At 43.8% G+C, this 60,213-nt stretch overlaps 1 protein-coding gene across 2 annotated transcripts; it reads right to left on the reverse strand.

Moving 5' to 3' along the window:
- Window positions 1-1,089: 1,089 nt before the first annotated feature.
- Window positions 1,090-53,791, reverse strand: lhx4 (LIM homeobox 4). Of its 2 annotated transcripts, none has more exons than XM_028810650.2 (6): window positions 53,428-53,791; window positions 12,324-12,495; window positions 3,894-4,096; window positions 3,062-3,216; window positions 2,737-2,908; window positions 1,090-2,087 (listed from the first exon to the last, which is right to left on the reverse strand). In XM_028810650.2, exons 1-6 carry the CDS (start codon window positions 53,528-53,530, stop codon window positions 1,699-1,701), a joined length of 1,194 nt encoding a protein of 397 aa, XP_028666483.1. In that variant the 5' UTR covers window positions 53,531-53,791; the 3' UTR covers window positions 1,090-1,698. The 2 variants fall into 2 exon arrangements, with proteins under 2 accessions (XP_028666483.1, XP_051789007.1); XM_051933047.1 differs by lacking the exon at window positions 53,428-53,791 and adding an exon at window positions 37,868-38,190.
- Window positions 53,792-60,213: the final 6,422 nt, after the last annotated feature.

The raw sequence follows: 60,213 nt of genomic DNA on the forward strand, positions 1-60,213 counted from the left end.
ACACAGGGTGGCACCGCTCGCCCACACTGGACATGCGCACATCGGCGGGCGCGGGACGAGGACGTGACCTCCACCTCAGACTGGCGTTTACACACAGAGGAGACCAGCAAAGGCGAAAACGAAAAACCAAAAGACAACGGCTTGTTTGTTTGGGCTGCTGACGGGTAACATGCGAGACTAAGGGGGGCACACTGGGAGTGATGGCAGTGCAGGTACAGCGCCACAAGGAGTGCTACTGGGCAGTGGGAGAAGACGGGACGGATGAAACTTCAAATCTGTGAGTGTTTGTAAATGTAGGTGGTCTTTCCTGACGACATTCCTGGTCACGTCCAGTAACGACGTTTGGGATTCGAGGCTTTCATGTGCCAGGATATCGAGTGTCTGCCCAGTCCGCCACCACAGACTTTACACTCGGCTGTGACTCCATTTTGTTTCCTCTTAGCGTCACTATGGTAGTTGCTGTTTCCTTGGTAACAGTTCCCAGAATTCACTGCTGCGCACTCATATGAGAGATCATCCTTTCCCAGTGAAAGAATCGGCTGAGCTTGGTGCTATTGTGTGGGTGGGTTTGGGGGGGGGGATTTGGCCTAATGTGGTGGGATTCCTGGAAGAGTATTGAAGGGACTGGGACTCGTACACCTGATCAGAATATTCTTAAGGAGAAGTTGGGGCGTCATTGGGCTGTGTGCCACCTAAACGCCCAAAGCAGCGGCTTGGAAGGTTTGGGGCGGCCCCCCTCAATGTCCTGACCTGACCTGACTGACCCCCGATAGGGTGGTCAACACTCCCTGAAATCAAAGTCATTCATCAATGGTGAGGTGAGTTTCTGGCCGCTGCGACCAGGCACTGAAACAAGGGGGGCAATTACTTTTTCACAGGGGGCCCGAGAGTGCTGGTCGGCTTTCTTCCTTGGCTTAACGATATTCAGAAACTGCGTCAGGTTCCCCCTCGCTCGATGACATCACAAAGGGGCACCTACTCTTTCACAGCAGGACTGGTAGGCGCCAGCCTGTGCCGCTGTAGTTCTTGGCGCCAACGCAGGGTGGCATAAGCGCGCGTGGTAAAGAAAGCAGACGTGCAGCGGCTCCCGACTGTGAACTCAGCTTTTATTGGGAATAGAAGTGTCACTGTACACGCGCCATGCTGACACACATTAGGCATCATAGAGACACACGTTACAAGGCCATCGAGGAAGAGCCCGAGCGGGGGGACGCCGTGGGGGGGTGGCGATCACCTAAAAGGACAGGGTGACCTCACCCACCGTGGTACACGCTCGGCCCAGCGGGTTCAGGGTTTGCCTCTCATGAGCCGACTTGGGGGGCTCCACTGCCTTCTGGAAGACCTCCAGTGAGGGGGTCCGGTGTCGGGTGGGTCCTTGCAGGCTTTGCCCCTTGACGACTGAGAGGGGCAGCACAGAGTGGGGACTTTGTGAATGAGGCTGGGGGGTCTCACTTGGAAATATCTAGAAATTCCGACAATAAATAATTATGGATGAGTGAAACTGTACATGTGTCAATTTATTAGGACTATAAACAAGATGGCGCCCATGGCACAGATGAACTGGCCTCCTTGCCCCCTTCATTCTGGGGTCAAGCAGCATCGCCATAGTGCAGCAAGAGAAGCGCAGTGCCAGCCCGTCCTGGCGCCGTGTGCCACTGTCCTGGCGCCTCGCGTTTGGCAGTCTGTACCAGTAGGAGTCTAAAACTGAGAATGGTCCATCTCGTCGAGCCAGGAGGCCGGGCTGGTGGGAAAGTCCGGGTAGCCCGTGCTGCTGCCCGTCGACAGGTCAGAGGTGGGGCCCCCCGCCATGGCCCGCAGAGCCTGGCTCACCCCCTGACCGCCTTGTGCAATGATGCTGTCCATGGAGAAGCCCAGGCTGTTGAGAAGCGGGGTGTGGGCCGGGAGGGAGCCGATGGAGGAGGGCGACTGGGGGCACCCCCCGTACGGGCTGCCAGCTCGCAGGTCGTGGTAGGGCTGCCCTGAAGCGTCCATTGGAAAGCTGCCATTCAGTAGGCCGCCGGCGCCCACGTCCCCGCTGTTCCCGTAGATGCTGTTGGCGTGGCTCAGGTCAGACAGGATCTGGTCTTCTGTGGGGGGTGGGGGGGGGGGAGAGAAAGAAGACAGCAGTGAGTAGGCGTGCGTTTGGTGCCCACTAATCCTTGTGGCATGATGGAACCATGTTGGCGAGGTTAACTCAGTCTTAGGGGGCATACAGCAGGGTGGCAGTCCATGGCAGGCTCTCTTACATACACAGCCCACTTTGGGGGGGGGACACATGAAGAACATGCAAACTCTTCATGATGGACGAGACTAAGCAGGGGAATCAAATCAAATCAAATCTGACGGCGGTGCCAGTGCTGCCCAATACATCACATCCTTAAATCGGCTTTGGCAAGTTTGGGCCATAGGGGGGCAGCAGTGAGCACGAGACACACAGCAGCCCCGGACAGAAGGAGCTCAGAGTTGGCAGACGGGCACCTAAGCTGCACACCTTTGGAGTGCGAGGGCATGAGGAGAACATGCACAGACCGGACCCCCTGAGGCAGCAATGCTGACCATTCTGCCACCGTGCCACCCACAAAACAAACCGGGCAACCAGGAACTTCAAAGGGGGGCAAAGCGGGGTGAAGCACTCGCCATACGGGCTAAAACCACTTTGGGCCAATCAGCCAATGAGCGAAAGCACCAGGTGGGCCACACGCCCTCTCCCCCCAGTACCCCCTGGCATCAACTGACCTCTGAAGCTGAGCTCGCTGTCACTCAGCCCCCCATCCTCGGCGGAGCTCTCTTTCTCGTGCTTGTTCCCGCCGCGGTTCCTCTTGACGTTCTTGTAAAACTGACCCCAGCGGTGACGTCCCGCGTCCTTTTTCAGACGCTTCTCTTTGGCCCGCCGATTCTGAAACCAAACCTGAATGGCGAGAGGAGGAGGAGGAGGAGGAGGAAGAATCATGAGAGTTGGGATCACAGGTGGCACTTCAAGGGCGATGCATTTCATTTTGACAGAACTTTGCCCCCCAGGGGGACATTTGTGCCAAGACCGTGGGGGGGTGGGGGGGCTTACCTGCACGACCCTCATGTCCAAGCCTGTTTCTGAGGACAGCTGCTCCCGAACGTGCCGCGCTGGCTTGGGCGAGTTCTTGTAGGCGTTCTTGAGGGTCTCTAGCTGCTTGGCGGTGATTGTCGTCCGAGGCCTCTTGGCGCCAGCCTCCGAATCGTCTGAAACAGAAAGTGGGCTTCTTAACGGGGTCTTTACTCCCTACGCTGGGGTCCCGTGTGGACAAGGCGGTCCTTCAGTATCTCGTACATCTCTGACTATCTAAGGCGTAAGGTGGGCAGCCGAGTGTCCGAGCTGTAGGGGCATTCAGGTTTTAGGGCTCCACATTGGTGTGGGGAGAGAGACCCCCGAAAATGAAATCTGCTGGTGTCACCTTTGAGCAACCCCTGGTGGGCTCTGAACTCTCGAATTGTGTGTTGTTACTGGGAGTGTGGGGCTCAAACGGGGGGACCAGTTGAGTTGTAAGGGGGGACCCCCCCCTCGTAACTACAACACTGCATGGGGGTCCCGTTACCTAGGGGGCGCTCTCTCTGTCTTGCTACCTTTCAGTAACAGGTGATAAGGAGTCATTCTGATCATTGGGAGAGGCCCCTCATTACCCATCTGGCTTTGCTCCATCTTATCTGACCCACATGCCCACCTCAGGGTGGCATTCAAGCCCGTTCCCCACATGAGGACGTCTCCCAGCTCTGCCCCGGCTCCATGTTTATGACCGGTCACTTGAGGCGGACCACCTTCTGCCACCCTGCTGGGTTGCCCTTCTGCCAGGATGCTCCCCCTAAACTCGACTCCTTGTTTTTTATGGGCGGGCACGACAGGGAATGTCAGAAGGACATACCGTTCTGTTTGGCCGTCTCGTAGTCTTCTTTGCACACCAGCCGCCCGTCCTCCATGAGATAAAACTCGTCACCCGTGGCCAGCTGGCGGCTGCACATGACACAGGCGAAGCAGTGCAGGTGGTAGACGAAGTCCTGGGCTTTCCGGACCACCTGTGTGGGGGGGATGCCCTGCTGACAGGAGGCACACTTGGTGCCAAAGCGTCTGAAAGAAAGAGAAAGGGACAGAGGAGGTCCGTCATGGAGGGCACACAAAGCCAAGCAAACCCCCACCAGGGCCGTGCCCCTTTAACTGAGCTAGTGCCACCTGCTCAAAGGTCTTCAGTGGTCCTCAGAGCCCCGTGACACCTCTCCTCACTACGTGTCCACTGTAATGTTCCCTCTTATTTTCACTCCATGGCAAATAAAACACGGTGGGCAGCATGAGCTGAACAGCAGACAAGGAAAAGCTCCCTGCCCAACAATTCAGGGACCTGGGTGGGCACCCGACATGGTGCCAGTCCATTGTAGGGCACACACACATCTACATGTCAAGGATGTAGGAAGAGAAACCCACAGAGACCTCAGTGCTGGAGTACCGTGGGAACTAAAGTTTAGTCGATCGTGCTGTGAAAAAGTATTTGCCCCCTTCCTGATCTCCTGTGTGTTTTCTACACAATGGGGGGCCTCAAGGCCTTCAGACACAACGCAGTGTTAGAAAAGACACGAGAACAGGGGCGAGCCCACCATACACAAGGTTTACATTTCTGAAGTTATCCGACCCTTTTACCACCCGTGTGAGAAAGTAATTGCCCCCCACAGTTTCAAACATTGGCTGCAGCCCCTTTAGCGGCGGTAACAAGTGCTCCCTCCAGTCGTATCGCCCGCCCTTCTTTGCTCCAGTCGGGACACACTGGTAGGGTGGGGAGTGTCCGCTGCTCGTCTCTATGGGGTTCAAGTCAGGACTTTGAGTGGACCACCCAATGGCAGATTTGCCTGTCTATTTTGGCTCCTTGTCCTGCTGCAAAACCCAATGGCGCTTCAGCTTCAGGTCACATGACAGATGCTCCTTAAGAATATTCTGGTAAGGCCCACAACTCTTTCAAAGCACCAACCCCCCCCCCAAACCCCCCATGTTTTATAGTAGGTGGGATGTGTCATGGTGGTCTGTGCGTCGTCCACTTTTGCCTCACCAGTCTTTACACCAGCCAGCTGTTACTCTTGGATGGCGGCTTTCCGTCTTTGCTACTCTCCCATCATCCCTCTTGGAAAATTCTGGAAAAACACACAAGTCCTGGTTTGCTTCCTTCAGGGCAAGACCTCCAAAGTGGCCACAGCTCATCAGGGCTTGGGGATCATCCAAGGGGACGTCACTCTCAGACTGGGGGGCTTCTGCCTTGCTAGTCTCCCGTTATTCCTCAGCATGGAGTCTTCAACACTCACTTACCTGACCCGAGGCTGGAGGGGCCTGCAGGCTCTTTGGATGTTCTTCTGGGGTCCTCTGGGACTTCTTGAGTGAATCGTTGGTGTGCCCTCGGGGGGTCCTTTTGGGCAGATTCCCCACAGTTCCCGCTGTCCTCCATTTTGTGGCTGTCACCGTGGTTTGTCACCCCCTCCCTTGTCTCTTGCCTGGTGACTTGTATTGACCACCTCACTGTCACCGAGAGGGTCAGTATGTTGTCATTTACTCATCTGGTTGATGCTTTCATCCAAGGTGACTTGTGTGCCATTTTCTAAGCCCCCTTAATCCCAAGTGGCGGGGGGTGCCCAGTGAGCACCAGGCAGGACCCCCACATCATAGGAGAGTTGGAGTCCCAAAAGCACTTCTGTAAATGGCCACTTGGGGTGGTGTGACACTTGGCTGTCACCACATGTGGCTCTGTAATCCTGTGAAGCTCCGAAGACCACCAAAGGCACAACGGAGTTTACCTGAAACAATAAGACGAGCACAGCGAGCAGAACCCACTTACAACGTCAAAGAACGGAGCAGAAGGGCGAAAGTCCGGAAATCACCGAATAACAGTAAAGACCACCCTGATCAGAGGTCCTCACAGCACACAGTCAGGGGTCTCGGGGGCCACAAGACTCCCAAGCGCACTCACGATGAACTGCCGGGAGCCGTGGGAGACGCTGTGGATTTAAAGGGAGGGGGGCGGACACCAGATTAGCGTCGCCAGCCCACCTGACCTGCATGTCTTTGGATGGAAGCCCACGTCCACGGGTGCCGCCCCCCCCCTGTATCTCAACAGTTGAATTTCCTTGGTCTCTTCAGGTGACGTGACTTGCTTGGGGGTCACACGATGTCAGCAAATGGTGATGTCATTTAACTTTGGTCAGCCGGGTGAGGGAGCTACGAAGGGGGCACAGGGGGTATGGCAGGTGCTGAATAACTTTACTGCTTAAATGTTTCACGTGGTGGTCTTGGTTTGGTTCCTGGTGTCTAATGTCACATTTTGGCTAAAGGTCTGCAGTCATTCCTTGTGACAAAGTTGCATAAATAGAGGACATCGGGACGGGGGGCAAATACTTTTTCACAGCCCCACGTGTAGCTCCTTTCCATTCTCAACTCACTTGGCCCACCTCACATTGGCAAGCCAGCTGCCATGGCTGTTGGCGCTGCTGCTTCACAGAGTCACGGGTTCAAATCCCCACCCCCGTCCTCCTGTACTTGTACTATGAAGTGGGTGGCTGTGGGCGCCTGTGCCCTGCCATGGACTGGCAACCCCACCCTGGACTGACCCCTGAGCGAGTGTGATGAGGGTTGGTGCCCCCCCACTGCCATTTCTCATCGCTCCTTTCCACAGACCCCATCCCCCAAACTCCATTTTGTCACCGGGGCAGATCCGGTGTGGTCTGAAGTGACTGGGGGGGGGTGGTGGTGGTCTCGGACTGAATGAAGCGCACCACTCTGCCTTTTCAGCCAGTGACAGGAGAGACGACACCACGAGCGAGCGAGCTGCCCGTCCTCCCCTGGGCCCCCTAACCAGGTTAGCCTCGGCTCTGCCAGTCGCCCGCCTTTTCAAGCTTTTGACATTCAAGTCCCAAACGCGATTTGCCCGCAGCGCGGCCGATGCTGATTGGGATAAAAGTCAAAGCTAATTTGCTTCTCGAGCGCCGCCAGAGTCCGATGGAAGTGCAGCTGCAGGTTGGGGAGCCCGGTGGGCCCGGCGGGCGCCACCTTTATCTGGCACATTAGTCGGCCAGCACTTCAGATGGCGTTTAGCCGAGCGGAGCGGCTCACTAATGGAGATAAATAAGCAGGCGACGGCGACGTTTAAAAGCCGTTTAGGAATCGATAGAAAGCCAACAGGGAGCCTCGCTGGCGTTGGGGGGTCGGCGTCTGGCTGAGGCCTGCTAACCGGGGGGGGCACTGGCACGGCCCTGGTGGACTCGTTGAAGAGGATTTACTGGCCAGTTGGGCTCACAGAACAAAACCCGGGCAGGAGGTCATTGTGACGATGGTGAAAGGCGCTATATAATAGAGAAGGAGCCACTAGAAATGAGACCCCAGCCTGAGCAGCACAGCGTTACGCCAGTCATTCACTTATCCCTGATTATGCCATCGTTAAAGGCTCTCGAGCCGAAGCAATCAACGCCTACATTAAGGAAGCAAACCCAGTGCCAGGGGCCCACACCGCTGCCTCAGAGCTTCACAGAGTTGAGCCGAGCCTTCAGATCCTTGTCCCTGTCACCCTGTGTGTCTGTGTTGTAAGTGACAACTGTAAATTGGCTTGGTGTGGACAAATGTGCCCTGCATTGGCCTGTAACCATGCCCAGTGGTCCAAGGGGCCTCAATTACACTGGCACCTGGCTCCATTCAATGCAGTGCCCATGTCAGACGTCTACAAAAGCTCATTGTGTTCTCAAACTCCACCAGAGTGCCCCTGGATACTGAGCAGACGATCACTGGTCCTGAAGTGCCAAGACGCCTGCCACCTCCAAATGCGTACAAATAAACATTTGAAATTGTTTTGTTGGCAGTACGGAGAGCTGCCCGCCTTCACAGCCCCATGTGCAGCTGCTGTCCATTCCCGACTCACTCGGCCCACCTCACCTTGGCAAGCCAGCTGTCCTCCATTTACGCAACTTTGTCACAAGGAATGGCTTCAGACCTTTAGCCAAAATGTGACATTAGACACCAGACGATCTGAGAGACGGCGGGCGCAGATAGATAAGAAAATCAATGGCTTCGATCGCAGCCTAAGAGCTGGCAGGGAATTAGGGAGGGCACCTCTCAGAGTGGGGGGTGGTGAGTGGGCAGGTGGGCGCCTTTACACCGAGGTCCAGGGGGTCCGGGTGAGCTCTGTGAGGGCACCCTGAGCTTAAGAAATGAAAAGAGAGAGAAGAAAATCAGGAAAAGGAGGGAAAGGCAAAGAGAAATGTGAGATGGGGAAAAAGAAAAAAGGAGAAGTCAAGGGACTGGAGCTCAGGGGGGGGGAGAAGGGAGGATCAAAGGGAAATGAAAAAAGGAAAATAAAGGGAAAAAACAGAGAAGTGGAAGGGAAGATAAAACAAAGGAACTGAGGAGAAAACTTCAAAAAGAGAAAGAGGGAGGAGTACAAAATAAAACAGAAAGGGAAGAGGGGAGGAGTAAAGGGACACAACAAAGGAAGAAAACATGGGAAGAGGAAGAGTTAAAGGGAAAACTGCAGTAGGAATGAAACAAATGAGGGGAAAAAAATTAAAGAACGGAAGAGGGAGGAGTAAAAGGAAATATGGGAGAGAAAAATAAAAGAGAAATGAGAAAGGAAGAGGAAAGAGTAAAGGGAATCATGGAAACAACAGAGGCGAGGAGTAAAAGGAAATATGGGAGAGAAAAAAAGAAATCAAAAGGGGGAAAAATAGGTGGAAAGAGGGAGGAGTAAAGGGAAGTGAAGAATTACAGACAGAATGAGGTAAAAGAGAGGGGAAGAGGGAGGAGTAAAGAAAGAAAAGGGGGGGCAAAAGAACTGCTCTGACATTAAATAGATAGATAGCGTAGTTGGCAGGATTAGACAGATCTTTATTGTCATTGTCACTTTTACAAAGGAACAATGAAACTGAAGGTGCAGTCGACTCCGTGTGAGGCGTAAGAGTTAAAAAGACAAGAAGAGAGATGACAACAAACCAAATATTAATAAAAGTACTTTAGAAAATGTACACATGGCGCCGACTGACGTAAGGTCCACATTACACATCTGATGATACGGAGCAGTTTGTTTGATTTGAGTTCAGGTCTGTGATTACTTTTGGTAAAAGTTGTTTTTAAGGCGATCTGTTCCAGTTTTCACTGCTCTGTAACGACCAGGATGTGATGAATTCTGTGAATATTGGATACTGGTACCCCCCCCCCCCCCCCTTTACTTCTCCCTCTTTCTGATTGAGAAAAAGTCAACAAGGGAGAAAAAAAAATAAAAAGGAAGGAAGGAAGCAACAGCAAAAAAAGATAAAAAAATGAAATTGACAGAAAGAGGGAGAAGTAAAGGGAGACGAGTTTAAAAAGTGTTTCAATACGTTAAATGGAGGAGGATGAAGAGAAATGTCGGCCGAGCGGTCGAGTGCCAAGATGGCAGGCCTGGCAGGTCGCTGATCCGGGGTATTTGGTTTGAATGTCCCGCCAGACGTCGCCCGCGTGGCGTTTGCGTTTTCTCCGCGTGGCTCCCTGATTGTCCTCTCACATCCCGAAGGCACATTGCCAGAGTTAACTGGTGCTAATAAGATCGGCCCCTTTGCACAGATGCCAATGCAGAGCTCTATGCCCAGCGTTGCTTTTGTGTCCCTTTGGTTTCCGGCGTTTACACCAAAATCCCAGCTGGTGTGGAAAAATTGGAATCAGGTCACAAAGCGGGGAGTTGCGCTGGATTAGCTGGCAAGGCAGGGTCTGTCCGTCTGCTCGGCCATCTGCTTTGGTTTCCCCTTTTGGTTATTTAGCCCAACTGGTGTGGTCTAGGGATGGTGGGGGGGGCACCTATGGACACCTAGTGCCCACCCCAGTTCACCTGATCTTTGAACTTTGCCATACAGAAGAGTTTCATTTGATGTTCAGTAGACAGTTTCACCAAATAACCAAACCTGCAAAGCCACCTTGGACAACATCTGGGCGGGGGATTCAAGCTAAACATGTCGGGTCTGTGGTGTGCCAGTGCTGCCCACTGCATCTCGGTCCAGCCAGCCATTTTCTTTACCCGCTTACCCAGAGGAGGTGTTGGAGTCCACCCCAGCAAACATTGGATCAACAGCTGAACAGGGTGCCAGTCCCTCGCAGGGCAGACACAAACACACACGAGGGCCCCCGTCACCCAACCAGTACATCCCATTTTGAGAGCCAATGGGGGGCAGTAGTGAGCACAGTGGTCTCCAGAAGACGGCAAATCAAACACAAGCCATCAACAAGGATTCTAAGAGGGGCTTAAGGTGGTAGTCTGCAAGTTGGCGCTCCCATGCAGGAAGCTAGTAGGCATGGTGCCTGGCATGATGGGGGGTGGCACGGGGGCACCAATGCCAGGAGAGCAGTGAATAAACAGAAAGGACGGGTGAGCTGTGAAAGCATATGCTCCACTCGGGCAAACTCCTGAACAATCGGGGGCACCAATGCCAGGAGAGCAGTGAATAAACAGAAAGGACGGGTGAGCTGTGAAAGCATATGCTCCACTCGGGCAAACTCCTGAACAATCGGAGATAAAAGACCTCAGAAAATCTGCTTGTGCCCGCGGCGGCAACAGCTGTGCGTTAAACTGCAGGGGTGATTAAAGATTTAGGGATTTTATTTATTATTATTTTTAGTCCAATTTGGCTTTAAAATGTAATCTTCACTGGATTGGGGTCAACTGCAAGGTTAAATCATCCCTGAAATGGTGTGGACTACTGTGGGGGGCACTGTGGGGGGGTGGTGACACTATTAATTCAAAAAAAAGTCCCAATGCCAAATGACTCCAATAAAACTAAGGTGGGCTGCAAACGAGGGACTCTGGGGGTCCCGGGGGGGGGAACAACAGAGGATGGCAGAGCTGAAGGAGCAAAAAGCAAACTGGAGGGGTGAGGAGGGTGAAACAGCAGACCAAGTGGGTTTTGGGGGTCCGTGGGGGGCAACAGGTGACCCAAGGCTGGGGAAGGTCGCAGAAGACAAATGAAAAGCACGAGGTCTTTGAGGGGGCACAAACCCCCAGTTACGGGGGACTAAAGTACTGTTCTCTGTCTTTAGGGGGGGCGCCACCCCCAATCTCAGTGTACCAAAGAACATCATTCATCTTCAAGGGGGATTGGTTGAGGTGGTCTTTAAGGGGGAAGGTCACTAAAGTAGAGCACTAAGTCTTTGCCCCCCGTGCTGCGTCATTAATTGGGACCCCCACTAAGTACCCTGCTGACTCCGTTCATGGCCGTGTGTTCCTGCCAGGCTGCTTAACAATGAACTCCTTTTATTCTGTTTGTCACCAGCTGCCTGTCACATGATAAGTAACAGGCTGGGGTCTCCCAGGACCCCCAGGTCAAGAGGCTCCCGCCATCTCCAGTCCCACTCAACCCTCACTCCACTCAAGGCGCTATATAGTATGTCAGACATGAGGGTCACACTTAGTATGGGGGTTCTAGCCATGGTGGAGGCACTCGGGTTTGATGGGCAGCAGCATGAGGTGTACCCCCTGGTGGCACATGCAGTAATGGCGCTACAGTGATGATGTAGTCGGTGGCACAGGCCCGTGGCTGGCGTTGTCCGTGTGGAGTCTGCGTGTTCTCCTGTGGTCGGTGTGCCTACACGGTGAGCGGGCACTTTCAGGCTTGGTTTATGATTGAGTGGGCGTGCCACCCTGTCCAAGTTTGGTCCCTTACATGTACCTGGGGCAACCGGGATTGGCTCTGCCTTCCTCTAACCCAGAACTGGTTCAAGCTGGTTTGAGAGAGAGAGAGAGAACTCCACAGGGCTGGGAATGGGCAGAGAGGGCAGTGGCACCCAATGATGAAGGTCAACCAAACTGACAAAAACCACAAAGGAAGCAGGGCGCCAAGAGTGGGGGTGGTGGGGGGGGGCAACTTAAGACAAAAGCCATCAGGAATAATGAGAGGTGGGCACCTTGAACCTGCCAACGTTTCAAAAGCATTCATACTGGCAGGTGCTGTATACATTGAGGATTGACCAGTGACGAGTCTCCTACAGGATTACATGCCCAGTGGCTTCTGCCAGTAGAGGAATAATGTGTCACTGCAATGTGACAGATGCCAAGGCTGAAATGAACCACCAATGCATGACCACGTGGGCACCTTGGAAGTGAGAGTGGAGTGGAGGGTGCGGCAGTGTGGTCAGTAAGCTGCTTGTATTGTTAGATGTGACCACCTTGGACAGGAGGCTGGCACACCTTAGAATCTGTGGACTGCCATCATCACCCTAGAGGCCCACCAGGGGTGGGCACCCTTCACAGGAAGTCAAAGACCAGACTGTCATGGCAGACGCCAACTGAGGGCGACACGACGGCCATACTCACTTGAAGAAGTCCTCCTTGCAGTAGACATTGCCTGCCCGGGAGAAGCACTTGTCGGCCAGCAGCACTTGGCAGTCGGCACACTTGAGGCACTTGGTGTGCCAGTGTCGGTCCAGCACCTTCAGAATGAACTTGTCCAGGATGTGCTGACTGCAGCCGGCACACTGGGGGATTTCTGTGGGAAGAAAACACAGACGGCATCAGGGAAGGGCAACCTGATCACTATGCCACTCTACCTGTGTGGTAAAAGCAGAGGTCTGCTCAGGATCATGCCATACTGCCCCCAACTGGTGCCCACTTTTGATTATTCGCTGCCTCGGTCTCTGCCCAGCAAAAGGGTTCATAGTCTGCTTCAATAACAAAAAGGCTCAAAGCTGTCAGATAGGGCACTGGGCATCAGGCGGGCACCTCAGACAGTGTAGCGCCATCTGCTGTCCTTTCATGGCAGTGAAAAGTGCAACACATTTAGGGTAATGCTGGTCTACAGGACCCCATGGACAGAAAAACAAAAAAAAATCAAGTGGGCAACTGTGCCAGCGATGGCTTTGGCAGCACCAGCGCACAACTTGGGCATCTGAGGAGGGAGTGAGCTGCTCATATGCCAGGGCACCTTTTGCTTTTCAGGTCTCACATCGATGGCAAAAAACAGGAACAGCAAGCGCGGCAGCAACTGTCATGTCATAAAGCGCCTTTCACCGGCACAGCTCAGTCCTCCTAGAGACCTTTAATCAGAGCAGTAAATCAACAGGTGTATATAGCGCCTTTCAGAGTACGCCACGACACTGGACACTGGCACACGACATTCTACAATTACTCTTAGGCTTGTATGGTATGGCGCCTTTCACGTTGTATGTCATACTCGGCCTTTATATAGCGCCTTGTACCATAACTAAAAAGTGACTCAATTAACAGTTTCATCGACTCAAAGTGGATCCTGTGTCAGCCGGTTTAGTGGTCCTCACAAGGACGTCGCCCCCTAAAGAATAAAACACAAGGGACGGATGGACGGACCCCTCCGCCTCTGTCGTCATGTCCGGGATGTACGTGTGACCTTCAGACCAAAACAGGAAAGTGGGGTGGGGGGGCGTCTAAAGTACTAGGTGGGACTTGCAAGGATAAAGTCCCCAAAAATCCATCAAGTTCAGGGAAGGGGGAGTCAGTCAGAAAACACACCCTACCGTAAAAACCTCGCCGACGTGTAGCTGCTGTAATCAACTCCCCACCCTCCGTAGATTACATGGCGGGAGGGGAACCCAAGGGTGCGTGTGACCCCCACAATAATTAAACTATTTAGCGCTAACGTGGCGCCCAATGAATAAGCGATGAACCCTCACGTGACACCCGATCAGAACAGGCGAAGCCTGAGTGTCCGCTAAGAGACTCCGAGCCCAGGACTCTGTAGGACGTCCCACTGGCCGCCTGCCGTAATGTCTTCCTGCTGATCGCCTCTTCTTGCACCCCTTAGCGGACGTCTTGGGGTCTGTGCTGACCGTCCCGGCTGGCGCCCGCTCGTTGTCCACGCGGAAGTCTTTGTGGCTTTTCTTTCCTTGGACCCCAACAATGTGTCCGGCGTTCTTGTGTCTGCGCAGGGCCTCCCAATACGCGGGAGGTCTCAAACGGACCCCCAGGCAGGGCTGGCACCCTAATGCCGCCCAAGGACATGCACATTGTTGCCACGCTATGTTTTTTATTATAACCTTATAGGCTTGAGGTGCTACACTTCAGTTCACATACACTCCATACTGACAAGGGGGCTTCACGACAAAGTGCCACCTCAGAACATAAATACATTAAATACTGAATTTATGGAACGTTTGAAAAATGACAAAATGGAACACATTAAATTAGCAACACACACACACAACCAGCATTAGAAACACATGTATACATTTTTCACTGCTTCTGTTTGACCGATAAATAAATAAATATTATTTTATTGTTTCCATAAGAATGATTTCTGAACGCACTGAAGTCACTTGAGGTTTTTTATTTGGCGCCTCCCGACTGACCGATACGAGACAAAATGTAACATACAACTGGACTCGTAGTCTCGCTATGAAAGAGGACAAGCTTTTTGCCCCCCCAAAAATCAGGCCCTTTTCAATTATATTTTGAGTAAAGCAATGAGTGTCTACAACAAAAACTAATCAGAAGGACTTAAAGGTGGGCAGGTAATAATAATAATAATTCATTACATTTATATAGCGCTTTTCTCAGTACTCAAAGTGCTATCCACACAGAGGAACCGGGAAGCGAACCCACAATCTTCCACAGTCTCCTTACTGCAAAGCAGCAGCACTACCACTGCGCCACCTGTGAGGACACACAGGTCACACCAACCGACCCCCCTAACGAGATTTTCCTTTTCACAACTGTGCATTGGTAGTGCGGGCACGTGAGGGGTCTTTCTGTGCAGCTTCAAGGTGTTTATTTGTGAATATGCGCTTAGAGGGTGAGGACCACCGCTAAGGAATTGGATATCAAACCTAAGCACGTGGGCTATCCTTTCGGACTGTTTCATGGTCACCGATTACGAATCTGATGTGATTTTTGAGTTTTGACCCTTCACTAGTCCTCTATGGACCTCCATCAGAGGGTGACAAGTGACAATTTTCTCTCTTTCCACTTGACCCCTTCACACTGCAGCAGCACACAAGTTCAGATCACAAATGTCTGACGCAGCTCTTCTCGTTTATTGTGCACTTCTGGAGCTCACGAAGTCCATCGTTGCAGTTGCTGCGGCGCCTTACGCGATGTCCGACTTTGTGAGTTTCGCGACTGTTAACAACGCTGCTTCTTCAAAGGCTCTTCATGGTTCTTTACTGGGTCATGCGTTTCCATTGCTTGACAAAGCCCTATTCCATTCTTTACATATGAAGTTGTTGCTTTGAAAAACATCCTAATATGTAGGAATAAAAACAGAAATATTTAATGGATGGTGGGCAACCTAGCAGGACACTAACAGCTTAAGAAAATCAGAACGCAGCCCGTGTGGTTGTATGCAGCGCTCGAGAGTCCTTTAAAATGAGGAGCCCTGTGGCATTTCACAAATCTGCTGCCATCTCTTCGTGCTTATTTACTGTATGGACCTGCTATGGAACTAAATAAAGAAACGTCCTCTCGAGATCCTGTTCTTGGCACCAGACATGCTTGGTTCCTCTATGGCATCGCTCTGAAGAACGGCCGGCCGTCGGCCTGGTGCTCCTCCTGCAAGTCAGCAGCGTTGCAGTTGTCCGGTAAGCTAAACTCGCGCGCCCGCGCGGCAAACACAAGCGCCATTGGGTGTCCTTCACACACGTGACTGAGTCAGACGTTTACGAAATGTCACGAAGTGTCACAATCAGCACAAATGCCATACACTGACGAAGAAAAAAATCTTTTTGAAATTCATTTTTAAAGGTAGGTGGCGATACGAATCTCTTGGGTCTTGTAATCCCACACATTTAGAATTAGTTGAACTGATACCAGTAAAACAAATTATTTTGAGTCGAGTTTGCTGCAAGTAACTCACTCAAAAACACACTCACAAAAAAAAACGATTAAATCATAAAATGTTTTCACTGGTTTACACCTAAATAAATTCTACCCTAAAATTGATTACTAAATGTATTTAAGGTCTTTAATTTTAACATGATGAAAATATTTAATTCACACATTCAGTATTACTCTAAAAAAGAGCCGTTTAAAGAATGGGGTGTAATAAACACTCAAATAACCGTTTATAATAATATATCGACATCAACTATAAGGAATAAACGCTTATTCATTTATTTTGATTGAGTTCACGGAATTTTAAACATTAAATTACTAACGTTGTTAAACAAAGAAAAAGACGTCTGTGTGGTGCAGAGTGGACGACAAAATCAAAAGAAAAAACAACAGTTGTCATAAATCAACTTCATTAAAACACACACAAAAAAACATCCATTACAGTATCGGGAAATCCTGAACTTCATTGGACCAGAATGCAACAAAAGGGGCGGAGCTTTATGCAAACCAGGACACTTTATGCAAAATACAGGCTCGATACGTACGGCACACTTATATCCAAGGCGACTTGCATAACATTATTCTTATACTAGTTTAAATCAACTGTTTGTAGAGAAAATTGTATGTTTTGTTGATTACAAGAAAGTTTTAATTTTGAATAAGATTCACATGATTAGGCTCAACAGTCTCCGAGGTCGATTACGCTTCTGCTATAAAGAAATAATTTAATGGCTTTATTTCAACATCATTGAATGGTGTTACTGCGACAAATGTCACCACCAGCAAACCTGCACTTAAATGGCCTTAAATTGGACGCATAACGCAGACCCCCGTCGGTTAACGTTACCACATCTGAAAGTCGCCGTTCCGTGGCTTTTGAAATGCGCGTGCGCCGTTTTGATTGGCAGGCGCTCGGGCTGAGCGGAGGCTGTGCAGCCTCAGCAAACGCTTAGAATAAAAAGATCTGCCACCGCTTTTTAAAGGAGAAAACAAACAAGGAACCGAGTTGTGGAAGTAATTCTCAACGTGCATCCAGAACTCTTTTTTGTGTTCGTATTTCGTGATGATAAAACAAATATACTCGTATATTGCCGCCCAGACCGAAGTGCCACCAAACCCAGCAATCAAATCAGAGGACATAACAACCCCCGGCGCTGACATTCCGATGTGTAATAATAACTATTATTATTAATCCATCCATTTTCTAAACCTCCTTATCCGGCATAATGTGAGGTCACTAAATACAAGGGACTCATGGACAAGCCCAATGACACCTCCATCTCTGTTGCCATTTCCAGGACATACACGTGTCCTCCAGACCAAGGGGTTAGTGTGTCTGGAATACTAGCTGGGGACTGGCAGAATAAAGTCACAAAAATCCAACAAGTAACAGTGGAGGAGCTGGACATGGGGGGCTTAGTCCAGCTAAATGACAGGCCAGAGGTGGTCAGACCGAGGTAAGGAGGGTCTTCTTTCAAAAGGGTTCCACGTAGGACTAAAGATGCCCACAGAGGCCAACGAGATGTGCCAGATAGACACGGCGAGCCCCAGAGGAGAAAAGGAATTAGAAAAGGGGACCATTACGGGTTAAGATTAGGGGCGGAGCGCGGACCCCTCAGCTCCAAACCAAGGTCACATCGGCTTGGCACTTCTCTATATTGGTGCCAGATGATCCACTGTTCCGCTCTGCCGAAGGTTCAAGTGTGGTTAGGTTAAGAAAGGCGATTTCTAGAAGTTTACGGAAAATTCCAGCAAGAAGTGGAGATGAGCTTAGCAGAGATGGCAGCCAAAGAGAAGGACCTCTGCTGGACAGAAGTCAAGGTAAGAGAGGAGAGGGGAGTCCAAGAGAAGAGGCACAAGGGGGACATTAATGGAGAAAATATGGGAAAGGCAATTAGAGCCATTAGTCCAAAAAGCAGAAACTGGAGGACAAAACAGGTGGAGAAAAGGGCCAGGGACATTTAAAGGACACAAGTGACAGATGAGACCAGCAGCCAAATGTATAGCATTACGTTTTAGAGGCGCGAAGGCCAGGCGATGTACACATTTAAATTGTGTGTGCTGATAGCTGAGGTCTTTGGAGGATGTCCAGATGTCACAAAGGTGGTCCTTCCATGAGATGGGGGCAGAAGAAAGGAGGTCACGTTACCACACTGAGGACTGGCACATGCCTCTCTACAGAATTACATATAGAGGTGACACTGGCTTAAAGTCTGGAGATAAAGTTATAAAGTGGGCAAAAAGGAGGTGCAGAGGATATTGCGCCTCATTTATACCTTAAGGACTGATCTGGTCTGAAGATACAAAATCAAAGTAATTGGAGCATTCAGAGTCCAAAGTCATCATAAATGTCACCAAGAGTCCTAACTGAAAAGAGAGATGGGCCTGCTACCAATACAAAGGGTGGGATTCTGGAAGGTGGAGGCAGGGCTGGGCCATGGAGTTATGCCAAGGGGTTTCTCCACTACCCACCAAATCTGCAGAGCAAATTAGACTAAAAGGACTTAAAGTAGGGAGGTGGGCCTTTAGCTTCAGGGCAGTCAAAGGTAAGAATGGATTTGGACCTACGGGACACCATGTTGGATTCAATAGGGAACTAGGATGGTAGATTTAACCAACTCCCTATTGTCCGAAAAACACCCAATGATACAACTTCAGGTGGGGACCACCTTCAGTGGAAGAAGAAGTATGACTGGAGGTGCATAAAGACTCCACCAGCATTGGCTCTGGCACATGAGCAGGCCCAAGGTGGTCTTCACTCGTGGTCGCCAAGGTCACAATGGAGCTCAGGATGGGGACGGCAGTGCTTCTCAGATGTCATTGGATTTTCTTCTAGGTCAAAAGCCATGGCCACATCTCAAAGCTCCTCCTGGTGGGTCTGAAGATGCATGTGTGGATAGCGTTCATGGAGATGGAAAAGTGGGCAAGGCCTTGGACTGTAAACCACAAGGTCGCCAGGCCAAATCCCACCGCTGACACAATGAGAGACTCCGGGCAAGACAGTAAGTAAAGACTAAATACGCCAGGTGGCACATGAGAAGGTCAGCCTGCAGGTCATGGAGTTCACAGTGTGGTGGGACAGTCACCACATTGGCTTTCCGTACAATCCACAATATCAGAGATAACTTTTTGGGGTGCAGATGGGTCGGTTTCTTGATTTTTGGTCTGTTGCTGCATTAATACCCCCACTTGTGAAAAGTGGACCAAGCATGGGAAAGGCGCTATAAAAAATAAAAGGTGTTATTATTATTACGACTGAATCTGCTGGCGAGTGAAGAAAAGTCCAGGCTCGTCCCACCTTCTGACCACTTTGTCTACTTGAGATTTTTTACTCGGAGACTTGCCAGCAGGGCACCACGAAGGCGAGACATCCCGTTGATGTCAGGGTGGTGGGCTGTTCAGCCTGCTGGCCAGCTATGGCAGAGACGCTAATCCAGGTGGAATGCCAGTCAGTCACACACCCAAATTTAGAGTCAACCACCTTAACACGGGCCATACAGTGGTGTGAAAAACTATTTGCCCCCTTCCTGATTTCTTATTCTTTTGCATGTTTGTCACACAAAATGTTTCTGATCATCAAACACATTTAACCATTAGTCAAATATAACACAAGTAAACACAAAATGCAGTTTTTAAATGATGGTTTTTATTATTTAGGGAGAAAAAAAATCCAAACCTACATGGCCCTGTGTGAAAAAGTAATTGCCCCCTTGTTAAAAAATAACCTAACTGTGGTGTATCACACCTGAGTTCAATTTCCGTAGCCACCCCCAGGCCTGATTACTGCCACACCTGTTTCAATCAAGAAATCACTTAAATAGGAGCTGCCTGACACAGAGAAGTAGACCAAAAGCACCTCAAAAGCTAGACATCATGCCAAGATCCAAAGAAATTCAGGAACAAATGAGAACAGAAGTAATTGAGATCTATCAGTCTGGTAAAGGTTATAAAGCCATTTCTAAAGCTTTGGGACTCCAGCGAACCACAGTGAGAGCCATTATCCACAAATGGCAAAAACATGGAACAGTGGTGAACCTTCCCAGGAGTGGCCGGCCGACCAAAATTACCCCAAGAGCGCAGAGACGACTCATCCGAGAGGTCACAAAAGACCCCAGGACAACGTCTAAAGAACTGCAGGCCTCACTTGCCTCAATTAAGGTCAGTGTTCACGACTCCACCATAAGAAAGAGACTGGGCAAAAACAGCCTGCATGGCAGATTTCCAAGACGCAAACCACTGTTAAGCAAAAAGAACATTTCGGCTCATCTCAATTTTGCTAAGAAACATCTCAATGATTGCCAAGACTTTTGGGAAAATACCTTGTGGACTGATGAGTCAAAAGTTGAACTTTTTGGAAGGCAAATGTCCCGTTACATCTGGCGTAAAAGGAACACAGCATTTCAGAAAAAGAACATCATACCAACAGTAAAATATGGTGGTGGTAGTGTGATGGTCTGGGGTTGTTTTGCTGCTTCAGGACCTGAAAGGCTTGCTGTGATAGATGGAACCATGAATTCTACTGTCTACCAAAAAATCCTGAAGGAGAATGTCCGGCCATCTGTTTGTCAACTCAAGCTGAAGCGATCTTGGGTGCTGCAACAGGACAATGACCCAAAACACACCAGCAAATCCACCTCTGAATGGCTGAAGAAAAACAAAATGAACATTTTGGAGTGGCCTAGTCAAAGTCCTGACCTGAATCCAATTGAGATGCTATGGCATGACCTTAAAAGGGCGGTTCATGCTAGAAAACCCTCAAATAAAGCTGAATTACAACAATTTTGCAAAGATGAGTGGGCCAAAATTCCTCCAGAGCGCTGTAATAGACTCATTGCAAGTTATCGCAAACGCTTGATTGCAGTTATTGCTGCTAAGGGTGGCCCAACCAGTTATTAGGTTCAGGGGGCAATTACTTTTTCACACAGGGCCATGTAGGTTTGGATTTTTTTTTCTCCCTAAATAATAAAAACCACCATTTACAAACTGCATTTTGTGTTTACTTGTGTTATATTTGACTAATGGTTAAATGTGTTTGATGATCAGAAACATTTTGTGTGACAAACATGCAAAAGAATAAGAAATCAGGAAGGGGGCAAATAGTTTTTCACACCACTGTATGTGCAATGGTCCCATCAATGGAAGGCACTATATAGGCGAGTCATCAATTCACATTAGTTAGATTTCAGGGACCACAAATCCAGCGATGGATTGAAGTATGGGAGACATGAGTAAGTGCCCAATGGCATCGTTATGCTGGGGGTGGCACAGGGAGCCTTAACCAAAAAAATACAGAACGGCGATTACAGCCTGAGGCGGTCAATCTATTAGGGGCATCACTTAGGAAAGTTAAGGGGTGCGCATTCGGTAAAGGCCGCATTAGGTACCGGTCATCGAAGTCCAATACTGATCACCTACTGTGGACACAGAGGGGCGGGCGCTGTCCCTGTCCTCACACCAGCAGCTCCGACCATCACTGTAAAAATCACTAAGTGGATAAAAATGCAAAAAGTAGAAGTTCATGCCGGTCTGCCACGCAGAGGCAACGCAGATGTGCGAGCGGTCAATTCGGTAACAAGTAAAAGATATCTGAATGCAATCCAAATCGACTCCAAGTTCGACATTCACACATGCTTAACGTGAAATCTGAATTAGTGACATCTGTGTGGGCGAGTCTGTTGGTGTCCTTACAATTCTGTTATACTGGCAGGGGTGCAACAAACGGTTTTTAAGAATTTGTGCCCTGGACATCGGGGAAGTTTGAATGAAGGGCAAAGTACTTTAGTCTTCTCAACCCCCCCCCGATACAGACCCTCATTTGACGCACACTCTGCATAGTGTCCTTACACGTAGGAGTGTGCAGCGTGCCGGTGACAGTCCAGTCACTCCAAATGTTACAACTGGCGCCTGTGGTATCAAAATGCCAAAGCTGAGCGTGATTTTCATCATAAGCTCATATAGCGCCCTGAACATCACGTATAGAAATGCCACACCATTCTCAAAGCCCTTAAATTCAAATCAGGGTGCAGAGTGTGGAGCAGGAAACAGCCCTGGTCTGAATGGGGGGGGGGGGTCTTCATAAAGGGACAATTTTAGAACTGCCAAGTCACCAACCAGCAGTTCATGACCGATTGGCTGGTGCAGAGGGTAAGGAGTCCTGAATGAGGCCCATGACCCGCATTGTGAGGGAGCGTCGGTTACGGCACTACGGCCATGTGGCGCGATTCCCCTCATTGTTGAGGACCCAAGTGGGTGGACCAGGCCAAGGGGTCACCCACGTAACACCTGACTGTGGCAGACAGAGGGTCATTTCTGGAGGGTGGGACTGGACCACGTGTCTGCCCTTTGCCTACCGGAATCCTTTGTCCTGTGGTGGGCACAGCAACCCACTGTACCAGTGCCTGCTCCCCAACCTGACCTGACCAAGTAACCAAACTTTCATGTCACTGAGAATGTAGCAGGAAATTTGAATGTCCTGGGAAACCTGGGGTGTACTGGGGTGGGGGGCTGCGACTGAAAAGCCAGCAAGATGGTGGGTTTAAAAATGTTATTTTTGTTGTGCGGCTCTCACAATCAGTGAGGAGGTGATAGGTGTACACCAGACGCCACCCATGGGCACAGGCAGAGTGAAATTTGCATTCTGTGGATTGGCGCGGGGTCCCTCTTCAACAACTGCAAATAATTTAAATAAATTGGTGTCCGAGAGTTGGTGATGGTTGCCACATGTGTAGTCCTTCAAAGATGATCAGCCGATGTGTCAGTGGTCTGGTCAGGGGGCGCAACAAACTGTTTAGCAGGGAGAATGGAAGAAATTTTTGATTTTTGCCCACTCAGTGATGTTTGACTGGATTGGCAGGAGTTGGGTGTGGGGTCCTCTTGAAGACAGCGCACTTTAATTATGTAGTCTAATCTGAGGTACAGGGAGGCTATTTATGGACCCCCATGGAACGCCCCTGCTGGGTCTGGTCACCATCCATTATCAGAGAACTTGATGAAGATGTCGGGTCATACTGTGTGTCACCGCGACTGTAACTGCTAGGTCAGAGGTTTTATTGTTTTGTCATTTTGATGTGTATCCGAGAGGGCGTGGTGGTTTATTTATTGAGATTCTGTAAAATCCCATAAAATACTATCTACTGTATTCCAATCTCTCTATTAACGAGCAAAAGTCAAGTCTTTAAATGCCTTGTTCATCCTTTCTGGAGGGTGGCGGACTTGTCCGAAAGGCCCTGCAAACGGCGGCCCGCGCCGAGGTTTCCGATCTTCCACAGCTCGCTGATAATCACACACCTCACGACCCTGTGGCAAATGTTTAATTCCGAGCCTCCTGTTCACTCGTCGCCGATTTCACGCCACCTGTTCCGGTAATTCGAAGATGTGCGCAGACAAAAGCGAAAAGCGCGACCGAGGGCTCCTCTAACGAGCGTAACAGCCTGTCAACGCCATCGGCGTACCGTTTGTAACACGACGCGCATTCGTCACGGAGAAACACACAGCGCGTTGTGAAATAAATCGGCCACGCTGTGCACCGGGGGTCCGGGGTGGGGGGTGAGGGGTTGTTTAGCACACCACGCGGTTCTCGGCTACCAGCCTGGTCTGAAGACTGTTTAATAATTAGGACAACCACTCACTTCAGGTCTGTTTATTTGCTCGGATAGTAAACTAGCTAATCTTAATCTTGCGCTCTGTCACAAATAATTATGTAAATGCGCGCAGCAATAAGTTTGAAATCAAAGGGGGACACGAGAAGACTTCGTGATGACCGACAAAGTGCCGCAGCTTCGTCTACCTTCACTTTATAAGTAAAACGTAAACTACGGAAAAGGAGGCAAGTAAAGGAATAGAAATCTAGAAATCACAACTGGCGAGCCTTTGGTGCAAGGAGGGTCTTCAAGAGATGGCGTGCTGGGGACACCGCGAAGGCTATGAAAAACTAAGGCGAATGCGCAAGCGCGGACCGATGAAATGAAGAAGAAAACGGGTGGGATGGCTGAGAGTTCAGACATTAGAGATCAAAATATAGAGTATAAGAAAGTACATTTTAAATGTAAATGTAATCATAAAGTATATTGCTGGATTCAAATGGTAATGCCTTTAAACTTAAACCGGTGGTACATGTGAGCGGGTCTCACCGCCTCATAGACGCCCGTTATTAACAGCAGCAACTCCTCGTTATCCAAACCAAAGGTTCTTAACGTGTTTGGGTTGGGGGAGTTTTGTTTGTGTGTATTATAAATCACACAAATACACACACATTTTTCCTTCTCTTGAGCCTCTGTAAAAGTTTAAATTTCCCCTTGGGGACAGTAGTACTAGGGTGTTGTACTGCGTTAGCCATTACGGGGGTAATGAGGAGTCAAGCAAAATGACCCCCTTTATTGGCTCACTAGAAAGATTACAATATGGAGGCTTTCAAGGCAACTTCTCACTACAGCATTGGGGACAAATAGTGTGCTGTAAAAAAGTACACTACATGAACGGACTATTATCACAGTAATAGGTTAAAATGACATTACATAGATAGATAGATATGAAAGGCACTATATAATAGATAGATTTTACACTTTTTAAATAACAGGAAACTTACTTTTAATATGTACTGGCAGAGAGTTCAGACAATATAAATTATATTATTAATAAATGGAGTAAAAGGTACTATATGATAGATAGATAGATAGATAGATAGATAGATAGATAGATAGATAGATAGATAGATAGATAGATAGATAGATAGATAGATAGAGTAGTTGGCAGGATTAGACAGATCTTTATTGTCATTGTCACTTTTACAAAGCAACATTGAAACTGAAGGTGCAGTCGACTCCGTGTGAGGCGTAAGAGTTAAAAAGACAAGAAGAGAGATGACAACAAACCAAATATTAATAAAAGTACTTTAGAAAATGTACACATTGCGCCGACTGACGTAAGGTCCACATTACACATTTGATAATACGGAGCAGTTTGTTTGATTTGAGTTCAGGTCTGTGATTACTTTTGGTAAAAGTTGTTTTTAAGGCGGTCTGTTCCGGTTTTCACTGCTCTGTAACGACCAGGATGTGATGAATCCTGTGAATATTGGATACTGGTACCCGACCTTTACTTCTCCCACTTTCTGATTGAGAAAAAGTCAACAAGGGAGAAAAAAAATAAAAAGGAAAGAAGGAAGCAACAGCAAAAAAAGATAAAAAAATGAAATTGACAGATGATAGATAGATAGATAGATAGATAGATAGATAGATAGATAGATAGATAGATAGATAGATAGATAGATAGATAGATAGATAGATAGATAGATAGATAGATATTTATCCCCAGGAGGAAATTTGGATTTTTACAAAAGCTCTTTAAATATATGAATAGGTAGATAAGTACTTAAATAAATACACACACATATTTTGGGGTGGAAAAAAAGACTAGTAACTATATAATAATATTTATAATAATATTTATAATAATAATAATTCTCTGAATAGTTAATGAACATATTATAGATAATCCAAATCAGTTGTACGTTTCTTTCACGTTCACTCTGCACGTTTTCAGTTCTGTTTATTTCTGTAGAAGTTTGTCCAAATGACTAAATACACAAGGAGTGCACATAAAGACCCAGATTTGTTTAAACACACCCAAAACAAAGCCATCTGAAATGGATTAACGTCGACAGACGTCCACCACACACGTCCACAGATGTTCTCATCGAAGTGTGGAGCCGACAGCGGAGGAGAGGAAAACAAAAACCTCCAGCAGTCAGCAGCACCAATGGAGATGATGCCGGTTGTTTTTCTTCATGCTTTGTGTTACACAGACTGCGATGGATTCCGAGATGTGCTCCATGATATCGTCTTGTATAACAGATCATTTGTAACATTTGGATTGAGCCATGCAGATTTCATCTTTTCGTCCTCGTCCTCACTGGCACGGCACTCAGTCTTTGCTCAGCGCTCTCACAAACTCCCTGTCTTTGATGGCTTTACTGAGCTGTGTGGCTCCTCACTATCACTGGACAGTGAACCATTTTATTGCATTAAAGGTTCTTTGCACTTTCAAAAGACTCCTAATAAGTGAGCAAAACACAAATTTCTAATGTGACCTGCGAGATACTCAAAGATCAAGAAAACCCAAGAATATCCTGTCATTTAAAAAATCAGAAGCCCCTTGATAACAGATCTGAGGAACATCCCTTGAGAGATCTAAAAATAAGAAGTTCTTTCTGGGACCTCCATGTGGATGGGTCTTTCGGGAACCAAAAGTGGCATCACTCTGAAGGCCTGCCTGCTCTGCAGGGCACATTTATTTTTAAAGAATGCCGCCCATTTTTCTTTACCGCCTCTGGTGGTCTTCTGTGTTGCGTTTGCATGTTCTCAGAGGGTCTGTGGCTGTCGCTTTCGCAGACACTGCCTATACTGTCCGTGTATGAAGAGGAGGAGGACGATGACCTGCCCACCCAATTCGCTTCCTGCCTTGTGCCCCGTGCTGACAGGATGGGCGTGGACCATCCACAACATTGGACTGGGGGGTTTTGAGTGCTAAGTTATGTTTTATGGACACAAAAAGGGACTCATTAACTATGGAGCTACCCCTCTGAAATGTCAGCAAGGTTTAAATATAATGGGAAAGGCGCAATAAAATGAATTATTATTAAAGTCAAAGTATGCTAATGTCAATGTGAATAGGTAAATATTTTCATTTATGCCATGCATATATAGCGGGTTGGATAAAAACTGACTGACTGACTGACAAATACAATGTGTCTCCAAACTTTTTTTTAGAAGGGTTTGGCCCACAGGCCGAGTCGAATTCTATTTTAATGATGTACACGAAAAGGCACCAAATTGTGGTAGGCCAAGTCATTTAACTGAAGGTTACAATAAACGGTTTAATGTCATTAATTTACTTCCACACTGAAGAAAAAAAGCAAAACAAAAAAATATATATATTTAACCATATTTTTTCACAGTAAATAAACTAATAAAATAAATGGTTTAAACCCTGATTTTAAATGGATGAATGCGTGTAAAGTTCCATGTGGCGAAGTTTTAGCTGTAATATCAAACAATCCTTTCAATGTGTGAAACTCTTTTATAAATAAATTGTTGTATTGCCCTGAAGTCACAAAGGCACAGAATTCTACATTTGCATCAAGTTGGGAGATTTGCATAAGGAACGCCCCCTTTCCGCGACGGGGCAAGTTGTTCGGGAGGACTGCGCATAAACACACAGACACACTGAAAGGTGCCGAGCCGACTCGCTGAAGGGGCTTCTCTGGAGAGCTCATTTATGGCGGGCTGTTTTCGATACCCTGGCTAACGTGCAGCCCACCCGAGTTCACAAAAGTAAGCTTTCCTTCTCCACCAGGCAACATGGTCAACTTTTTTAAAATATTGGACACAACTCAATGTAGAATCCCCCCCCCCCCCCCAATAATCTTTCTCCTTATAATTAAGTGTTCTTGATGTTACACAGGGGCGGCACGGTGGCGCAGTGGATAGCGCTGCTGCCTCGCAGCTGGGAGACCTGGGTTCGCTTCCCGGGTCCTCCCTGCGTGGAGTTTGCATGTTCTCCCCATGTCTGCGTGGGTTTCATCCGGGCGCTCCGGTTTCCTCCCACAGTCCATAAGACATGCAGGTTAGGTGGATTGGCGATTCTAAATTGGCCCTAGTGTGTGTGCTTGGTGTGTGGGTGTGTTTGTGTGTGTCCTGCGGTGGGTTGGCACCCTGCCCAGGATTGGTTCCTGCCTTGTGCCCTGTGTTGGCTGGGATTGGCTCCAGCAGATCCCCGTGACCCTGTGTTCGGATTCAACGGGTTGGAAAATGGATGGATGGATGTTACACAATAGAAAGATCAGTACCGCCGCTCCCTATACGCAGAGTACGCAGTCTGCGTAGGGCACCAACTCCCAAGGGGGCACCATCCCAGCTGCTCAAAAAAAATCGTTTTTATATATTATAATAATAAATTAATATTAATAATATACATATACAAATAAACAAAAATATAAACGTATATATTGCATTTTACGGTGAACGCAGAGTAGGCTAAGCACACGTGATGACGCGCGCGCCCTCACCTCTGTTACGGCTGCCTAACTAATATTTGGGGGAGGGGGAACACAAGTAAATTTCTGCTTAGGGCACCCATTTGGCCAGCAGCGGCCCTGAGAAAGATAATACTTTGTTTGTAACCAAGGAAGTTAAAACAGTACCTTGTATTACACACACATATATACATATAAGAAGTTATGTCACACAGCTAATTAGCATACATTGTTTTGATCGGTGATAACTGTAATATGTGTACGAAGTACAGCAGGAAACACTTCAGTGGAGTGAGGCTGCCGTCATTTTACTGTTCTGCGCTTCGGACCACTGCCTCGCATTTTATTACAGTGCAGAAGTTGTAAAATTAAAAAGAGGTTTCCAAATGTTTTACTAAGAAATTCGTCATGTTCTAATATGATTTAATGCAAGAAATCCGATTAAAAATTATTTTAGAGACTTAGCCAGATACGTAATTAAGAGAAGTAGTCCTTAAATGCAGGATTGGTTCTAACGAAAATGTACACTAGTCGTCATTGGTATACTATTTATGTATTATTATTACTATCTAATTTTAATGCGTTTTTCTTTACTTATAACCCCCTTGACATCTTGTAAAGCACTCGGAGGCGCCACCTGTGTATGTAAAGAGTGCACTAGCTGAGCAGGGACATCTTCTCCGGTGCAGTTTAGGCTGTTTGTCCGTGTCAGTCGGCTCGTTTTAACGGCTCGCGACGGATTGCATTGTAAGATGCCGGCTCAGACTTCCGGTTTCCCCGCGACCACGTACTGGAAAAAAAAAAATCAAGCGTAGGATACAAAAGAATGGCGACTATTGTACTTAAGAAAGTAGCACATTTCTGCTTCCCACTGTGTTTTTTTGGAAATCATTGTAAGGCTGGCAGCCTGGTATGTTCTCCGCAGGTCTTTCTCTGCCACTTCAGTAATTAAAAAATAAAAATAATAATAAAAATAAAAAACAAACCCTATACGAAAACCTTTAAAACAAATAAAATTGTGACAAAAAGAAAAAACAGAAGAATGACATTGCTCGGTCCACACCGGGAGATTCCCGACTCATCCCTCCTTACTCTTACAAATCCTGGCTCTTTAATGCGTTAATGGACAAAGGAATGTTCAATTCTGAGAAGGCTTCTTTGCATACGAATTGGGTTTCTAATACAGACAGTCGTGGCGTATATCACAGGTTATCTAGCAGTACACGACAGACCAGGAACACCTGAGCTTATTTTCTGTATGCAGTAAGAATCCTTTAAAAATCGGGAACACGCATGGGACTTCACAAATGTTTTATCATCTACATTCTTTAACGGTATTTTATGGTTCTCTATTATTGCTTAACAGAGCAACATTTCATTCTGGGAAGGATTCTTTGCATATGAAGTTGGTTCTTTGGGAAAAAAAAAAAAACCTTCCTAATATGAAGAAGAAAAAAATCAAGTCTCTAATGTATGGTAGACCACCTAGCAGGACACTAACAGATTAAGAAAAGCCGAATTTAGCTTGTGTCATTGTCTACAGCGAGGCCTTTTAAAATTAGGGCCCATTGTCTGTTACCATCTATTTGTGGTTATTTACGGTGTTATGGATCAAAATACATATTCTTTCTGTAACCTTCATGTGGATGGGTCTTTCGGGAATCAAATTTGGTTCCCTTGTGGCATCGCTCTGAAGATGCACTTTTATTTTCAAGACTGTATTCACGGACCTAAATGTACTGTATAAAGGTTCTTTCTGGAACCTTCATACGGATGGTTCCTTTGGAATCTAAAGCTGGTTCACTATGGCATCGTCTCTGTCCCCTTAAGGGTGTGCTGACGCTCGTGTTGTACGCCCACCTGTTTTCTATCAGAATATCTTTATGGTTCTAACCAGTTTATCCAGTTGAAGGTCGCTGGGACCAACCCAGAATGGGACGCCGGTCTGTAAAATGGCGCAGGACTCTTTCATGCTCACTTTTACAGGTCTAGTTTAGCGATGCCAGCTAACCTGTCATGGAGGACCACCACACGCGCGCGCCCGCCCGCTACATAAACTCTGACCTAAGCCGTAGGTCTTCGGCGGGGGGGTGGGGGGGGGGGGTGGGGGTGGGTGGGGGGGGGGGGCGGGGGGTGTCTTATCTCACTAGTAGAGGCGCTCTAAAGATGCTGGCCCAGACTTCATCGTGGACTCTCTCGGCCACCCCGAGCGACTGGCATAACCCTCAGTTTCATGTGGGGAGAAAATACGAAAACTTCCAAATGTCCACAATGTCTGGTCACAGTTAAATAACATTCAGTTGTCGTCACCGTCCGTGCGCATGTCGTTTAGTTTTTTAATTTTGTTTTAACACATCGTCATCTGTTCTCAAGGCGCTTTAGAAAAGAAAGTAAAATACAAGAGCAACAACAATAAGGAACGCGTGAGCGGCAGTTTTAGAAATACACGGAACTACCGGAACAGAAGCAATGACACAAGGGCAGGGCCGGATTTATATGAAAAGAGGCCCTAGGCTATTCCACTTATGAGGCCCTTTCACCTTCCATTTTTAAGTTTGTAAATTACATGAGAGATAATAAAATTTTGCTAACAATTTGAATGTAGGCCCCTCTTAATCTTGAGGCCCTGGGCTGAAGCCTAGTTAGCCTATAGGAAAATCCGGCCCTGCACAAGGCGGTCATTTTGTGCCCTAAAAACACCCACACGGAGGTTCAAGAAAGAACCGTTTAGATTTGTAACTGGCTTCGTAAATAATCCTAAATAATAGACAATGGAGGTGTCAAAGACTTTTAAATGACTGCATCCAGTCACCGGGCCAAGCTCAGGTTCTCTCGCTCTGTTCGTGCCCTGCCAGGTCGCCCACTAAACATTAAAGATTTCTGCATTTTGCCCACATATTAGAAACTTTTTTAAAAGCCCGAAGATCCGCCTTCACATGCAGAACATCATTAAGTGTATGTTTATCAAGCTAAAGAGCCACAGACATCAGTGCACAGTCGCCGTTTGTAAAAGCTCCTACATCTCCATCGCCCCTGCAGTTCTCTCTCAAGAAGTCTAACAAAGTCAGCGGTTTGCGTTTGTTAAACTTAAAATTCACAACGCCGTCTGTGCCGGTTTTGGCCGTTAGGGGCGCTATATGGCCTTCGATGTAAACTGCTGGCTGCTTGCTGTAGAAGAAGCTAACGCTGGAATGACGACTTACTGTATATTAAAGACTCTCTGCTATTTAAAAAGTAACCAGGGAGACCACGCACTCTTAAAAAATAAAAGGTGCCAAAGTGGTTCTTCAAAATAAAAAAACAAAAACATATGAAGGTTCCAGATTATTTTGTTACCTGTTTCATATCCGGATAGCCATCTGGAATAGAAGATAACCAATTTGTGAAATGTCAATGGGCCCTTAATTTTAATAGGACTCTTACAATAACGCCTGCAAAGTTCAGGTTTTCTTAATCTTAAAATTTGTCTGGTCTTTGCACAATGTCTTGTCTTGTTTGTGTTTTAATTTTAATTCTATTTTTAATTTATTATTTGCACTTCATGTTGTTACACTGTGGACCCTGAGCTTCGTAATTTCGTCAGATAGATAGATAGATAGATAGATAGATAGATAGATAGATAGATACTTTATTAATCCCAAGGGGAAATTCACAAATGTATACTTGTATATGGTTGAGATGACAATAAAGTTCGCTTTAACTTTGATCTTGCTAGGTCGACTGCCATATTAAGTATTTAGGAACCTTTTCTAAGTCCAAAGACCGGGCAACTTCATATGTAGAGAGCACTAGTCAGAATGAAATGGTTAAAAGCAAAGGACACACGCAACCCAGTAAAGTGCCATTAAGGGAAGGGGTTGGGGTGTATCAGCTTTGCATTTTGATTTGTGGCAAAAACGGAAAATAAAAGCAAAATACATATATAAATAACAACGAGGTTGTATAGCGCTGACATTTACTGTCGTCCTTTTCAGATTCGGTCGGGCAGCCTTATGAGCGCCAAGTTGCTGCAATGCCCGAGGAGCAAAGAACGATTCCGGTGACTTAAAAGATAAAAAAAAAAAAAATGTTTAGAGGTCGCTTATTTCCTTAAAAAAATCAACTGGTCATAACTTCGTTAAACGAAATGATGCTGACGTTACCTGCCCGGATATCAATGAGTTGGCATAGCTGGCATGGCTGGCAGGCGCTAGTTTATTGAAGGAAAAGATGCTCTGACGCAACGAGCGGAGCGCGTGTCGAGGATTATGCGCCACTTTTATTTTTGATAAAATAACGAATTATTAAAATATAAACTCAAGATTGCGATACAGAATGGGTTTGACTACATTGTGCTGTATAAATTATATATTGGTTATTATTATTATTAAGTTTGTGTGTGTTAGATGAGGCTGTTGTTTGTTTTAATTATTTATTTTGGAGCTTCTGTAAAAATTTTAAATTTCCCCTTGGTGTCAAGTAAAGTATAACCTATAATTATCATTCTGTCCGACAACATGTCACCATTAAATTAAATACAGATAAACACGAAAATAGACTTGCATATATATCTCTTGTATTTTGGCTATGGTTCTACAAAACAGATTATGAAAGGCACCATATAAAATAAATAAAGAGGTATTATGATAGATGTGAAAGATATAAAATTATTAGTGCCTATTTATCCCTTAAACTATAAATAATTAAAATATGGAAAGCACTATATGGCAGCTAGATAAATATATAGTGCCTTTCACATTGATTTCTCCCAATTAGTGCCTTTCACATCATAATGCCTCCTACCTATTTTAGATAGTGCCTTTCGTAATTGTTCTATTGCCACTGTAAGTATAAAATACATGCAAGTATAAATATGATCGATGATATAGTAATTTGTCCAATTTATACTTGTGTTTACTTGAATTTACCCGATAACGTGTCACAGGTCTCTATGCCTGCACTCGGTGAAGGGCGCTATACAGAAGTAAACGAATTTGAATTGAGCAGGCAGGCAGACAGACCGACGACATCAATTCAATGATCGGTAACTACAGAAAACATTCTCTTTTAAATACAGTATGGCAGTCAAGATCAATTATACGTCAATGGAATTTGAGTGGTCGACTGACTTAACTAGTGAGAATGCATTTAACTCATTGCCACTTTATTGTTATGATTTATAATAAATTATCATGCAGCACTGTTTGTGGACTGATAATAAAAGTGGCAGTTCCGAAGCTGAGCTTTATATACACTTAACCAACGAGCAGTGTTATTTAAGTATTTAGTTAATACGTGCACTGTTTTTTCACTGTTTTTCCTTTCTTGTTTTCTTTTTACTGTTGATGCGAGCATTTTTGTCAATTTAACAAAGTTCTTCGAGTTCTTATTTGCCGTTTCACCTGTTATGTTAACCTGCAGTTTATTTTTCACTGTTTCTTTGTCGCCTTTTTAACATCTGCTACAAAATCTCGAAGTCATTACTGCACTTTAAAGCCGAGTCGACTTTGAAATAAATGAAAACAGGACCCTAACACGAACGACTAGCCCTCCATTCACTTTTCTCCCCCCAAACCCCATTTGTCCTCCCGTTATTCTATAAGACGGGCCTCAGTTAACGGTGTTATTTCTAAACTCAAAGCGCTGCCATTGGTTTAATGCGAAAAGGGTTGGTGAAATAACCGCAGTCCACTTCACGGCGATCCTGCTGGCTCAGTAACATCCTTTATTCAAGTTTAACCAAATAACTCGCGGCCTCATTTTCTTGAGATGCCATTAGTGGCGGACACGAGCAGCGCGTCCACTTCGGAATACTCGAGAGGCCTGCGGCTGGTGATGGGGGTGGCGTTGGTGTGTAAAAGAAAAGTATAAAAATAAAGAAAGAATTAGTCCAAAAGGACCTTCCTGAAAATGTCTCTTTTTACGGCATTCTTACTGGTAACGCGGCCTGCAATGTTACCGAGGATGAGCTCGAACCTCTCCAGGCATCATGTCCGATTGCGCTGCTGGGATTCCGTTTCCAAGCGACTGCGCAACTCGATTATGATGTCATGCATTATATTTATTTCTACATATTATTTTTTTTATGAAGAGGTAGATTACAGGGTCGGGGGTAACAATGCCCGCTGTCTGAGAGACTCAGGACTTGCATAGCGGCGTCACCGGTCAACTCCCGAGCGTGCGCCTCTTTCTGCGGTGCTCGACACTTCATTTACTGATGTGACTCATTAAACGGAGGACATTGGGGAGGCTAACGCGGCCTTTTCCCCGAGTTTCATTTACTGAGCTCTGCGTATCCTGTGCCCTCTTATAAACTGCCAATAACGCACAGCAGCCGATGCCGACTTACAATAAAAATCCAAAGGAGCTGAAAGTGTTAACGCGAAAGACAAGAGCGGAAGAGGAGCGTGCAGGACGACGAGGAACAGACTGGCAGCTCGCCTCGGGCACACCGACGTGCTCAGCGCCACTGGAGTTTCGGAGCTTGTAATATAAAAACACACACACGTACATTATAGGATAGATGTCTATGTACAGTGTGCGTGTGGACATTCATCCGTCCATTTTCCAGACCCGTTTGGTTTTGTTTTATCGTCTCTTATTCGAATTCAAAACTTTGCATTTCCCGTATTTATCTTCATATAGAGAGATTCGTTCGGTTATTATGTTGTATCCAACGTATTCCCTGTTGTTCATTTTTAATCGCTGTTAAGTGCTTTGAACTTGGGAAAGGCGCTATAAAAATAAAAAATACAAATACATACGTCCCATGCATAAACACATACACACAAAAACATTGTGTGTGTTCATGTGTCCATCCATCCATTTTCCAAAGCCGCTTAGTATACACATAACACATACATGAATAAATACATGCACACAAAAACGCACACACTATAATATATATATATATAGGATTTCAAATACACAGGATGAGATGTTTAATATCCACAAAGCTTACATATATATATGTACACACACACATGCATATTCATACATACATACACACGCGCGCACACACATTCATACATACATTCACTCACACACACACACACACACACACACACACACACACAGGCACACACCATATAAAACAGTGTGTTCATTCTACATACACCTGCGCATATGCAAAAATATTTCAGTGGTTTTTTTTTTTGGGTACCAGTCAAGTTCGCACAGCGCGCAGGAGATGCGGGCCTACATTAAAAATGAAAGTTTACGAGTTTTGTCAAGTCTATAACTCTCTTACGGTATTTTGTCATTTTAATATATCTATTATAGAGTAATATTAGAGACTAATAGACTAACAATTACTGATCCAAAAAAACAGAAAACCAAGGTTCCTCTAACGCTCGTCCCGAGCAGTCAGGTGTTTATTGTCGAACCGGCCACGTTCTGCACTTCGCCAACATAATAAGCGAAGTGTCAGATAGAAAAACGAACAAACCTGAGCTGCAGTCAATTTCACAAAGGTCTTACAAAATAAATAAAACAAATAAATAAATAGAAATTTTAAAAAGATACACATTGATTTCTACGCGGAAATGAGAAAAGACAACGGTTCAGGCAGAGCCGGCCACAAAGGCAGCTTTCATTTCCGTTTCTTAACTCTGTAGATCAGGAGGAACAGCACCGGAGAATTAATAATTAATAATTACTACATTATTCATTTTATTTAAAAAAAAAATCAAATGGCTTGATTCATCCGCAACTACCTAATATAGGCATAAATCAGCCTTTATCAGCTTTATTAAATATATGTGGTGCTCTAAATACCCGTGTGTGTATATACTGTATAAGATATATTTTTATAAATTTAATAAAATTAAAATAAATTCAAGAAAAAGGGCCATTTTTTTAAGACTACGAATTTTAATCAGGATATGCCGTGCGTACGTGCAGCTCTAAGATGTGAGCGTAAATAAATTGTGATGTATTTATTAGAAAAGAAAACGGCTGAAAGTTAATTCCAAGCAACAGAATCTCAATACGGCACTTAGAAACACAAGAACATTTAATCGGCTAAAAAGGTTGAACAACCGCAATTACTTTTTTGCATTCTTTTTTTATTTTTCACGTGAAACTATATTTCAAATTTCGTGTTGCGATTTCTCTTGTCACTCTTTTAATCATCTAGACTGAAAGACAAATAGACAGAAGCCGCACGTTTACATCATGGGAAAGGAGCTATTATATAAATACAACGTTATTAACATCAAGAAGCGTAAGTGATACACAGCCATATAATTTAACGTTTCATTTAACAGCAGTGTCAGGTGAAAAAAAAAATCAGTTTCAGTCTATTAAATGAAGTTTTGAGATGTGCAAGAAAAATATGCAATGCGTTATGTTTGTCATTTTAATATTTCTGTTTTAAACTTCAGGTGAAGTACATTAACGTGACAGGTGCTACATAGAACATTTTTGTACTGCATATCCATTTTTGTTAAATATTAAACACACACACACTTTATTTTGGCCTGAATGGTTCAAGTCTTATATTTTTAAATGCGGCAGTCAAGACTGAGAATCCAAGTAAATTCACGAACTTCATAACATTAGTTAAAAAAACAATAGTGAGACAGAAAATGAACTGCTCGGCGCAAATGCACACTGCTTGGGTTAAACTGCTGTTTCAGACAGTCCTGTGTGTCTAAATATTGAAGTACGATTTTCCCAAACACGCCTTTCGTTTATTTAGCTGTTCTCGGACTGCAGTTTAATTCGATTGTTGAGGGTGAATTAGAAATCAAATTCTCACCTTCCAGTAATTCCTTTGTTGAAATAGAGGAAAGGCGCAAGGAAGCAAAAATACAATTGCTAATAATGTTTAAGAATCCTTTTCAAAGAAACTGTAATAATATGTTATAATAATATATGCCGAACAACTTAATGGTTTTATTTTCGTACAGATTACAAATAATTAAACGTATTGAATGAAGAATGGAAGTAAAACTAAAGATCAAGCCAGTTTATTCAATCTGTCAACACATTCATACTTTTGGAAAAGCGGTGCAAATAAAACAAAATACATGATGACAGAATGTTCATTATATATACACGATAGGAAAGGAAGGTAACAGGTGCAGCGCTATATAATAATAGTGTATTACATTATTTAAAATAGTTACATCACTTTAATGGCGCCCATTAAGTCAGGGTGCAGCACAGATAAATAATGTATTTTTCATTATTATTTATATAGCGCCTTCCCTATGCTCAAAGCGTTGCAGTAAAAGGTGCAAACGGGACAAAGAGCAATGGCTGACTTGAACTTTTGAGAGATTTCATTTACAGTTTATCTGTCAGGCGGTCTTTTCTCTAACTTCATTTTAATTAATTTATCGTCAAATTACCTTAATTTGGAGAAATCCGACCGGGCGTTTTAATTTCATCAACTGTACTTTTAAAACAACAAATTATTATTTTTTTGTAATATTTCGCTCCGTCCTGCCTGTACACTTCGTAAGTGGGTATCCAATAGGACCACCTGGTTCAGTGTGGTGGTCTTCGCGCGTGGGTCACAACTCTTTCCAGTTTCCCACCTGTATGGCAGCAAAATGGGATGCACACAGTCGCAGGAGGCCGAGTCATCAAAAATTTCGTAACACAGACTATCGGAATAAAAGTACAAAGCGATATATCGCCATTCCATTGCCCCGACACAACAACATCATCTTGCTCGCCCTCTGCTTTTGTAAATTATGTACAACAGTGTCAAACTTTTGTACTTTGTAAGGTTTTAACACTTAAACCATTTTAAAAACAATCTCTACTGTCCTTCTCTACAGCAATCTACATAAACACACACTCACATACATAGCCTACATATATGCAAACATGTAAAGGAAAAATCCAACAATTCACCAATACACAAGTTTGTAATATGCATTTCTTATGACTGTATATAAATAAGACATCTTTTCTGTCTCACGCTACTGTGCGGCTTAATTAAAAGCAATATGTGCCTCCCCGGCATACCCTGCAGCATCTACCGCCTTGCCAGTTTATTAATTAATCAATAAAAGGAAGAAAAAAAAATCCTTACGTTGCATTGGCACTCCGAGCATCTCTGGAAGACTCTTAGCAGGACTCTCTGTAGCCAGTACTGCCGCACTTTGCATCATTTTATGCCACAAATCAGTTCTTATATTTAAAAAATAAACCGGAGCACTGGTTGTATTGATCAAATAAATACATATAAATATATATTTAAATATATACACACACACCACACAAATGTAAAAAGCAGCAGCAGCAGCCCTGGGCAGAAATACCCTGTCTTTGCCCGAAGCGAAGTTAATCCTTAGGTTTGGTTTATCCTGGGATGCACTGGGAGACTGCAGGCTGTTGCTCGGAGCTTTTGGTGAGCAGCTCGGCGGCAGTTTGATTCATTCACACTGCAGGGGTGAACATGACGTCAGTCTGGCCTTACGCACCACCCACCAACCAATGGGAGAACTCCTCTCTCGGAAGGGGCGGTCCTGTGAGAGGTAACAGGTGAGTACGAAGGAGGTGGGGCTAAGGCGGGGCTTCCATTCAGCTTGTTTTTAACGTGGGCCGGCACAAAGCTCAGCTCTGAATTTCAAGAGGCCATCTGTTATGTGAACATTTTAAAGAATTGAAGGTCTATGGAAGAAAAAAAAAAAGGATGCTGCTCTCCGAACACGTAAATGGGACAACGCTGAGAGCAGAGAACCCTCGCTCCCTCACATTATTCTAATTTGCGACTTCAGTCGGCATTATGGCTGTAAGGTGAAACAGAGGAGGTCAGGAAACTCCAAAAACATCCCCAATCGTTTCCCCTCCTCTCACGCAAGAGACGCATCAGGTAAACCCCGAGCACACCTACCGTTAAGTCGGGGTCCCTTTAAAAGGAAGACGCGGCGCCGTGCGACAGCCTCTCTAGTCTGCGCTTCCGTGCTCAGAGGGCCCTGCAGTCCACACCAACGTGAAGTTGGGTCTGATTTATTATCGAAAAATAGTTCACTCTTTAAAGCGTAACGTTTACCATATAGCTGTTATACTTGCTATTTTTTCATTGTGCTATTATTTCAAGAATATAACCCTACTGGTTTGCTACATCACACGGTATCTGCAGCTACATTTAGAGCCTCGCGTAAGCACATTTTATAAAGCTGATAAAAGCTTGATTTATGCATATATTAACAAAGCTTGGAAATTTGCATAATTTACTGCCGAGGGCAGAGTGGAGGACAAGCTGGTCGGGCTACACAACAGCACAGGAAAAAAAAGTACGGGGCAGCTCAGCTGCTTTGAAGGAATTGGTGGGCTGAGGGGTCGAACGTCGAGAACAAGATCCTGCTTCAAACTGTGTATTCAATTTTCTAAACTGACACTTCATTTTGTAAAAACAGTTAATACATTCTTCTTGAAGAGATGGATCCATTAAGATTGTATTGGTGCCTGCAAAGCTGGCTTCTACTCTTTTAATAATAACAACGGCACTTTAATGGCGCTTTAAGGGGCTGTGTGGTTCCTCGATTCCCCGACCATTTAATTCTTCTATGCATATGGAACTGGTTCATATAAAGAGGTTCCTTATGTGTGGACAAAACAAAAAACCTTAGATGTCTAGTAGGCCAGCAGGTTACGGACATCAAGAACCTCTGGAACTGAGCCTGTGCTGCTTTATGCAACAAGAGTCCACATACAAATCAGGAACCGTTGGCGTGTCACGAACCTGTTATCATCTGTTCGTGCTTATTTATGGAGCCTGCGTTACAAGTCGAAATAAATGAAGATTCTTTCTGGGACCTTCACGTAGCTCGTTCTCTATGGCATCGCTCTTTTGCGCCTTTATGTTTAAGTATGTAGGGTTCGATAAAAGGGGTCTGCTTCGCAAAACGGATCCGTCTGTGATGTAATGCATTCTATTAGACATGGAACTGCAGTTTACTCAAGAACGGAACCTCAAGTGCAGGTTTAGCAGCACGTTTTAAATATCTTCATTATATTTTAAATGAGAACACTCTGCAATACCAAAAACGTTGGTCACGTTATACTAATCGATACAAAGATTGCAATATAGTTTCCTTCGTAAAACGCGTAAAGTATTAACAAATAAATGAACAAATAACACTGGATTTTTAATTACCCTTTGTTTCAAAATTCCATTCGTGCATTAACATATTCGTTGGTTCAATTTCAAAAGTTCTCATTTGACTTTGTCAAAATATAATGTATAATTAAAATATATATAATTAGATACTCAGAAAATAACGAGTGTACTCTTAAACATAGCGGTTCATTAATGCACTATACTGGGTTGTGTGGTTCCTTTGCTTGACAAAGATCCATTTCGTTCTGTGGACGCTTCTTTGCAGGTGAAGTTGGGTCTTTGAGCTTTGAAAAGGCTCTGATGTGGAAAAAAAAAAAAGAAATCTTTCTTGTCAAGCAGGATACACCCGATCAAGAACACCTGACCTGAGCCCGTGTGACTGCATTCAGTCTAATAAAAATCACGAACCCCATGGTATTTCAGAAATCTTTCAGAACGGCAGCATCAATTTTAATTCTTTAAGTACCGACGAATAGAACGGATTCGGATTCTGATACGGATCCATAATAAAAAGTTCTTTCAGGAACCTTCAAATGGATGATCCTTTTGGTCACCAAAAATGGCTCCTCTGTGGCATCGCTCTGAAGAGCCACCCTGGCACCTTAATTTTTAAGAGAGTATACGCTATCATTTGTCTTAAAATATAATAACTCACAACCCAAAAACTGATCCGAACATCTCATCCAAAATACACATTCACGTGTTATCAGCAGAGTACTCGCAGGTGTTTCAGAACAACGATGCCCAACAGAAGTAAACCGATTTGTAATTTACAGATTAAATATTTGTTTAAATATTTCTAGAAATGAATTATATGGTTCCAGGTACATTCATAAAATCTCTTATTGGAATAATACGATTCGTTTGGCATTATTTGGTGGCTCAGAGTGAATATATAAAATGTATCAGTAAATAAACACAAATGTCTTTAGAGTTCTGCACACTTTGCACTTCACGGCTCTACGGCGTCCCGACACCGAGCTCAGCTCAGCTTTTTAATCTTCGCTTCTTCTCTCTCTGTAATTAGTTAGAGGAACCTCCTGTGACCACATTTGTGTGCCATACATATGCAGGTAATAGCTAAAGGCACACACTACTGAATACATAAATAAATATACTGTATATATAAACTAAGATGGCAACTCATTAGACCTGCAATACAAGCCGCTCTAATTCACTAACAAATTAGCGGTTTCCATAAATATGATAAATATAAATCTGAGTATGCTTTATATGATATTTTATAAAGCATACAGTTTATTTACACTCTTAAAAATAAGGGTGTAATGAGTGGCTCTTCGGAGAAGAACGCAATTTTTGATTCTCAAAAGAAAGGTCCAGAATGAACTTTAATTTACTATTATTTCATGCTATCTAGCAATATTTACTTTATATGATGTCTTTGCCTTCCTGTAGTAGTCCTTTCACATCGCTCTATCTTTGTCTTATATAGTTCCTTTCACATCTCTCTCTCCGTAACACACTCCATACACAACCATTTATGGATAACAGATTGACAAAATACCAACTGGTTCCCGATTTTAAAACAACAACATTTATTTATATAGCACATTTGCATACAAAAAGTAGCTCAAAGTGCTTTATATAATGAAGAAAAGAAAAATAAAAGACAAAAGACTGCATGCACACAATCACACAGGCTCAGTTCAGGTGTTCTTGATCTGTTCGTATCCTGCCTACGCATTAAAGATTTCTACTTTGTCCACATATCATTTTCCAAACAAGACCCAATTTCATCGACAAAGAAGCCCTCGGTGTAAAAAAAAGGCTCTTTGTCAAGCGACAGAACCACACAAAAGAGCCATTATGGTACCGTTACTTTTAAGAGTGTCAACTGTTCATAATTATAACAGACATATATCGCTTCATTTTGTTGAATGGAATTTACTAATGAAAACTGCATTCAATAAATGGAAATAATTAACACTTAAACATCTAATCATGAATATTGTTGGTGGCATAACGAACGAAAGTCGTATTCCAGGAGGGGGCAGAGAAGTGGTTAAGGCTCTGGACCTCAAACCCTGAGGCTGCGGGCTTGGGACACTGTGTGACCCTGAACAAGTCACTTCACCTGCTTCTGCTTCAATTGGAAAAGCTAAAGAAACGGAAACAATGTGGCAAGTGATCTTAGATAAATACGTCATCAAATAAAAAATAACAATGCAGTGTATTATTATTTTGAAAAACCATTTGGCAGCACCTGGGCACGTACAGGACACAGCTTTTCTCGTTTGTCCGTGTTTGGACGTTTTTCTTGTAAAAACTTAACTAAAGACATAAAAATGCCCCCTTAGGGACGCCTCCACTTTTACGGTGTGCCTTAGCACGTATCTTTCAGAAATATCAGTTCCTTGCAAGCATCTTAGTAAAATGTCCATGGCTCAAGCATTCTTCAATTCAAATAAATTCATTTACTTGACATTTTATTAAGTTATTACTCTTTGGTGAACACTGTGTTGATATCATTTTGAAGAGCATTCAATTAAATATGGCCAACTGTTGGCCATCTGTGCCCTTCATTTTGGCGTGCGCAGATTATCATTCCAAAGATCTATATAATAATTATGATCATCATTAGCATCGCTATCACCGTCCTAACTAATTTATATGCTAATTGTTATAGATCTACTTGAGGTCATAGAACATACGCAAAAATGCAAATATATTATTCTAATAACAACAGACATTAAAGATTTTACAGTGCACTGAAGAAACTGTCAGCATGACAATATTGTGATCGAAAAATGGCAGTCGGGTTCGGAATTAAAAATGTGAGGTTGTGCTATACAAGATGATTTTTTTGGATTACAGAATTAAAAAAAGAGACATGGTACAGCATTGTCTACGCAAAATCGCCAGTGTTAAATGAACTCTTACAGCGTTAATCTAACATTTAGAAGCGTTAGTATAAGTGAGCTTTTCGTGTGTACACTCTTAAGTGTTAATTTATCACCAACATTTTTGCTGTCTACAAGACATACATACAGTATATATTATGTATTTCTATTCACCTCCCAAAGACGTGTGTTTGTGTTGGCTGCTGCCTTGAGCGGACGATGCTGCCCGGATAGGCTCAGGGTCCTGAAATCTTCTCCCGGATTAAGTCGTCTTGAGAGAATGTTTAATTAGGTTTTGATATAATGAACTAATTCCCCTGTAATTACTCGTAACGTTCACCTTACCCAGATTTTTTAAATGAGCTTTTATTCAATTCTAACAGGGTGGTACAATAAGTGACCACTCTCGCCAGCCATTGTAATGACCTACAGATAGCCTCACGCAGCGGCCTGTGAAACTGCGGGCTGCCCTGCCCACGATATTTTTTTCCTGACGGTATTTAATGATCGAGTTCCAATCGATATCGATTCTTTCCAGCTGTTATAGACAGTAATAAGATTTCTTCATCAAACGTTCTTTATGGACTAGACGCTATACAGTTCACGTATTTATGTTAACAGATCACACGTCACAGGTCGCGCAAAGTGTCAGGGTCGAGATTTGAACTCGGGACTTTGTTGTTCCTTATTATACAAGTAAGGGAATGCGCAGTGAATTCCGAAAGACCAACATGGGAGAGAGATGGGCTAGTCGATGACCGTAACCTCGTGTGAAGACCTCCATCTTCATTTCACTCGCATGGTTTTTTTTTTTTGCCTTGCCTGCCTTTTCATTTTTGTCCGCTCCAGATCCAGTGTCCGGTGAGTCTTATTACTAACTGATACTCTTGCGTACAGTATATGGTGGTCCGTTTACCCTTACTTATATCATCCGTCCAGTTTCTGCCCCTTATCCGGATGCGGGTTACAAGGGAGGCATATATAACGCCACATACACCCTGTAATGATAGATGTTATTTTATGTATTATAAATAAATAAACAAACACCGCACCGTTCCTGTCCACTTGCAATTGCATTGTAAAATGACCCGAATTGTGCTGTTCACACATTCCGGTGATAGGATATTGGAATCCAGATCTTCAAACGTTTATGGAAAATATACATTTTTACTCTAAAAGATTGTATTTGAAGATAACAAAGACACTGCAATGAACCTTATTTTTTATATCAAAGCTCGCCTGTTTCCTAACCCTCTTCGTTAAATACACGTTTTACCTGGTATGGTGCTTAAGGATATTCGACAAAGTTATAATACACTCTTAAAATCGAGGTTTTTCAGAGCGATGCCATTAAGAGGTACATTTTTGGTTCCCAAAAGAACCTTTCACATTCCAGAAAGACCCTTTATTTATTTAGATCTGTAGGCTCTATAGAGATTTGTGAACTGGGTTCCTGCCTTTAAAAGTACTCTCCCTGCATACAATCACACAGGCTCCGTTCGGGGTTCTTGGTCTGTTAGTATCCTGCCAGGTAGCTCACGTTAAAGAATTCTGTTTTGTCCGCGTACCACGCTTACAAATAAAAGTTGCCAGGGCGGTTTTTCAGAGCATTGCCATAGGAGAATCATATTTGGTTCCCAAAAGAGCTATCCATGAAGGTTCCAGACAGAAGTGCTATTTATTTAGATAACAGGCATTTAATGGCTGCGAAAGACACATTTATGATTTTAAAAATAACACAGGAGAAGTTACTGGTTTCTTGATCTGTTATCCTGCTAGATTGTATATGAAGACATCTTTAGGTAGACAAACATCCCCTCCCAGAATGAAATGGTTTCTTTGTCAATCAATGGAGCTGAACCACACAATCCATACAGTAAAGTGCCATTAGCGAGATTTTTTTAAAAAATGTGATTGGGCTTTGAAAAGGTCCCTAAGAACCAAAATGCAAAGAAGCTTTCCTAGAATCAACATGGTTCTTTGTTCAGGAATGAGGTTACCACACAATCCAGTAACAGAACCGCCAAGAGTGTATGCCTGTCAGTATTGAACCTCATTGGTCTCAGCATTTACATTAAAAGTTCTTAGCATCACTTACACGTGTTAGGGCTGCCTGCGAGACTCTTTACGTTGCCTTTAATTGTCCATGTCGTAGCAGTGCATGGCACATCATTCCGATGCCACTTTGATCAAATTATTGTCTTGGATGCTGCAATACCCCCAATTACTGACAGAGACAGCGTCACACACTTTTGGTTGACCATCAAATTTGAAAAAAAATCTGTACGTGCAAAATATGAGACGGAATGGTCATTGGCTCTGTAGGTGAAAAATGAGCGTCGAGTTCAGGTGCGCTGTAAGTTTAAGTCATCTGGAATGGGCTCAGGCCGTAAGATTTTGGATTGCATGTTGACTTCATATACACTTATGAGGAGGCAGAAGAGCATAAAATCTCCATCCATCCATTTTCCAACCCGCTGAATCCGAACACAGGGTCACGGGGGTCTGCTGGAGCCAATCCCAGCCAACACAGGGCACAAGGCAGGAACCAATCCTGGGCAGGATGCCAACCCACCGCAGGACTCACACAAACACACCCACAAACCAAGCACACACTAGGGCCAATTTAGAATCACCAACCCACCTAACCTGCATGTCTTTGGACTGTGGGAGGAAACCCACGTAGACACGGGGAGAACATGTAAACTCCACGCAGGGAGGACTCGGGAAGCGAACCCGGGTCTCCTAACTGCGATGCGGCAGCACTACCACTGCGCCGCCCGCATAAAATCTCTAACGTGCAAAAGGGATGTGGCAACTGGACAGGACCCCAACCCCCTGAACCCCCCCCCCCCCCCCCCATCTAAAGTACAGTTAGCAGGTTTGAGAATGTTATTTGACTTTTTTTTACTGTAATGTGTAGAGCTTGAAGTGAAAATGCATTGACTTGAACTACAAACTCACCCTGCTCATTAGCAACCCTCATAAATAAAAGGTGAAAAAAAGTGCTTTCTTCATTTTTGGTTGCGAAACGAACCATTCACTTGGAAGGTTCCAGAAAGAATTGAAAGTTCATCAAAATAATCGCCTAATAATTTCTTTAAAAAAAGAAGAACCTGATGCTTATGTACGACTGTGGAATAACAAGTTGAGAGAAAATGACGTAAGCTAAAAATCTGACGTAAAGTGGTAAAGGCACTGGACTTTAAACCCTGAGGCTGAGGGCTCCAATCCTGCTGATCCTGTGTGACTATATGAGCAAGTCACTTCACCAGCCTGGGCTCCAAATGACACACACACACAAAAAAGGAACCCATTATATATCTCTCAAATGGAAAGTGAAGTCAGTGAAATTCTCACCATCCTTGCGCATAACATTTTGAGTTTAGATTTACCTCAATATGATGACCACTTTAATGCACACGGCAGGCGTCTCATTCAGGTCTGGCTCCTGCTTTGCGTCCGTTATCGCCTGGATATGCTTCGGCTCCCTGTGCGTAATGAACTAAAATATGAATGGAAGGGCGGTCCAGCTGTGATCTCGTGCATGGTTATATTAACGTGAACAGAGCTATATAAATACAAATAATACTTAAAATATTCGAATATCAATGGAGTGGCATGATCCGATAACGCTTATTGTGTCAAATTGATATTAGAGAAGTGAAACTTCAGCGGTTGAAATAAGCCCGCGAGCGGAGGACTAAAATAAATAAGTGTATTGAGTTTACCATCTTCTGGGCATACGCCACATGGTGAATTGGTGTACGCTTACTAGAATGCCAAATAAAAAAATAAAATAAAACAATCTTCGAGTTAAATGACGTTAGCGGGTAATTTCACTGGTTTGATTTCTTTATTGATGGGAACAAAAAAGCAAAGCATAACAAACAGGGGGCTCGACATGTTCATTTGTGGATGATAAACTTAACAAAAGAGCCAACTGAAACCCAAAGTGTATGGCTCTTCAGAACGGCGCCATGGAGGAACCATTTTCATGTTCCTCAAAAATCATCAGAAAGAGCCTTTACTTATTTCGATCAATAAATGATGGTTCCATAAATAGCCACGATCAGAATGAGAATACGCTAGTAAAACAGTAGTGAGTTCATGACTTGAAAGAAGTCCTGCTGGAATAATGACTAGTTCTGGTTTTGTTGATCTTACGGTATCCGCCAATTATACATGAAAGATTCCCATTTTGCGTACAGCTTAGTAAATTTTTCAAAGATAAATAAAATTAATAACCAAAGAATGTTTATTTGGATTAAATGGTTCTTTGTTATACAATAGTCCAAGAACCAGACATCCCAGTGAAGAACAATTTAAAATCCATTATTTTGAATTGTGTTTTTTGAAACGGGTCTGTTATGAAAATCTAAATCCAGTAACGCATTAAAAAATCCAACTTTAAATCTTCGCGCAAGTACCAAGAAGGCAGGAACCCGCCCTGGAAGGGTCGCCAGCCAATCACAAAGCGCACTAACGCGCACACTCAGAACAGGTCAGTGCAGTGCGGCCTGTTAGCCAAAAGCCATCCGATTTAGGGTTTGATAAGGTTTTAGCACAAACCTGGTGCGCAGATGTAAATGGAGTTGTGCTGTTAATGATTGGTTAGGGGGCCGCCATTTCCAAGCAAGGCACCTCCGTAACTTTATTATTTGATCGGTTTCCTTTCGCAGTAAACAGAGGCGCACAATTTATGGATTTGCCACTGCCACAACCCGGGCATGGTTTCGGCGGGTTTGTGGGGCGGGTGATATCGGGGTTGGAGGAAATCTACTGAAAAACGAAATGCAAACGCGATTCCAATGCCTGATCACATACAAACTTTAAAATACAGGTTGCAAAATGTTCTCTTTACTGGCTTGTGGTCGGTTCCAGGTCCAATGCTTGATTCCTTGACAAAGAACCACTGTATTTTAGTATGGGTTATTGGCATATGAAGTTCGTTCTTTGGTCTTTGAATATGTTCCTAAAACGTGGACAAAACAGGAACCTTTAATGTATTGGCGACCCAACTGATCAAGAAAGCCCGAACTTCTCCTGTGTGATCGCACGCTGCCAAGAGTCTTTGGTATTTAACTAATCAATTATCATCTACACTGATCAAAATAGAATGGATCATTCTGAAAGGATATATTGATAGTCCTTTTACGAACTTAAATGGTTCCTCATCATCGCGCTGAAGGACAGATTGGCACCTTGGTTTTAAGAGTGCTCAATTAGTTTTCCTGTTCAGCCAGTTGCCTTATGAGATGGCCAATTAAACGCTACTGGTGAAATCTGCTGCAAATTTAATATACAGTACACTTATTTTGCCCCGCTTCTGACCCCGACCCCAAGTAACAGCACACCTGGAGTGAGTAAGAAGATTAGGACGATATCCCAAGCTGTTCGGGAGAAGAGGGGCACCACACTGGCCCCTCTCGAAGATTCACATGAACGTCCATAGCCTATCATCAACACTTGGCTGACACTTTATCCAAGGCGACTTTCACATTGGCTCCATTTCTTTTGTCCAAAGCCCCCCACCCATTCAAGAGCAGGCAGGTGAAGTGACTTGCAGGGTCGCGCAGTGTCAGTAGCGGGACTTGAACCCACAACCTCTGGGTCTGCAGTCCTCTGCGTCGCGGTGCCTGCCTCATGTTCATGTGTTCCTCCGTGTCTTCACTTTAGTAGACCGTCGGTTATGTTCAGCGGGTTCACCAAGTGTGACGCTTGTTCATTCGAATCATGCCCTTCTAAAAACCAACGGCGCTATAAAACTTAAGATAGATTAATGTGAATGATAGTTTTATATAAGGCAGATTGAATTATTTGTATGGCAACTTGCGATAGCGTGGACTGTGAAACGTTCTATAAAATTAACATTCACGGCATGGCGGACTTATCGGCAGATATTGATCCTCAGTCTTAATTGAAGGGGCCAGGGCGGTTCTTCAGAGTGATGCTATTAAGGGGAACAACTTTTGGTTCCCAAATGAACCATCCACATGAAGATTTAAGAAAGAATCTTATTTAGATCCGTAACAAGTTCCATAAATAACAATGAATAGATTATAACAGATTTATGAAACAAGAACGGATTAATAATTTTAAAAGGACTGCCGCTACAATAACACATGCAGGCTCCATTCAGGTTTTCCTGATCCGTTGTTTCCTAATAGGTCGCCTACTACAGTATACGTTAAAGATTTTTTTTATGCACACATTAGGAACCTTTTCAAAGAAAAACGAAATCCTATGCTAGGAACCCTTCATAGACTCAAATGTTTTTGCTGCAAGCGGTGGCTCTGGAAGGAACTCACCAAGTGCCATTAAAGAAGCTTGGAAAAGCAGTGCGGTGCATTGCTTGTTTTGGGCAAGGAGTGTGGTCCTGAGCAGAGGCCAAAACAACGTTTAAGCTCGCTTGCGCCTAGAACTTAAAAAAAATAAAAAAATACAAGATATTTTTTGTATAACCCAAAAAAATCATGCAATGAGTGTCGCAATGGGCTTTAACAGGCCTTGTCTTTTGACAACCCCCCAGCCCCAAAAAAACCCTTGTAGGGAAAGAAAGATGGAATAAACCATGGGAAAGGTAATTCAGAGAGAGACCTCTTCCTAGGTAGGCTGGGCGTGCAGTGGGCGTCACAAAAAGGGGTGAAATACAATACAGAAGAGAACACCGTGATCCTCAATACAACAGTACAATAGTAATATTACAAAGTACAGAGCAAAACGCAAGAGATGATATTCATTAATAGAATTCAGATTTAGAAAATACGCATCCTTTGTCGAGTCAGCGCATCGCAGAAGTCACATGAGCCAAAACGGGGCGGCGTTCGAGGTGTTCGAAGGAGCCCAGATATGCGGTCTTTCTCGACCCTTCACTCCAAGGCTCTGCACGAACTGGAGGTCTTTTCATCCGGGTTACAAGGGCAGCCTTAAACAACCACGAGTTCAGTAAATGTCATCGCACGCCCGTCACACATAAACAATGGAGTTATGTTGAAAACAAACTTGGATTTTTTTTTTGGGATGCGATACTTGAATGTTTTTGTCTAATTTTTCTATAAAAATACTAAACATCTCGAGAGTATTAGAGCGTCCTGTCTTCAGAAATAAGGAACAAAACGGGAGTTTGTAACGGAAATGCTTCAGGGTTAAAGCACCTGATAATTGTTAATATTAAAAAAGCACAATGACGATGAACCAGAGCAGTAAAACATTAGTATTTAGAAAAAACAATGATGACAACAAAAGTACTGTAATTAATAGCAATAAAACTCCCAAACGTCTTAGTCCAATAACACGCGGTAGCAGACTTGGAGCGAGTGTGGGGTCAGCGTGGACAAAGCGCGAGTCCATCTCAAGGTAAATAATAATAATAATAATAAAAGTGATTATGAGGTTGACACGTTAGCCGTAAAATGCAGCACAGCACTGTTTTAAAGATCCGAGTCTGATACCGACCAGTACTCTTGAAAAGGCTGGTTCTACAATGGCACTTTAATTGGTTCATCTCAAATTTCGTCATGGGAAGAGTTCTTTCCTTATTAAATTGGTTCTTTGGACCTTGAAAGGGTTCTTAATATGTGGACACAACAGAAATATTTAATGTACAGGCTACAGGATACAACAGATCAAGAAGATATAAAAACGTAGCCTATGTCTTACTCTCCTAATAAAATCAGGAACCCATTAATATTTCACAAATCTGTTACCGTCCATTCCTGGATATTTGTTGAGCCTTTTGGGAAAGCAAAAACCCCCCTCTCGGTCCGAAGGACCACTTTGGTACTTTTATGAGTGTGCACGTGTGCCTGGGCTTTTCCACTCCCCCCAGGGCTACTTGGTTTTCTCACATGTCCCAGAGAAATCCAACTTACATAATCAGGTTTCCGCTAACCTACTACTCTTAACTGGCTCTGATTGCTATGGATGATGGGGCTGGCGTTTGTGGTGCGTCGCATGATGCTGGGCTTCAGCTCCCCGTCCGATCCTGTAAGAGGAAAATGGTTTCAGAAAATAGGTGGATAATAAGAAGACGGCAGTGTATATCAATAATGCCCGAAATACTACTTGGTGATGAATGTTTTAGAATGCGTTATAAATAAAGACTTTCTACAACGACTAATGATACGCGTATTGTTAAAATTCACTCTCGGTGTGCTAAACCGGTTTCGGGACGGAATTCTAATTCGATTTTATGACACCGGATGTCTCTCTCTCTCTTTTTTTTTTTAAGGCTAGTTTACCGTGTGTCTCAATCATGAGAGTGAAGCCACGAGCACACAAGGAGAACGTCGTCATAATCGTTAGCATCGTTCCACATATCAACTCGTTCTGTTTTTTTTAATTCGATCCAATTCAATCTCTTGGGTATTCGGAGTTTATTTCAGCAACAGTTGAGTGCAAAGCAAGAGCAAACCCTGCATGGCGCCAGTCTTTTTGAGTACGGATTCCACACAACACACTTTTACTATGACGTGTTGATTTGTGATATCCTGAACGGACTTAACTAAGCGCTGTCAACAATCTGCAGTCCCACTTGATGATAGAGGGTGTTGTTCCGCTGATACCGCGTGGTTCTGGGATTGGATGGTCGTTTTTTGGTAACGCGAAATGGTCGGGAGAGATTACAATGACAGCGTGCAACACAAGAGGCATGTTTGGTGATTCAATAAATAAATTAATTATAAGCGTGTGCCGTTGCGTTGCGCGCAAGAAGATACAACTAAAAAAAATACAGGGACACAGAAACCAGAACATACTGTAAGACGGGATGCCCAGGTTGTAAGCATTTGACCATTAAGCTAAACTAGTTTACTTGTTAAACAGAATTCTCAAACTAGGCAAGGAATATTCAGTTTCTGAATTCAAATGTACTTAGTTTGTTTTAAGGTGAAAGTGCATTCCTTTCCACGTGGGAAAGGCACTATATAAATAAGGTATTATTATCGTGTCGTCGGTATACCTTCAATTCTGGCGAGGTTTCGCATGTCACTGTGCATTTGTGCGTTGCACACATAAAGCTTCTTCTTGTTTGTTTAATTGGCTCAAAAATGATCCATCTTGTAATTACACCGGCTTTTTTTTTTTTTTTTTAAAAACAAACTCCCGGGATAAAAAGCACCCTGCCCTGCTTCTGGAGGATATTGTATGTTAACCAAATAAGACAGTCTTGATTAGCATTCCGAATTCCCAGACCGCTCATTTATCTTGACCATCTCACTCCCACTCTCAGGGTGACTTCTGTGCGGGTCTCGTCACATTTAAGGCGAACAGCGTTCAATGAAGTCGAGTAGGAGAGACCATTCATTTCTGGGTTTCCTTTCAAGCGATTTTAATTGTTTTTGAAAGCTCTTTGTTTGAAAGATCCTGCACAATGAATCGCTCTTCCTTAGTTGCAAAAAAACACACAACGCGCGCGCACATATAAAAACCAAAACAAACAAAATGAACTCAACAACTTTTAAAAGTTTAATCAAGGAGACCGAAAAATCTGACAATACGATTATCCAATAGCAAATTTTAGGGCGGATAAATTTAATCCAACCAATGAAATTCCAGGTGGACATCGCCACTTTGAAATAAAACCAGTTATTAACTCAAATGAAATGTTTACAGTATAATTCCGATTGTGAATATCGAGAAGTCCGCGCGTGCTCCGCTTCATTGTTATGGAGGGACACCCAGCTGCTAATCAACTCACTCTTTGTTCACCAAGGAAATCACAGACACTGGCCATTATGAACTATATATGATGCATTTGATTTTAAAAACACAAAGTGCACATTTTAGTTAAACGAATAATCTGAATGTAAACCTGCACGAATGCAAGCGTGCAGATTTTGTGCAAATTTGTTACCTCGGATCTCGAGGTTCACGCAAGTCGCGTATTATACTTTTTTTTTTTTTAAACCTTTGTCCACCTTTCTGCTACCTGCAATGAACTGGAGGAAGAGCTCTTCACTGTCATCGAGGGCTGAACAGAACTTTTCATACACCTTGGCATTGTGAACCTACCGATTGACGGAAAGACGGACGGCCAGCAGCTCACTTTGGATTACATACCAACAGCAAGTGGGCTGCACGAGGGTATACCGAGTGGCAGATGGCACTAAATACACATCCTTGCCAAATGGGGCATATAGTGGGACGGATACATTTGAATAAATAAGGAAAGGCTTTATGACCATCCAATTTGCGCGAGTTCGCTTATTAATCAAATCAGTGCTCTCTATTTTTAATAATCGGGAACAATCTGGTGAACGAGATGCGACTCCTTTATTGACAAAGAAGGTATTTAGATCGATGTATGTCAGCATACAATGCAAAAAAAAAAAAAAAAAAACCCCCAAGACCCTTTTCATTATTTTCATTCAGTTGCCAGTGCATTTAGTTTAATGCCTACTGTTCTACTTTGTCCATAGCCAGCCTCACAGGATTCGAGGACATCATCATATCCACATCATATGAAGGGCACAGAAGCGCTAAGTAAAAGACAATCTCTGAATGCATAATCGATTCCAGTCAGTCGCCTTCTCAGAGGTTACGTAACAAAGCACGCCTCGCGCTCCGTACTTAACTGTGGGTGACACTTTAAAAACTTACACGAAGCCACCGTTCGATTTCTTAATCTGTTTGTATAGAATGTCCGACTCATAAAGCACATACCCGACAGAAGCCGCAGCCGCTGACCAGCTCTCTTCAGCACCGTCTCGGGTGGACAGCGCAATGCGTTCGGTCTGGGAGCCGCCCGATCAGCAGCTTCTCTCATCACCTCCGCCACGCAACCAGAGAGCCTCCTTTATAATAAAAGAAAATGAAATGAAGAAAAGAAAATGAAAAAAAAGGAGGAAAGCAACGGTCACAAGCATCTGGAAATGGTGCAGCGTCCACCACAGTGTGCCCGGCCAATCCTGAGAGTCAGCCTGAGCAGGGATCCTTAGCAGAAGGCTTGGAGAAAATTAAATTGCACTTGAGGCCAAATTCTATTAGGGAATAGTTATTGTCTCCTGACAGGCCCTGTCCATTTAGGTAATTATGTAAAAGACACGACTGAATTTCTTAAACAAAACATAAATTCTAATCCTTCACTTACATATTCATATTTTCAATTGTTTTATGTTTCGCTTTTTTTTTTTTTTTTTTTTAAATAAAATTACCAACACATGCACATCAATGTGTGTTTAAACAAACAGTTGCCTCTCTGAAATGAAAGTTGATTTGTAAAAATATGTTAAAAATAAAAGGAACATCAGCTTAATTACATGAGGAAAAACGTACTGCAAGGGGCAAACTAGTCTCTCTCTAATATTTAATCAAAGAAAAATGAGTCTGCACCTAACAGTACATTTTATATTTAATCAAAAAACTAAAACACACTGTTAAAAAAATAAAGGAATCAAAATGGAGATTCAGGGCAATGCCATAAGGTAACCAGTACTGGCTCCTAAAAGAACCACCAACATGACAGTTATACAGTAGGAATTTATTATTTTAGTCCCATAACAGGTTCCATAAATATCCATAAACAGATAGCAGAATTTTAAATACTAACAGCTTCATGATTTTTAAAAGGACTGAAAATGTGTGCAATAACACTCGCTAAGTTCAGGTTGTCCTGATCTGTTGTATCCTGCTATCTTCATGTTATAACAATCCAGCTTAATTCAATGCATCCCATTAGGAAAGGCAGGTTAGCTTTTTAAAAACACAATAATATTATTAGTACAGATATACTAATATATGGCCAGCAAAAATCAAGTATACATTCTTAAAAATAAGGGTGCAGAAGTGGTGCTTCAGAGCAATGTCAATGGTGGAGCCATTTTCAGCTCCTTAAAAGACACATCAGCGATGTCCACCTCCAATCCTGAAGGGCCAACAGGGGCTGCAGACTTTCATTCCAACCATTTTCTTAAGTAGTGACCAGTTTCTGCTACTAATTCATTTTTACCTTATTTGTAATTGACTTTCTATTTAAGATGCGGACCCCTTAGTTAGCAATAAGGAGACACAAAGTGAGCCAACACATGACCTGCTAACCTCTGTCCATCCATCCATTATCCAACCCGCTATATCCTAACTACAGGGTCACAGGGGTCTGCTGGAGCCGATCCCAGCCAACACAGGGTGCAAGGCAGGAAACAAACCCTGGGCAGGGCACCAGCCCACCGCAGGGTGCGCACACACACACCAAGCACACGCTAGGGACAATTTAGAATCACCAATGTACCTAACCTGCATGTCTTTGGACTGTGGGAGGAAACCAGAGAACCTGGTGGAAAAACTCACACAGACACAGGGAGAACATGCAAACTCCACACAGGGAGGACCCGGGAACCGAACCCAGGTCTCCTAACTGTGAGGCGGCAGCGCTACCCACTGCGCCACCGTGCTGCCCACCTCTGTCCATCAACACCTGAATATACAAAAATAAAATTAAAAGAGGTGAAAGTCTCATTAACGTTGATCTGCTCAGGTCCACAATACACTTTGATGGTTCTCTTAGGTGGGGGAAAAAAAGAAAATCGACTTTTTTTTGGAAATGTCTGCTGCAGCAGAATGGGAGCATCAGCAAGCCATGGAGGTAAATGACGGGTTTAATTAACAATAAATATGGTCTTCTAATTAAGATATTGGTTGGAGTCAAGTAAGACCGCCTATAATTTTATTTTCGTTTGACTACCATTTACGGAAAAAGAAAAATCAGACGAAGGAGACTTTAACAACACAGCAATTAAAACACAGGGAATAGAAGTTAATTAAAACCAGAAATTGGTTGCTGATGTATAAAAAGTGGCAGAAAGGAAAAGCAGCAGCCACTGAGGCCCTCCAGGATCGGAGTTGGACACCACTGATCAAGATGAAGGAGCAGAAAGAACCTTTATTAATTTAAACCCATAACAGGGTCCATATAATCATGCATAGATGATAACAGATTAGTCCAAAGCCAGTGTCTTCATGATTTTACAATTATCTTGCTGGACACTATAACACAGGCTAAGTTAAGGTTTTCTTTTTGGACCTGCTAGGTCACCTACTATACATTTGAAGTTTTTTGTTTTGTCCACATATTAGAAACCTTTTAAAGGCTCAAAAGACTCGACTTCATACCCAAAGAGCCCTTCACAGAATGAAATGGCTCTGGTTAAGCAAAGGAGCTCTGAGGAACTACACGACCGACCCTGTCCAGTGCCATTTTGGGGCCAGTGTTTGTTTAAGAGTGTGCCGAGATAAAGGTAAACTAAAAATTATTATTGACTGCGGAAAAATAATAATGCTCTCATGTTAAAATGTTAAAAAAAAATTCCAAAATTTAACCTTTCCAAACCCCAAAGGACCAGTTTCATGAGCAAAGAACGCTTCACAGAATGAATTGTGAAGCAATGGAGCTACAAGGACCCATACGACCCAGGGCACAGCCATGTTGAGAAGTTTAAGAGTATACGACGTGGGATCAGAAACTGGAATCACATCAGGGTGTATTTAGGCCAATGGAGGTGCACTTTGTTATGCAAATTAAAGGCTCCAGTTGAAGCCAAAAGTTGTTTTTCAGATCAACGCCATTGGGGAACCTTTACTCGTTTTCCTAAAATAAAAAACAAACACATCTGTATGAAGGATCCTGAGGGAATATTTCGATCAGTAGCCCATTCCATAAATAGCCAGGAATAAAGGAGTAAAATATCAGCAGGCTCATGATTTTAAAATGATTCATTTTCCAAAGCATATTACAAGCCAAGTTGGTTTCCCTGATCCGTTGTGTCCTGCTAGGTAGTCCACTGTACACTAAAGATGCCACAGGGCGTCCACATGAAGGTTCCAGAAAGAACCCTTACTGATATAGATCTGTAGCAGGCTCAGTAAATAAACAGGAATACATGGTAAGCAGATTTCCGAAATACCAATGGCTTCCAGATTTTAAAAGGAGAGTAAACGCAGGCTAAGTTCAGACTTTCCTGACCTGTTGTATCGTGCAAAGTAGCCTACTAAACATTAAAGATCTCCATTTTGTGCACATATTAGGGACCTTTAATGACCAACTTCATATGCAAAGAACCCTCCTCACAATTAAGTGGTTCTTTGTCAAGTGCCATTTTAGAACTTGCATTTTTAGGAGGCAAGTTGTGCAGTTTGCCCGTTTTCATAAAAGCTTGAAACTGGTTGGTATTTAAACAAGTGGAGAGAAAGCAGCTTGCCTCCCAACATAACACTGGGATGGAGTCAACCATAATGAAATGTTTTGCTGCTTGTTAATTTCACATGGGTCACAGCAGCCATAGACCACCAGCAAATCAAAAATGAACTGAAATAATCAGCGTGATTAACACAGGTGGGACTGACCACCAACACTCAACCATCAAACGTCAACAAGTCACTGGTGACCAGAATGAATGATGTGTAGTAGTGGCAGAAGTAAACAGGCAATTGCTGGCTCTAGTGTAAAGTTCCATTTAATTTCTTAGGGAACATAAAATAGTAACTTTATACATCCCTCCTATCGCACAATACAAATAGAAAGCCTCAATGTCATGCTTACCAGGTCAAGATATAATATGACACAAAAGGAAACAAAAAATCACCTAAAATCTCACATTTAAAAATCAGATACATTCAAATAAAAACATTGTGTGTGTGTGTGTGTGTGTAGGGGGGGGGGTGGTCGGGAGGGGAGCTACCATACCCTACATTAAAAAGAAAATGGAAACTCAAATAACAAAGAAACAATCCAACTTACAGTTTGGCTGGCTTGAGCAGCACTTAGTCTGAAAAAGAAAGCAAATGATAACAACATTAACAGCTGGCCTTGTTACATTATTCAAATGGAAAAAAGGACTAATGTGACTATACAGATACAGTGGAAAATGATATGCTATTTAAGGTAAAAGTCAGAAAAAATATTCACCCTACAAGACACAATTCAAAATATATCAGTATATTGTCAGCCTACCCCCCAATATGTGGTTTACTGCAGCAGGCTTTGAAAGTCTCAAGAACGTCAAGCCAACACAGCATGTTTGATGCCCGGCTCTTTCTATGGTTTCTCCCACTCTTACTGTCTCATTTGGTGGGAAAGAAGGCTTGGGACAGGACTGCTGGATGGAGCACTAAGGAAGAAAACGCTACCTGGCTTATCTGGGGGTATGTGTATTGGGTGCATTGTATTAATGATAAAAGTGCTTTAAAAAATAAAAACAAACACTAAGACAGGCAGACAGATAAAAAGGGCACTATAGAACAGATAACTGTGAAAGGCACTAGATGACATCAAACAGATTATATAGTAAAGGCACTATATGATAGATAGATAGATGTCATTCATACAGATTATATAGTAAATGCTCTATATGATAGATAAAAGGCACTATATAACAAATGATAGATAGATGTCAGCTTCCTTCTGTTGGCAAATAGTGTTTACAGAATCTCAATAATAGATACACATAAATAAATTATGACAAACAACTCCCTGTCAAGTACACTCCAGAATGACCTATATGAAAGTAAAAAGAAAGAACATTTTTTGACTTGGCTGAAGATATTACAGAGCAGTCACCATGAGGCATTATAGACCTGTAGGTGTATTGCTGTTGGAATACAGGAGCCTGAGATTTGGATAAAGCAGGTTTGAGAATGTTATGTTACAAAAACAAAATTGTTATTGGCTTATACCAGAGAACACTTTAAAATATTTTAAGACTGTTTACACTAAATTGCTTTGATTATTCATACACAGGTAGACACTTTACCTCAGTCATAGCTGGGTAATTATTAATATACACATAATAGCCAGATATTCTAATTAAAAAATACTGTACATTTTCCGGTTCTTTGGTTAACTTTGCTCCTTTGCCAATATTTAATTCAGTTTATTTTGTTTGGCACCCTTAAACGAGTGCAGGCTCAGAGCACTGTAACAAGTTCACAGACAAATGAGTTATAAACTGTACAAATGACTAATTAAATAATGGGCACACTACACATAAAGACACAGATTTGTTTAAACAAACAGAAAAACAAAGACATTCAAACCAGATTAACATAAACTGATCCCAACAATATCTGTCCATTAATTGTTGAACTATGACAATATATCATCATTAAAGGCATGAATTACAGAATGATCATAAAAGAACATTTATTCATATTCCACAATTCCATGTACAATGTGTAGCTCAGAGTGCTTTGCAAGTTTAAAAAAAATGAATAATAAAAAAGGTTATCTGAGTAACACTCTATAGCAAAATCACTAATGTTAAAGTAACCCTTAAATTGTATACCTGTAGACAGAAAGAATGGACCCATTATATATGTGTGTATATTATATTATATTATATATATATATATATATATTATATATATACACACACACACACACACACAGGGGGTTACAACGTCTCGACATACGACGTTTCGAGTTTACAACACTCGCTCACATAAAAACTTGCGTGTTTCGGCTTACGCCATTAGCGTCATACTTACAGACAACGTGGGCGAACTCATTTGGTTGTGCGCAGCTGAAGAATACACAGTAACGTGGCATATGAGTGAGGGAGTTGGCAAACTAGTTTGGTCTGCGTGTGGAGGAAGTGTTCCGTTTGTGTTGCTTTGTTTGGTGAATTTTTTGGCCCTTATCATGACTCCTAAACGAAAGTCAGAGTCTTCAGATGGCAGTGCTTCAAAGAAGAGGAACGCCATCACAATGGAAGTGAAATTAGACATTGTAAAGAGATCAGAAGGAATAAAAGGTAAGGAATTTTCTTTTACACTCATTTTTTTCTTGTTACTACAGTACAGCATGTTTATGTCCTTTTCCTTTTTCTGTGGTTTAGTTGTGTTTTTATGTTCTAGATTATGATTTTGCAAATGTGTTAGGATAGGTAAGTGACTTAGGGTAGGGTGTGTTTTGACTTACATTACAATTCGGGTTACATCACTATTGTAGGAACGGAACTGTGTCACAACACGAGGACCCCCTGTATATATATACACACACACACACACACACACACACACACAGACTTGAAGCATTAACACTGGTGATTTTGCATTTTTTTTTTTTTAATTTGTTTGATTGCTTGCTTACCTGCTAATGTTTCTCATGAGGTGTGTCAGTAGTACTATAAAACAGATAGTTTAATTTAAATAAATTTAAATACTGTATATCATTTTTAATTATAGAGGTTAAACTCCCTTCCTCTTCATTAAACGGCTTTGTGTTATAAGTTGATGATCTAAATGAACTCCATTAGTAATGTGATCCATTTTGTTTAACATACTGAGACACAGATAACCTGAATCGTGTAGGCCAAGTGCAGTGCTACTGATGGGATGTACACAACAGCCTTTAATCTGAATTGATTTTCAGAAGTGCCGGTCTGGTGAGGTTCAGTTCCTCCGTCTATCAAGTGCTCCATTAATGTAGTAAACATGGCAGGAGCAGAGCTCAGGATA

The sequence above is a fragment of the Erpetoichthys calabaricus genome, chromosome 10, assembly GCF_900747795.2.
Source record: "Erpetoichthys calabaricus chromosome 10, fErpCal1.3, whole genome shotgun sequence".
NCBI lineage: Eukaryota > Metazoa > Chordata > Cladistia > Polypteriformes > Polypteridae > Erpetoichthys > Erpetoichthys calabaricus.

Coding starts and splice junctions, on each gene's coding strand:
- lhx4 (XM_028810650.2), bottom strand. CDS start 53,530: ATGAGAGAAGCTGCTGATCGGGCGGCTCCCAGACCGAACGCATTGCGC. Junction 12,496..53,427: donor GCGGCTGCGGCTTCTGTCGG/GTATGTGCTTTA, acceptor TTCTTCCCACAG/AAATCCCCCAGTGTGCCGGC. Junction 2,088..2,736: donor CAGCGAGCTCAGCTTCAGAG/GTCAGTTGATGC, acceptor CACCCCCCACAG/AAGACCAGATCCTGTCTGAC.